Source organism: Symphalangus syndactylus, chromosome 4 (genome assembly GCF_028878055.3).
Source record: "Symphalangus syndactylus isolate Jambi chromosome 4, NHGRI_mSymSyn1-v2.1_pri, whole genome shotgun sequence".
Classification (NCBI taxonomy): Eukaryota; Metazoa; Chordata; class Mammalia; order Primates; family Hylobatidae; genus Symphalangus; species Symphalangus syndactylus.
Window position 1 is genome coordinate 44753255 of NC_072426.2, and position 72089 is coordinate 44825343.

At 43.7% G+C, this 72089-nt stretch overlaps 2 protein-coding genes across 4 annotated transcripts in view; both read right to left on the bottom strand.

Annotated features, from left to right (window-relative positions):
- Window positions 1-1981: 1981 nt before the first annotated feature.
- PPA1 (inorganic pyrophosphatase 1) lies at window positions 1982-32401 on the bottom strand. 2 transcript variants are annotated; one of them, XM_055274572.2, is made up of 11 exons: window positions 32153-32401; window positions 29199-29257; window positions 18229-18282; window positions 17280-17399; window positions 13658-13744; window positions 12628-12754; window positions 8729-8856; window positions 8376-8461; window positions 5428-5497; window positions 4028-4070; window positions 1982-2335 (listed from the first exon to the last, which is right to left on the bottom strand). In XM_055274572.2, the coding sequence occupies exons 1-11, from the start codon at window positions 32214-32216 to the stop codon at window positions 2304-2306; spliced, it is 870 nt and encodes a 289-aa protein (XP_055130547.1). In that variant the 5' UTR covers window positions 32217-32401; the 3' UTR covers window positions 1982-2303. The 2 variants fall into 2 exon arrangements, with proteins under 2 accessions (XP_055130547.1, XP_063493285.1); XM_063637215.1 differs by lacking the exon at window positions 13658-13744 and having other exon boundaries at window positions 32153-32316.
- An 11582-nt stretch (window positions 32402-43983) lies between these two features.
- NPFFR1 (neuropeptide FF receptor 1) overlaps window positions 43984-72089 on the bottom strand; it is a 37556-nt gene continuing 9450 nt past the window's right edge. The window contains exons 1-4 of one of the 2 annotated variants that reach the window (XM_063637912.1): window positions 64202-64239; window positions 63153-63469; window positions 57563-57662; window positions 46294-52472 (exon numbers count right to left, since the gene is read on the bottom strand). In XM_063637912.1, coding sequence (XP_063493982.1) covers window positions 51602-52472; window positions 57563-57662; window positions 63153-63469; window positions 64202-64239 — 1326 coding nt within the window. In that variant the 3' untranslated portion in view covers window positions 46294-51601. Of the gene's footprint in view, window positions 52473-57562; window positions 57663-63152; window positions 63470-64201; window positions 64240-72089 lie in introns of those variants that run through there. The other variant, XM_055274573.1, reaches the window with a different exon arrangement.

The window sequence follows — 72089 nt, forward strand, 5'->3', positions numbered from 1 at the left end:
ACTACACACCCAACAGAATGGCTAAAATAAAATATAGTAGGCCAGGCAGGGCAGCTCACGCTTGTAATTCCAGCAGCAATTTGGAAGGCCGAGGCAGGCAGGTCACTTGAGCCCAGGAGTTGGAGACCAGCCTGGGCAACATGGTGAAATCTCATCTCTACAAAAATTAGCTAGGCATTATGGCACACAACTGTATTCCCAGCTACTTGTGAAACTGAGGCAGGAGGATTGCTTGAGCCTGGGAGGTGGAGGTTGCAGTGAACCAAGATTGTGCCACTGCATTCCAGCCTGGGTGACAGTGAGACCCTGTCTCAAAAAAAAAAGACAAACCAAATGCTGGCAAGGATGTGGAAAAATTGAATCACTCCAACATTGCTGTTGGGAACGTAAAATGGGACCATAACTCTAGAAAATTTGGTACCTTCTAATAAAACATGCATGTATCATGTGACTCAGCAATTACACTGCTAGAGATCTGAGAGAAATGAAAATGTCTTATGTTGACGTGAAAACATGTACAAATATGTTCATTGCAGCTGTATTTGTAATAGCCAAACACTGGATCAGCCCAGACGTCCTTCAACAGGTAAAACAAATACATATCATGGAAAATACTCTGCAATAAAAAGGAATGAATAAAAAGAATGAAACATTGATATATGTGGCAACTTGAAGGAATATCAGGGAATTACACTGAGTGAAAAGCCAATCCCAAAAGGTTACATACTGTATGATTCCATTTATATAATATTCTTGAAATGACAAAATCATAGAAAAAAGGAGGACAGATAAGTGGTTGCCAGGGGTTAAGGATGGTGGTGTGGAGAAGACAGGGGGGAGGTGGGTGTGATTATCAAAGGGCAACACGAGAGATCTTGTGGTGTTGAAACTGTTCAGTATCTTATAGGATACATAAACTTACATAGGTGATTACACTATAGAATTACAAATTATATAGAATACATCATACAAATATTCCTTAATAAAAGTGAAACTAGGAAGTCTGAATATGATTGGTAGATTTGGAGTCTGTATATGATTGGTGGATTATATCAAAGTCAATGTCCTGGTGGTTATACTATAGTTTTACAAAATCTTACTTTCAGGAGAAACAGGGTAAGGTATACAGAATTATTTGAATTATCTCTGAATTATTTTTTTAGAACTACATGTGAATCTACATTCATCTCAATAAAATTTTCATTAAAAAAAATCTGAATGGGCTGGGCACAGTGGCTCATGCCTCTAATCCCAGCACTTTGGGAGGCCGAGGTGAGTGGATCACTTGAGGACAGGAGTTCGAGACCAGCCTGGCCAACGTGGTGAACCTCGTCTCTACTAAAAATACAAAAATTAGGCATGGTGGTGCATGCCTGTACTCACAGCTACTTGGGAGGCTGAGGCAGGAGAATCACTTGAACCCAGGAGGCGGAGGTTGAAGTGGGCCGAGATCACACCACTGCACTCCAGCCTGGGCGACAGTCAGACCCTGTTTCAAAAAAAAAAAAAAAATCTGAATGTATACTACATGCCATTACATGAATAATGTCTGTTTCACAGATGAAGGAACTGAAGTTGAGTGGTTAGTAACTGACTTAAGATTACAGAGCTAGTAAGAAGATGGGCTGGCATTCAAACTGGTTTGTTCAGCTGATAACTTAGAATATAATATAAATGACTTAAGGGTCCAATTAGTTGACTGAAGAAGTAAAAAAATAACTATTAATATATAACTTCAAAGGGTGAGCAACATTGTGCTTTCTGCTAATGTGATATAAATTTAAAAGCTTTTGCTTTAGAATGGTATGCTAGGACTTATATACTACAGCATAGTATCAAGAGTACTATAAATACAAGCGATTTCTTTGTCTAATAATTATAAATTTGAATTATAAGACTATCAACAGAAAACAAACACCAAAAAATACCCATACCTACTTAATGTTGGCTTCAGATTAAAATAAAAATATCCTAAGCCAAGTTTCAGCAAAATAATTTTATTTCCTAACATATGGTAACATATACATCCAATATGTGCTCCCCTTGCACATCTATTCACAAGTGGCTTCCAAATGACAACTGCTTTGATATTTAAGCATGTGCTAAAAGTTATTTTAGTTGAGATATGAAAAATGCTTTAGATAGATAAGATTCTGAGTATATTGGATTAGTCACAGCAGAATTTACTTTAGTTAGATGAGTTCTACAAATTTAAAGCTTTGAAAAGCCACTACACTTTTACATCTAATACATCCAGATGAACATGATGCAGCAATATCAGCTTGTATTCCAGAGAAATCTCATTAGTTTTTCTGGTGATGGAACCACTTATCCACTGTATTCAGAGAAAAGAAAAACAAATTAGAATTCCTGTTAAGAATCAAAAGTACACCTAACATATAACAAAGACTAATATACTTGCTTTAATGAATCCTACTAAGAATTACCTGAAAATTAACAGACATACATACAAAATTTCTCTACAGCAAATGCAGATGTTTTCTTTTGGGCCTCCTTACACTTCATGCTAATTGTATAGTGTGTTTTTCAAACTTTTTTTTTTTTTTTTTTTGAGACAGGGTCTCACTCTCTTGCCCAGATTGCAGTGCAGTGGCAGCAATCATGGCTCATGCAACCTCCATCTTCCAGGTTCAAGCAATTCTCGTGCCTCAGTCTCCCCAGCAGCTGGCATTATAGACGTGTGCCACCACATCTGGCAAATTTTTGTATTTTTTTTTGTAGAGACGTGGTTTCTCCATGTTGGCCAGGCTGGTCTCAAACTCCTGGGCTCAAGTGATCCGCCCGCCTCGGCCTCCCAAAGTGCTGGGATTACAGGTGTGAGCTATCACACCCAGCCTTCAAACTTGTTTTTTTAAGTGGCAGAATCATTTTCTTACCAGAAAAATCTTACAGCGAATTCTGACATCTAAGGAGGAGAGAACTGTTTTCTGGGTGAAGCAGCCTGTGGCCAGGTGGGAAAGTGGAGATCAGCCCACTCAGGGTCCCCTCCAGTGTCCAGCAGGCACCTCCATGGAACTCAGAGAGGCACAGTGGCTCATGGTTTAGAAACCACTGTGATACAGTGTGGCACTAAAGGTGGTATGTAGCAGCTCATCTTCCTTCTCACGTACACTACAGAATTCTAAAAACGTTTCTCTTCTCACCCTTCTTCCCTCTCTTCCTATGTATGTTAAAAATATGTACGTGGCTGGGTGCAGTGGCTCACGCCTGTAATCCTAGCACTTTGGGAGGACAAGGTAGGTGGATCGCCAGCCTGGGTGACATGGCGAAACCCTGCCTGATTAGTGTTCAAGACCAGCCTGTTTCAAGACCTGGTTTGAGACCAGCTTGGGCAACATGGTGAAACCCTATCTCTACAAAATATAAAAAAATTAGACAGGTATGTTGGCACATGTCTGCAGTCCCAGCTATTTGGGAGGCTGAGATGGGAGAACCACTTTAACTTGGGGGGGGGGTTGCGGCTACAGTGAGCTGTGATCGCGGACTTGCACTGCAGCCTGGGTGACAGAGTGACAGCCTGGGTGACTCTGTGTCAAAAAACAAAAAACAAGCCAGGTACAGAAAGACAAATACCACATGATCTCATTTATATATGCAATATAAAAAAGGTGAATTCATAGAGGTAGAGAGTAGAATGGTGGTTGCCAGGAGCTGAAGGATGGGGAAAGGGCAGGCGATGGTCAAAGGGTACCAAGTTTTAGTTAGACAGAAGGAATAAGCTTTAGTGATCTATTGCACAGGATGGTGACTGTAGTGTCTATTTCAAAATTGCTAAGAGTAGATTTCAAATGTTTTTACCACACACCAAATAATGATTAAGTATGTGAGGTAATGATTTCTTAATTAGCTGGATTTAATCATTCCACATTGTAAACATATATCAAAACATCACACTGCACCCCTAAATATATATAATTATCATTTGTCAACTAAAAATAAAAGTAACATAATTTTTCCATAAATCTGTGTAATTTTTAATGAAATTTTACTGGAATAGAAATCTTACCGTCTGTTGGTACTGTGCAGGCAGATTCACAGTGTGGTGGTAACTAAAATATAAAATATTAAAATCTATTAGTCTAATCTCATTTTTTAAAAAGCTAAAAAGGTATACTGACAAAAATTTAAGAGAATCTGAGGACTATCCCAAATTTTAGGATCTAAACATAATTTATAATATATAGGAACAACAGAAGGTTTGCTCTACTGCTGAGATGATAACAAATTCAAGCCTCTTGGACAGTGCAGTGGCTCATGCCCATAATCCCAGCACTTTGGGAGGCCGAAGTGGGTGGATCACAAGGTCAGGAGTTCAAGACCAGCCTGGCCAAGATGGTGAAACCTTGTCTCTACTAAAAATAAAATTAGCTGGGCGTGGTGGCGGGCGCCTGTAATCTCAGCTGCTCGGGAGGCTGAGGCAGAGAACCACTTGAACCTGGGAGGCGGAGGTTGCAGTAAGCCGAGATTGCGGCACTGCACTCTAGTCTGGGCGACAGAGCGAGACCCGTCTCAAAAAAAAAAAAAAAAAAAAAAATTCAAGCCTCTTGACTTTTTATGACATGCAGAATAAGAAGAATGTTTTTTGAAACAATAAAAACTGATTTATGCATATATAACAATTTTATATATACACACGTATTTATAAAATATGGGCAAAGTGTTCTCACTGAAAAATTATAATAGTTAACCACTGGCTTTTCCCTTACAATTTTTCTTATTTATCTCAACTTTGTCGGGATTCATACATAAATAAAGATAAATCTAAATGTACTGGTTTCATCATTAAATTGTCCTTTTTTCCTTGTTCTACCCCATTTACAAGGCCGTAAAAAAGCCTCATTTTCTTTTGTTTTCCTTATTTAATATGATAAATGAAAATAATTAAAGATGATCTCGTTCAATCTTTTGGTTAATCCAAACCAAATAATTAAAAATAGTACAAAAGCAAAATTATTGCTTTGATGGGTGCTTTTACTACCTCACACGAAAGCCTTTCTTAGATCATAAATCATTCCTGCAATGGTACCTAAAACTTGATACCTTCCTCAGTCCTTGCTAGAACCAAGTCAAGTAAATTCCCATTGGTTCTTTTGTGGAAATGGCTTATGATGGGTCATGGGCACACAGGTTACTTGGTACATTCTGGAACCATTTTGATTTTTACAAATCTTACTACCATGCTATCTGTCCAACTTATGATTTATTAGAATCACTCCCTCAGCTTCTCCCTCAGTCAAATGGCCACCTGTATGTGTTCATGGTTTCTAATTTCAAGACTCCACACAGTAACATGCATACAAAAGGCACTCAAGTATTTGTCGAAACAAGTACTTCCTCTCCCCATTTAGCATCATAGTTTTTAGCAACCAGGTTTTTTTTTTTTTTTTTAAGGAAACTTTTACATACAGCATCCACGATGGCTCTGGCAGCATCAGGATCACACTTGAAGGGGCTCTCAGACACAGTTGTATTCATGCTATTAAATAAAACAAAAGTAGCCATAAGACAAAATAACAAAAATTATCTCTTAAGAGTTAAAAAAAAAAAATGAGTCGAAAGTAGTTGACCAGGTGATATTCAAGTTTAGTTTAGAAGAAAGCTTTTTCACCTACATTTAACATTCTAATTATGTATTTTGGCAAGGCATAGCTATTCTTGTGATCAATTTTATTCAAATATCTTAACAAGTTCGGATTTAAGAAACTGAGATTGGGCCGGGTGTGGTGGCTCACGCCTGTAATTCCAGCACTTTGGGAGGCCGAGGCAGGCGGATCATAAGGTCAAGAGATCGAGACCATCCTGGCCAACACGGTGAAACCCCATCTCTACTAAAAATACAAAAATTAGCCGGGTGTGGTGGCGCGTGCCTGTAGTCCCAGCTACTCGGGAGGCTGAGGCAGGAGAATCGCTTGAATCTGGAAGGCGGAGGTTGCAGTCAGCTGAGATCGCACCACTGCACTCCAGCCTGGTGACAGAGCAAGACTTTGCCTCAATAAGGAGGAGAGGAGAGGAGGGGAGGGGAGGGAAGGAGAGGAGGAAAGAAACTGAGATTGAATGCTCTGTAATTCTCACTGAAATAGCTGAGAAATATTAATTAAAATGAGAAACATATCTTTCTTAATTGGAAAAAAAAATGAGACAAAAAAAAAAAAACCAGTTCCTGTAGTGTTGGTGAGACATCTGAAACAGACACTTCTGGCAGGAGTCCTGGTTCAATCTTTCTGAAAAATAATTCTGTAAAATGTATCCAAAACCTTTTAAAAAGCTCATAGGTCTTGATAGAGAAATTCCACCTCTAAGAACCCAATCCAAGACTGAAATGGTAATTTACAAAGGTGTTTACCATATACTATTTCACTATTAATATATTTCACTATTAATGTAATATTAATAGTGAAAAATTGGAAGTAACCAAAATGTCCAATAATAAGAAATGATTAAAAATAGTTTATCCTTCTTTGCAGGGGATTTAAAAATAAAAAATAAAAAGGTTTATCCATTAAACATTATACAGAGATGGAACATTATAATATTAAAATATGATATTTCTAGACTGGGCATGGTGGCTCGCATCTGTAGTCTAAGCACTTTTGGAGGCTGAGGTGTGAGAGGATCACTTGAAGCCAGGTCAAGATCAGCCTGGACAACACAGCAAGACACTTTCTCTACAACAAATTTAAAAATCATCTGGGAGTGATGTGTGCCTATAGTACCCAGCTACTTGGCAGGCTGAGACAGAAGGATCACTTCTTTGAGGTTACAGTGAGCTATTATAGTAACACCGCACTTCAGCCTGGGCGACAGACCCCGTCTCTAAAAAAAAAATCATATTTTTAATGACATGAGGAAACACTTATTATATAGTGTTAAATTTTAAAAATCATAAGAAAAGTCGTGTATATAATACAATCCTAATTTGTTTTTTGGTTTTTTTTAGCCCACTTTAGTCTAAAATATGGATCATGTTTTAAAAATACATTTTCTTTTTGTTTATCCGTAGTTCAAGTTTTCCTATATATGTCATTATAGTATTAATATGTGCCCAGTTAGAAATATTCCATCAAAGTCGGGCATGGTGGCTCACGCCTATAATCCCACCACTTTGGGAGGCCGAGGTGGGCGGATCACGAGTCAGGCGTTCGAGACCAGCCTGGTTAACACGGCAAAACCCCATCTCTACTAAAAATACAAAAATTAGCCAGGCATGGTGGCATGCGCCTGTAATCCCAGCTACTCAGGAGGCTGAGGCAGGAGAATCGCTTGAATCTGGGAGGCGGAGGTTGCAGTGAGCTGAGATCGTGCCATTGCACTCCAGCCTGGGCAACAAGAGCAAGACTCTGTCTCAAAAAACAACAACAAAGAAATACACCATCAAAATGAAAAATGAATCATTTTTGCTTACCTGTTATTTAACATACATTAAGACCATTTTCATAGAAATCACAAGATACCAAAAAATAGAGAAGTTAATTTAAAAGCCAAATCTTTTTCCTTTTCTTTTCTTTTGAGACAGGGTCTTGCTCAGTTGCCCCAGCTGGAGTGCAGTGGGGCAATCACAGCTCACTGCAGCCTTCATCTTCAAGGCTCAAGTGATCTTCCCACCTCAGCCTTGCTACAGGCAAGAACCACCATGCCTGGCTAATTTTTTTTAATTTTTAGTAGAGATGAGGTCTCGCTATGTTGCCCCCACCAGTCTCCAATTCCCGAGTTCAAGTGATCCTCCTGCCTCAGCCTCCTAAAGTGCTGGAATTACAGGAATGAGCCATAGCACCCAGCCAAATGCCAACTCTTAGGATTGTATATTTTTACACAAATATATATAACTGTTCTCCATTTTTCTTCTGTTTGTTGGAAGGACAATGTTTTCATTTTATCAGACATTATCCTGACACAGAATAGAAGATTTCTGGGAGAATTATTTTTGTACATCGGCCGTTTCTCGTACTCTTTTTTTTTTTTTTGAGACCGAGTCTCGCTCTGTTGCCCAGGCTGGAGTACAGTGGTACAATCACGGCTTACTGCAGCTTCAGCCTCCCCAGGCTCAGGTGATCCTCCCAACTCAGCCTCCCAGGTAGCTAGGACTACAGGCATGTACCACCATGCCCAGCTAATTTTGTACTTTTTGTAGAGACAGGGTTTTTCCATGTTGTCCAGGCTGGTCTTCAATTCCTGGGCTCAGGCAATCCATCCACCTTGGCTTTCCAAAGTGCTGGAATGACAGGTGTGAGCCACCACACCCAGCCTTGTATCTCTTTTCTAAGTGAAAGTAACAATACAGTGTCTTATAATTATTAAAACCCTTTCTGCAAGCTGGTCTGCTTTGTGTGTTAAACATGCAAAGTGTTTACACTTACCAACTGATTCCTTTTCCATTCGTTTTCTTAGTCACTAATGCTTTCCAATGGTCATGAGTGCTTTTAATAATATCAATAGCAAAGTCCTATAATTTGAAGAGATTTGCATTACAATGATAAAAAGGTATTCTTTTCCTATAATCAACATTTCCCCAAAGCCTGATACTTTGTCTCTTCTGAATCATTTCCTTACTCTAAAAATGGAAGAGAATATTAAAGTGAATAAATAAACACCAAGACTGTGTTATGTTTCCAGACTTCTGTTTTGTGAATCTTTAGATGGTAACAATATGGTTAAATTATAAGTCGCAATACAAATGAGCCTAAAGCTACAGTTCTGAATGACATATTACCTTATCTTTAAATTCTGCATTAAACGCAAACTCATTTTCTGGTTTTCCATCAGGAACCTTATACCTTCTAAACCAGTCCACAGTAGCTTCTAAGTAGCCAGGTTTCAGCCGTTTGACATCATTGATATCTAAGAAGAGAAGAAGCATAAGATGACAGTGAGAATGATTTTTTTAAAAAGAAGGAAGAGAATACGCAGATTTCAAGATGCACAAATAATTATACATTTAACAAAAATTCCAAGTACTTATTTTGAAAGAGCTGTGGAATGACTTATCATGGAAGTTCAAGATAACGTTGGAGCAAAGCCCCTTGTTGAGAAGAGAAGCCATACACGTATACATTGAAAGAAAATCATCTAGTGTCTCCGAATAGCTCTGACATTAAGTACAGAGAACAATCAGTACAATAGTAGTCTCTGTTAGGTAAGGGCAAACAGCTGGTGGCTACATAATGAAACAACCAGTTTGGCAAATGTAGATAATTCCTATGAGAAGTGTACAAGATACTGAAAAAGACAGAGGTTATCTTTTTTTTTTTGGAGACAAGGTCTCGCTCTGTCACCCAGGCTGGAATGCAGTGGCCCAAACAAGGCTCACTGCAGCCTTGACCTCCAGAGTTCAGGCGATCCTCTCACCTCAGCCTCCTGAGTAGCTGGGACTATAAGCATGCACACACCCAGCTAATTTTTAAATTTTTTGTAGAGATGGGGTCTCGTCATGTTGCCCAGGCTGGTCTCAATCTCCTGGGCTCAAGCAATCCTCCTGCCTTGGATTCCCAAAGCACTGGGATTACAGGTTTGAGGTACTATCCCTGGTCCAGAGGCAGAGGCTATATGTCAGAGGATCACAACACTATTACATACTAAAAGATAAGAAAAATAGATTAGATTGATATCCATTGATGGGTTACATATTAAATGTGACTAGACTTTGCTGGATAGTACAGGCACTGTACATAACAATACTTTAGTTCTGGCTGATAGAAAAGTGCACTGCTTAAAAAATTTTAAGTTTCTGTATAGCCATCAACAATGGCTAGCCTCAATGTCATCAAACTGCACTTCAAATAACAAACTCCTGCTCAATGCAAGCAGAGATACACATCCTAAAAAGTCAGTTAGCAAAAGTATTATGAGGAAGAGAAATACATTCAACAACAACAAAAGCTTATTTATATTTGTATAAGATAACATTGCTTCAATCCAATTTATTTATTTTTTTGAGACAGAGTCTCGCTCTGTCTCCCAGGCTAGAGTGCAGTGGCGCAATCTCGGCTCACTGCAAGCTCCGCCTCCCGGGTTCATGCCATTCTCCTGCCTCAGCCTCCTGAGTAACTGGGACTACAGGTGCCCACCAACATGCCTGGCTAATTTTTTTGTATTTTTAGTAGAGATGGGGTTTCGTGTTAGCCAGGATGGTCTCGATCTCCTGACCTCGTGATCCGCCTGCCTCGGCCTCCCAAAGTGCTGGGATTACAGGCGTGAGCCACTGTGCCCGGCCGCTTCAATCCAATTTATAATCTGCATAAAGAATAGCATGCATTCTATTATCATAATATCACTAGAAGTATGGAAACTTTACAGAATGCACTGGGAAATGTTTAAGCACTAGTAAATTTCAAAGAACTTATAATTTACATGAAATGTGTCACCTGATATAGAAATTGGAAATCCAGAAATCCAACATGCAAATGTTGATGTTTTCCAATACCAGAAACTAATTCTCCAATTATTCAGACACCAACTGGGTGCTCAGTAATTCACTGTGATTCTGATACTATCTACCTGGAGTTAGCATCAGATCTCAAAGGTTAGGGGCTCAGTCTCACAAGACTGAACCACTTCAGATGCCTCCTGTACTTTTGACTGACCAGCTATAGATTAGGGGTTTCTACAGTCCTTTCCCCAGGTTCCCTAATTTGCTAAAATGGTTCACAGAACTCAGGAAAACACTGAAGTTTAACATTTCATTATATGCATACAATTCAGGGACAGCAAATGGAAGAGATGCACAGGCGCAAGCTATAGGATGGACAATAGACACTGCCTTAGGTTGACATTAGGGAAAGCTGCGTCCTACTTGCACCATGGGACTAGCCACCCCGAGAAAGTTTTCAGGGTTCTAATAACCTGAACTGCAGGAAAATAATGCCTTAGTAAATGAGTGCTGACAGAGTGATGGGCTTGGCTTCACTAATCATGGCCACAGCACGCCAAGTTCTCTTGTATAAGAAGTACGTTGGAAATGCACACACAGACCAACAGAACAGAGCTGTACCACCAAGTAGTAAACAGATGGTGTGAATGCACGCTCATCTTTCAAAATTGAAACGAAACATTAAAGGATCAGCATTCTTCCAGTCCTTCTTCAATGGATTAACACAGATGCAAATACACATCACATCATTTTGAGGGAACATGCTCTCAAGGTGACTCTTATCACTGCTGACATTGACCTCCATCACCTGGCTGAGGCAGTGTTTGTCAAGTTTCTGTGCTCTAAAGTCATCCTCTCCTCTCCCTTACCCACACTGTACTCTTTGGATGGAAGTCACCAGGCACAACTCACAATTAAGGACCTCCTTGAGAATGGAGTATCTACGTAAATTATTTGGAATTCTTCTGCTTTGAGATTTGTCTATTCTTCCTCATTTGTCTATTTATTCAATCATTTATTTGTCAGTATAGACTCATGGATATTTATTTTATGTTCCAGGTTATATTACAATACTACTTTATTTTCTTGCTCAAATTGTTCTAGCTTTGGCAACTCCTATGTATGTACCCAAGAATAAAAACATAAGTCCACACAAAAACTTGTACAGGAGTGTTCGTGGCAGCATTACACAGCCAAAACAACCCAAATGTCCATCAACTGATGAATGCATAAACAAAATGTAGTATATCCACACAATGGAATAATATTCAACCATAAAAAGGAGTACTGACAGATGCCACAATATGCAATATGGATAAACCTAGAAAACATTATACTAAGTGAAAGAAACCAGAAACAACAACAACAAAAATCCACATATTGTACCAGTCCATGTATATGAGATACCTAGAATAGGTAGAATAGGCAAAGCTATAAAGACAAAAAGCAGATTAGTGGTTGCCAGGGCCTGGAGAGGAGGAAGGAACAGGGAATGACTTGAACTAGTGGCGATGGCTGCACAACCTTGTGAATGAATGAAATGCCACTGAATTGTAGACTTTAATTAAAATGGTGAATTTTATGTTATGTAAATTTTACCAGCAAAAAAAAAAAAAAAGGGAATGAAGTGCTGATACATGCTACAATATGGATGAACCCTGAAAACACTTACTTCACTAAGTGAAATAAAGCAGATACAGAGGCCACCTATATGATGCCATTTACATGAAATGACAGCATAGGTAAATCCATAGGCACAAAGTAGATCCGCAGTCATCGGGGACTGAGGGAAGGGGGACAGGGAGTGATTGCCCATGGATACAGGATTTCCTTTTGGGCTGATGAAATGTTCTGCAATTAGGGAGTGGTGATGGTTGTACAACTTAGTGAATATACTAAAAACCACTGAATTGTACATTTTACAATGCTGACTCTTTGATATGTGAATATCTCAATTAAACGTTTTAAAATAAATAAACATACCAACTGAGTGCTGGTATGTGGGGAAGGAAAGGACCAAAAAAACAGTAAGAACCTACCAGATTTTTTCTTTCCTGGAATGAAGGAGAAAGTTTACTTAGTTAATTACAAGTGCAGTCATAGCAATAATGCTTGTCCAGTGCTTTGTTCCTCCATCCTTTAACAGTTTGAAGGCAAGGGCTTACAATTCTGTCATTATAGGTTAAGTATGGTGGTGCTTACGAATTAATTAGAAAGGCTACAGACTTTTCAAATTTTCTTACCATTATAATTGGCTGCATCAGGATCATCCACATTAATGGCAATGACTTTCCAGTCGGTTTCCCCTTCGTCAATCATAGCCAATATGCCTAGAACTTTCACACCAATTATTTCACCTCTTGCACATACCTGAGAGTCAACAGCCAAAGTCAGGACAACATTACAGAATGAAACGCTAGAAGACAGTTTTACTTGGCTAACAGGAAACAAGAAAGAGGCCAAGTTCTTGAGAATTTACCTGAAGATTGTTCCTTTAAGCAAATTTTAAAAACCTAAACGAGTAAATGTTTCATCAGTCCTATTAAAGTTGAAAACAGGACTTATAGGTCCTATTTTCTTCTAGGTCATAGGGAAACCAGTACATAGCTCAGGGTAATCAATGTTTTTTGCACTGTCATTGATTATACTGAAGACCATAGTCTCAAATACATATCTTAATATGCTTTATCTTTTATTTTATAAAAGTCATGAGTTAAGCAAGTCATACAATGACTTAAAAACTTTATGACTTAAAAAACAAAATGATAACTTTGTTTTTAGTTGTTTACTATTTCTCTGAGCCTGAGAGAGACATGAAGAAATAACTATAATCAGAATCTTAGAACAACCCTACTTGATGGAGGAGTTACTACCATGAATCTCCAACTCATGAGGTTATTTGGTTCGGGTCAATTTACTGATCATTCTAAATTGCTAGGCAAGATTTGTCATGTATTGAGAGGGAATTTCCCTCCTGGTACCTTTCACCTATTGACTAATTATCCATCTTCTAAAGCAATGCAGAACATGTCCAATTCTTCTAGATATATGTTCAGTCATACATATATAGACACATTTTTTTCCAGACTAGGTTTAAATGTAAAAATTATAATATACAAATGCTTAAAATGCAAAAGAAGCCTTTAATACCAAAGAGACATCATTATTTCACTAATATTCATGCATTTTATTCCCAGTATTTTTTAAAGTATGAAATTTGGTATACTTCATTAATATCTCAACACTAAAGAAAAAAATGTCACATTTCATTACCTTGCTTCCAATTTCACACACATCAATTGGGTCATTGTCACCACAACAGCCAGTATGTTTATCATTGTGCCCTGGGTCTTCCCAAGTCTAAAAAAAATAAGACAGTGTATAGCATTCCTATACATACTGACAAAATGGATCATGTTGAGAATAACAGATAACATCCTATGACTCTTCAGCTATTTTTTTCTCACTGTTTTAGTTCTTTGTTCGCATTTAAGAATCTTAACTACACACAAGAGTTTCAATTAAATGCTGTAGCTCCTACTACACATCTAATGCTAAACTAAATTCAAGCTTTAAAACAGATAATGATCCTATTTAAAACAAGCAAAAGCCAACTACTCAATAACTGAGACAACAGGGAAACACAAATATAGACCCAAACATTTACTTTAAAGATGTGTGGTTTTAGGTCAGGTATTATGGCTCATGCCTGTAATCCCAGCACTTTGGGAGGCTGAGGCGAGTGGATCACCTGAGGTCAGGAGTTCGAGACCAGCCTAGCCAACATGGTGAAACCCCATATCTACTAAAAATACAAAAATTAGCCAGGTGTGGTGGTGCATGCCTGTAATCCCAGCTACTTGGGAGGCTGAGGCAGGAGAATCGCTTGAACCCAGGAAGCAGAGGTTGCAGTGAGCCTAGATCATGCCACTGCACTCCAGCCTGGGCAACAGAGCAAGGCTCCATCTCAAAAAAACAAAACAAAACAAACAAACAAAAAAAGAAAACAAAACAAACAAAAATGTGTGGTTTTTTTCTTTTCTTTTTTTTTTTTTTTTGTAGAGACAGGGTCTCACTATCTTGCCCAGGCTGGTCTCAAACCCCTGGGCTCAAGTGATCCTCCCACCTTGGCCTCCCAAAGTATGGGATTATAGGCATAAGCCACTGTACCTGGTCTTAGATCTTCTTTATAATAAATTCCCAAAACAGAAGTAGATAGGCAATAATAGTAAAATGGTAAGGTTATGTTCTTTTTCTTTTTTCTTTTGAGACAGAGTCTTGCTCTGTTGCCCAGACTGGATGGAGTGCAGTGGCGCAATCTTGGCTCACTGCAACCTCTGCCTCCCATGTTCAAGCAATTCTCCTGTCTCAGCCTCCTGAGTTGCTGGGATTACAGGTGTACGCCACCACGCCTAGCTAATTTTTGTATTTTTAGTAGACATGGGGTTTCACCATGTTGGCCAGACTGGTCTCGAACTCCTGACCTCAGGTGATCCTCCCACCTTGGCCTCCCAAAGTGCTGGGATTACAGGCATGAGCCACCACACCCAGCCAAAAGGTTATGTTCTGTTGTTAAAAATATCATCACTGACCAGGAGCTTGGACTGAAAAGTTTAATCAGGATTTTCTGGAGCTTTACATGACTGGTTTTCTTTCTTTCCTAAATTGTAAGCCAGAGTCCTCGCAGAACATCTCACAAAAGAACTGATAGCCTGTGCTAGCCAGGATGTTAGGTTTAAAATGTAGCTGCTGCATTGGTTCTTTTTTCCTCCAACTAGAACACATTACTGGATTTGTTTGTCTACTCAGCTGGAGTAAAGGCAAAAAGATAAACGAGAAGGGGGATAAAGGAAGACCACATCTAACAAATCCAACATTAAGAAAGCAAAATCCAACCCACAGAAGAGTAAGTATTTCAGCAATGTTCTCCTACAAGGATAATATATCAAGGCTAAATACTATTAATAAATCAATTGAGGCCGGGCGTGGTGGCTCATGCCTATAATCCCAGCACTTTGCGAGGCCGAGGCGGGCAGATCACAAGGTCAGGAGTTTGAGACCAGCCTAGCCAATATAGTGAAAACTTGTCTCTAATAAAAATACAAAAAATTAGCTGGGCGTGGTGGTGGGCACCTGTAATCCCAGCTACTCAGGAGGCTGAGGCAAGAGAATAGCTCAAACCTGAGAGGCAGAGGTTGCAGCGAGCCAAGATTGCGCCACCGCACTCCAGCCTGGGAGACAGTGCAAGACTCCGTCTCAAAAAAAAAAAAAAAAAAAATTCAATTAAAGTATAAGGTGAAACACTGTAATTGAGACAAACAAATGACTTTGTGTTTACCTAACAAGCTAGATGGGTCAGACCTACGTTCTACTATCTTATGGGTTGTTTCATAGTAGGTTCCATTTAACAGACTGCATTGTTAATAAAAACAAACCATTTATCAACAGCAAAAAAATTAAACTGTATATTTAGTGTCTCAGCATTAAATTTGAAGTGCCACAGCACTGGCCTAGCCAAAACAGAATTAAATAGATGTCATTTACTCATTATAGACAAGATCCTAGTGATTCTTCACTCAAATATTAACTAAGAACCTGCTACATACTGACATTGTGCTGGGAATAAATTGGTAAACAACCCTTCTCAAAAGGTTGACTATTAGGCCAGACGCAGTGGCTCATGCCTGTAATCCCAGCACTTTGGGAGGCCGAGGAGGGCGGATCACGAGGGCAGGAGATCGAGACCATCCTGGCTAACATGATGAAAACCCATCTCCGCTAAACTGTAAAAAATTAGCCAGGTGTGGTGGTGGACACCTGTAGTCCCAGCTACTCAGGAGGCTGAGGCAGGAGAATGGCATGAACCTGGGAGGCGGAGCTTTTGCAGTGAGCCGAGATCGTGTCACTGCACTCCAGCCTGGGTAACAGAGCAAGACTCCATCTCAAAAAAATTTTTTTTAATTAAAAAAAAAAAGGCCGGGCGCGGTGGCTCACGCTTGTAATCCCAGCACTTTGGGAGGCCGAGGCGGGCGGATCACAAGGTCAGGAGATCGAGACCACGGTGAAACCCCGTCTCTACTAAAAATACAAAAAAAAAAAATTAGCCGGGCGTGGTGGCGGGCGCCTGTAGTCCCAGCTACTCGGAGAGGCTGAGACAGGAGAATGGCGTGAACCCGGGAGGCGGAGCTTGCAGTGAGCCGAGACTGCGCCACTGCACTCCAGCCTGGGTGACAGAGCGAGACTCCGTCTCCAAAAAAAAAAAAAAAAAAAAAAAAAAGTTGACTAAAGAAAACATGATCTTCTCATTACTTTACCACAAAGAGCTTGACCTGAAGAAGAGGGAATCAAATCTCTAAACATAAAGTCAGCAGCTATGAGAGCTTGTTGTGTGCAGGTGTTAAGTGCTTTATTTTTTGAAATAACCATACCACCTACATACTGTGAATAGCTCAGGGAGGCGATATTAACATCTCAAGGAGAAAGAAAGGGAGGCAAGTTAGGTAAGCTACGAAGTGGCCATCTTGGGATTTGAACTCTGGTCTGTCTGGTGCCAAAAATCAGTGCTTTTGACTACTACCATACACTCTTTCTTGACTGAATAGACTTGCAACTCAGTCTGTAGAGAATTTATATAGCTTATAACCAGTCCAAAAAAGAAGAAATACTTCAGAAAAGAATAAACGTTCAAATCTGAATTTAAACATTGTAAATATTTAGTTTGTCTTGAAAATAAGTTATTTAAGGAAGCATTCGAATGAGTTAATTATCCCTTATGTTTTCAAAATCTACCATAGAAAAAACTCTCCACAGGTATTCAAATCTTTTTTACTAATAGCAGTAAATTAATATTTAGTAAGCTAAAAAGTACATTGTCAGCAGTTGCATGAAGACATACCTGAGGGATGGCACCATAGTTCCAGATATATCCTTTATACGGGAACAAATTCGCAACATAGCGAAGTTTTCCTTTTTTCACGTCTTGTTTAATAGGGTTTAAAGGGTCCTTTGTAGCAATCTGAAATAAAAAAATTTCAAATCGTTGCATATTTGGATGTGAAATACTATTCAAATAAGGATCTGAGGAAATGAATTATGGTATCTATGTTCCCTAATTCCACTTTAATGATATATTTTATCCCTAACACTTTTATAATTGAACTAAGGTGTTTCCATAATCAGCCATTAAGTGAAAGGTTATGTGAGGTATAAAGGAACTATCAAGAAGGGAAAAAGAACATTTAATAATTCTAGAAAGCAAAGACTAAAATTAGCTGGAATAAATTCTAATGTTTGAGTAATAAAAATACCATAATTTTTATGAAAAGGGCAAAATAAATATCCAATTTTAGTTTTCCTTTACAGAATTTAAAATTATTCAAATACTCGGGTATTTATTACACACAAAAATGTGACTACTGTAAGAGTTTGTGATATAAAATATGTTATAAATATCCATAACAAAAAGGCAATGATGGTAGGTATCATCAGAAAGAAACTAACACCATGCAACTGAAATTCCAATGAGAGTATCTGTGGCTGGGGTGACTAAGGAGGGCTCAGTGATGGGCTTACAGAGAGTAAGAGGAGAAAAAGTAATTCTAGGCTTTGGGAACATCGGAAGCAAAGATGTTGGGAAGAAAAGTTTGGGGCATATTTGTAAACAGTTGAGTTTAGCTGGAGCCCAAAGGGAAGACTAGTAGGCAATGGGAGATACAACTAGAAAATAGACTGGGACCAGACAGAGAAAAACCTTGACGTTCAGATGGTTCAACCTTGATCAAGTCAGTGTGACTAGATCAAAACCAATATCCTAAGTCTGACTCAAATGTAAGGTGAAATATTACCTCCATTTTTGCATTAGACCAGCGTGGTACTTCAACTACCATGTGGAACACATCCTGAAAAAAACAAAGAGAAAGTGAGATGGTCACAGGAACCAATTTGTTCTCTGAGGGAGCATGCACTATTTCTTCCAAAGTCAAACTGTTCATTGTATCAGATCTTTGAAGTCAATTGGATTTTCAACAAAATGCATCAAAAAAAGAGAATGATGGATGAAGAAATAATGCAATTATAGGAAAATATTCATTATAGAATCAAGGTGGTCAGTATATGATTGCTTACTGTATAGTTCTTCTTAATTTTTATTTACTTTTAAATTTTTTATAGGCGCAAGGTCTTACTGTGTTTCCCAGGCTGGTCTCAAACTCCTGGCCTCAAGTGATCCTCCTGCCTCCACCTCCCAAAGTGCTAGGATTACAGGTGTGAGCCATCTCGCCCAGCCAACTTACTATATAAATCTTTTAACTTTTCTGTATGCTTTAAGTGTTTCAGAATAAAAACTGACAGTGGAAAGAATGTTCCTAGGAAGGAAACAGTTCTTAAATAAACTTAACAGAACCTGTTATCTCTGAAGAAGACCATCTTCAAAACACTCTCCAAAGGCAAGTGTTATTTCCTTCAGAGACACTGCAATTACTCAAAATGTTTTTGGAGCTTCCATTTCAGAGACAGTTTATAAGACAAACCCCAAGTGAGACTAATTACTTGATCATACTTTAGTTTATAAGATGAACCCCCACATCAGCCTAATTACTTGGTCATACTTTAGTTTTAACATCAAACAAAACTCATCAGCTTCATTATCCACATCATTCTCCCAATTCAGCTGTTTTTAGAAATAAAGCCCCCTTGAAAAGGACTTTGACCTTGAAGATAAGAGAATATGCTTTAAAATTATTTTAATCAATGATAGTTCTATTGTAATTGGCTTACAGCCTTAAACTGACTACTATAAAATGGATGATATATTCAGGGAGTAAATTCCCAGATGTGCAGTTTAAAAACACAATGAAAAAACAAACCATACTTTGCCAACCCATTTTGCACACTGGAGTTAAATATGCCATAGGTTCTTTAATTAAACTTGAGCTTTAATTATTCAGAATACTAATTTTTTTCTAGGAATAGAACTTTAACTGCAGTTTTTCAGTTTTTAGCCTCTACAAAGGGCAAAGATGAAGCTAAATCTGCAATTACTGTTTTCTGTCACCCAGGCTGGAGTGCAGTGGCACAATCTTGGCTCACTGTAAACTCCGCCTCCTGAGTTCAAGTGATTCTACTGTCTCAGCCTCCTGAGTAGCTGGGATTATGCAGGGGCGTGCCACTACACCTGGCTAATTTTTGTATTTTTAGTAGAGATGGAGTTTCGCCATGTTGGCCAGGCTGGTCTCAAACTTCTGACCTCAGGTGATCCATCCGCCTCAGCCTCCCAAAGTGCTGGGATTATAGGTGTGTGCCACCGCACCTGGCCTGCAATTATGCTTATAAAAAGTACTTTTTTGTTGTTTTATTTTTTGAGACAAGGTCTCACTCTGCCACCTAGGCTGGAGTGCAGTGATATGAGCTTGACTCACTGAAGCCTCAACCACCCTGGCTCAAGCAATCTTCCCATCTCAGCCTCCTGAGTAGCTGGAGCTACAGATGCATGCCACCACATCCAGCTAATTGTGTGTGTGTGTGTGTATGTGTATATGTGTGTGTGTGTGTGTGTGTGCGTGTATATATATATATACATATATATATACACATATATATATATACGTATATATATATATATATATATACACGTATATATATATATATATATATATATATTTTTTTTTTTTTTTGTAGAGATGGAGCTTTGCCATGTTACCCCAGACTGGTAAAGTACATTTTAAGAACTTAACTTAAAATGAAAATCACTTGGTTACACCACTCTTTAGAATTACTTCTTTGCTACTTTCCATCAAAAAACAGGAACTGATAAGCCACAAGGGAGTCAGTCAAAGGTTTCAAGTCAATAATTACCTTGCTGCTACCAAGCAGAAAAACTACACTGATTTTGATTCAAAAGTGTAGAACTTCTGTCATTTTAAGTTCCTGCTGAAACCATGGGAGACTAAAGCATCCATGGGTTTCTGCTCCAAGCCTCCTGATACCTCACCTACCCAAGACAACATAAAAACCAAAAGAATGGAGATATTACTTAAATCTAGGACTGAAGATTTAGGACTGCTCTATCCCTGTTTCCCTCTAAAATAACCAGATGGTTTAGAAAATGTAACACTAATTGTTCATCCTGGGTAGAAAACCTCAGAACCAATCTTTGACTAAATTTCACCTTGCCCACTAGGTTTTCAAGAATTTTGTCCACTTCTCAGCTGTAAAAATGAGAGATCTGTAGATCTGTGAAAAGAACAAGTCAGGGCTTTCAGTTTCCAGGAGCAGTACCCTAAAGATTCACAAGATGGAGCTGCTATGACAGGAAAGATCAACTGAAGAGCTCGCCAAGATTAGCTGTTTTGTTAAAACACCACCAGATGAATACGTTGCTTCAAGAAATATATAGCAAATAGAGCTGAAACAACTAATTCAAAGTTTAGAAACTATATTGAACACTTTAATAGCAGTAAATGACAAATATGTATAGACCCTCAAAACAGTATTACCTAATAACATAAATCCACATAATTAATGGGAAAGAAAAAAATAACAAGGAAGAAAACATCCTTCAGAAAATGGTAAGAGAATTCTGCTGCGAACAAAAGCCTGAAGGTCTGGTGCTTTTTCGAAATTAGCTGGGTGAGGCTGGGGTTGGTGGCTCACACCTGTAATCACAGCAATTTGGGAGGCCGAGGTGGGCGGATTATGAGGTCAGGAGATCGAGACCACCCTGGCTAACACGGTGAAAAACCGTCTCTACTAAAAATACAAAAAAAGTAGCTGGGCGTGGTGGCAGGCGCCTGTAGTCCCAGCTACTCAGGAGGCTGAGGCAGGAGAATGGCGTGAACCCGGGAGGCGCAGGTTGCAGTGAACTGAGATCACACCACTGCACTCCAGCCTGGGCCACAGAGCAAGACTCCGTCTCAAAAAAAAAAAGAAATTAGCTGGGCGAAAAACAGCAAGGAGTACCTGCAAAAGTCAGAGTCAATTCATTGATTTTTTTCAACAAATATTTGTTGTGAACCACCAGGATGTGCCAGGCACTTTTCTAGGCTCTGAAGACTAGCAATGAACAAAATAAAAGTTCTTTTAACTCCCAAAGAGTTGGATTTCCAAATCAGGTACTTCCTGCTGGTAGCATTGGTGGTTCAGGGGTAGAATTCTCGCCTGCTAAATCAGGTACTTCCAGTTTGTAGGCCTCGGGCTACAGCTTGGGGTGAGTGACTCATCTGTAAAATCAATGTTTAGCACACTTTTTTTTTTTAATTATACTTTAAGTTTTAGGGTACATATATGTACAAAATGCAGGTTTGTTACATATGTATACATGTGCCATGTTGCATGTTGGTGTGCTGCACCCATTAACTCGTCATTTAACATTAGGTGTATCTCCTAATGCTATCCCTTCCCCCTCCCCCCACCCCACAACAGGCCCCGGTGTGTGATGTTCCCCTTCCTATGTCCATGTGTTCTCATTGTTCAATTCCCACCTATGAGTGAGAACATGCGGTGTTTGGTTTTTTGTCCTTGCGACAGTTTGCTGAGAATGATGGTTTCCAGCTTCATCCATGTCCCTACAAAGGACATGAACTCATCATTTTTTATGCATGGAATACTAGCACACTTTCAAATGCACGTACATGCTGTAGTAATACTTGTCTCAGCCAGGCATGGCGACTCACGCCTATAATCCTAGCACTTTGGGAGGCAGAGGCAGGAGGACTGCTTGAGGCCAAGAGTTCAAGACCAACCTGACCAACATAGCAAGACCCTGTCTCTTAAAAATTTTTTTTTTAAAGAGAGAGAGAGACGGGGTCTCACTCTGTCAACCAGACTGGAGTACAGTGATGCAATCATAGCTCACTACAGCCTCCAACTCCTGGTCTCAAGCAATCCTCCTGCCTCAGCCTGGGCCTACAGGTGTGCACCACCACACCTGGCTAATTGTTTTTTAATTATGTTTTTGGAGATGAAGTCACACTATGTTGGGCAGGCTGGTCTCTAATTCCTAGCCTCAAGCGATCCTCCTGCCTATGCATCCCTAGTAGCTGGGATTACAGGTGCAAGCCATCCTGCCCAGCTCTGTACTTATAAGGAGGGTGTGTCCCACATACTTTAGCAGGAATTACTACTAAAGAACAACCTTCTTCTAGACATCTGGCTACAATTCAGAGTTGCCACTAGGTGAACAACAGTGATATTTAGGATTTTTCAGGGCAACTGATATGAGAAATTCAATGAATTTTATAGCAACTCCGTTGCTATAAAAACTATTACTGTTTTTATGCATTCTAATGATTCCAATATTCATGCACTTAAAAAATACTGATTTTAAGAAATTTAGTACTACCCAGTTACAAATTCATTCCTTCTTCTTTAATCCCAACTGGTTTCAACTGTTACTTAGCTGGATCTTGGATTTACTATCTTGTTACTCCCATTGTTAGGACTTCCCAGAACTCCATCCTCCAATCCTACCATGCTTTGGAGTGTCAGTCATTGCTCTGGCATCAGAGCTCTCAGCTCTCTGTTAACAGTTTCAGAAAAGAAGGAAGTTAAGTCTCCCTAGAGGGATGATTTTGATAAACTCAATAATTACCTTGCTGATAAGCCAGTGGGGGATATGGGAAAAGGCAAACTATAACTTTAGCTCTTGTTCCCAAAGTCAGAAATATAACTGTCTATTTCAGGCCAGGTATGGTGGCTCGTGCCTGTAAACCTAGCACTTTGGGAGGCTGAGACAAGAGGATTGCTTGAGGCCAGGAGTTTAAGACCAGCCTGAGCGACATAGACAGACCCTGTCTCTACAAAAAGAAAAAAAAGTCTATTTCCCTTCCCAGATTTATAATCATTTTATCAAGTAGTCAAGATGTTACAACAAAATGTTAAAGATGTCCAGATTCTAAGGAAATTGGAAACTCAACAAGTCTACATTATATCACTCCATTAATCAAAAAGATTTAAAATAAAGATGTTTCAGGAATAGAAAAAATATCTCCTATATCTTGGTTAGGTTTGTAACTTCACTAATTAAACAGGAATATTAATTACAGTAGTATGGTGAGGGCCAGTCTCATCTCGAAACTGGTTAGGGTCTTGTGGACCAAGTCAGTAGTCTGACAAGTCGTTTACTAATGAATAGGCTATAGCCATTTGGTAGGCTGTTATTACTAATGCAGTTAAGTACATATATAGGGAACATGCTCTTAATTTAATTGCATCTCATCTTTAAATCTTAGCAGTTAAGTTCAATGTGTCTTTATTGAGACTTATTTCTTATTTATTTATTTTCTTTTATTTTCTGAGACACAGTTTTGCTCTTGTTACCGAGGCTGGAGCACAATGGTGCAATCTCGGCTCACCGCAACCTCCATCTCCCGGGTTCAAGTGATTCTCCTGCCTCAGCCTCCCGAGTAGCTGGGATTACAGGCATGCACCACCATGCCCAGCTAATTTTTCTATTTTTGGTAGAGACGGGGTTTCTCCATGTTGGTCAAGCTGGTCTCGAACTCCCGACCTCAGGTGATCTGCCCACCTGGGCCTCCCAAAGTGTTGGGATTACAGGCATGAACCACCACGCCTGGCATTGAGATTTATTTCTAACCCTGGATTTGGTAAATTCGATGAACTATACTACAGAATTACACCAAGTGGCTGACATTAGCATTTTCAAGTTGACTTATTGTGAAGTTATCTCTAGATAACTTCAGAAATCTAGCAAATACCAGGCTTAGAAAGAAATACAAAAATCACCCTCTGGTCCCACCACTCTTATTTATTTATTTATTTATTTACAGACAGAGTCTCACCTGTCACCCAGGCTGAAGTGCAGCGGCACGATCTCAGCTCACTGCAACCTCCATCTCCAGGGATCAAGTGATCCTCCTACCTCTGCCTCCTGGACCACAGGCACCTGCCACCACACCCAGCTAATTTTTTTTTTTTTCTATTTTTGGTAAAGACAGGGTTTCACCATGCTGCTGAGGCTGGTCATGAACTCCTGAGTTCAAGCAATTCATCCACCTAGGCCCCCTAGAGTGCTAGAATTATGGGCATAAGCCACGGCACCCAGCCCACCCCCCATTTTTTAATCTTTATTGTTTTGCAATAAAATTTGGAGAAAAAACAGTAGAGGTAGAGAGAATTTTCTTCTAAATTTATCTAGAGAATAAACATAAAGCAAGAAGCTAATCCAAACCAAGCTTTAACTTTTTTTTTTTTTTGGAACTTCTAGACTAGTTTTGGAGTATAAAATCCCTATCAGAAGAGCTCATGTAGTTAAAAGAAAATGTTCCATCCCCATAAAGATGCTTTCAAAAAGGTATACCAGATTTCATCATTTCCAAGAATACTTTATCTTATTCACTGCTCACCAAATGACAATGGCTCTTAACTCTAAGTTTTGCCTGTAAAGTTGGTTATATGATTCTAGAAGGATATACTCTAAGTTGTTAAAAGTATATGGATACCTGAAGTATTTCATCGACAGTGACAGAAGTCTATTTGAGAAGCTATCAGAAAGAAATACGATGACCGAAGTTCACATTGTTGTGCCCCTTATTCACTTAGAATTGTGACTTAGCAAAGAAAGACATGACTTACACCACCAACCCAAAAAACATTTGTTCAACAAATTGTGTGAAGATTCCAAGGGAGATCATTAACTTATTAAAGAAATTAAAACACATACACACAAAACTTTTAGTAATACTCATTTGTTTTCCAGTTACATAGATTTTCTACTCATTGCAGCTCAAACAAATGCCTGTATTTGCTACTACACACTACCATAAGTACCTATGTAGAGCAATAACTTAATTTGTCATGTCATAATTAAGAATAAGCTGCTGGCCGGGTGTGGGAGCACACGCCTGTAATCCCAGCACTTTGGGAGCTGAGGTGGGTGGATTGTTTGAGCTCAGGAGTTCGAGACCAGCGAAAGCCTGTCTCTACCAATACAAAAAAATTAGCCAGGTATAGTGGTGTGCACCTGTAGTCCCAGCTACTCAGGGGGCTGAGGTGGGAGGATTGCTCGAGCCCAGGAGATGGAGCCTGCAGTGAGCCAAGATCACGGCACTGCATGGGTGACAGAGTGAGACCCCGTCTTAAAAAAAAATAAAAAAGAAAGAAAAAGCTGCTATTTTTGCTATTTTTTTCAGATAAGCTTTATGATGATTAAATTTTGAAAACAGATATTCTAAGCATAATCTGTTTATTTTCCTGTCTTTATAAAATCAAGCAAAAGGGTCTGCATTTCCAGTTGTCAAGCTTTTCTGTTTTGCAATGACTAATAATTTTGACTATGGAAGCTTTCCCAAGAAAAATGCATTTATGGCAAATTGCAGATAATATTCTGTTAAGTTTCTGAAGCATCGATCTGTTTGATTAGAGGCTTGACTTTCTTTCAGAAGGGAAAAAAAGAAACATATATTCCATATTTATATATGCTTCCATGTGCTCCCAACAATCACCTGAAAAAAACAGAACCCTACATTGTCAGAAGTAGAATTTAACATGAAAGTTTAAGATACAGAATAGAAAAATATCTGATTTCTAAAACTAAAAAATCAGGTCATGATATTTGGGCACTTTAAGATTTAGAGAAAGCTTTTATCTACCCAGTGTTTCATCCTGTTTATACCATGTTTTGGAAAGTTTCTGGTATCTCAGAAGTTTTATGTTAGAAGATACTCTGAGCTATAGGTGCTTTTATATTTGATCCTAAAATTGACCCAGAGCAAAGGACATCCCTACAATTTAAAAATATCCAGTGAGCCTTTACCTTCTCTACCCACTGGATTTGGAAATAATCAAAGCAGGGTACCTGAGTCACAAGATTTTCCAGAACTGGCTGGACTGATTACCTAATGGCATATGCCAAACTGAATAGCCACATTAGAAGGTCCTGACATGGGTTGGGCACAGTGGCTCACACCTGCGACCCCAGCACTTTTGGAGGCTGAGGTGGGCAGATCGCTTGAACCCAGGAGGTTGAGACCAGCCTGGGCAACATAGCGAAACCCCGTCTCTACAAAAAAGTAGAAAAATTAGCCGGGCGTGGTGGTGTGTGCCTGTGGTCCCAGCTATTCAGGAGGCTGGAGCAGGAGGATCACTTGTGTCTGGGAGGTTGAAGCTGCAGTAAGCCGAGATCATGCCACTACACTCCAGCCTGAGTGACAAAGTGAGACCCTATCTCAAAAAAAAAAAAAAAAGGTCTGATATGGATATGAGCCCTTGGGCATTTTTCCTTAGTGGAGCTGACTGAGCTGTGTTAAAGGTACATGCTCACTTGATCATGACATTCCCTCATTATCATCCCTCGGACGACTCACCATATTAGGAATAAAGTCCAAGGCCAAGCCCATGAGAATGTGTTCATGTAAACTTAATCACAATAGATTTTTTTATAAAAAAGAAAGAAAATCACACTCTAACGAATCAAGTTAATCAGATTTTTTTTAAAAGGCTATAATCCAAAATGATGTCTACCACACCTTTATTTGTGTTTTAAACAAGTAACTTCCTTTAAAACAAAACAAAAGAATTCCTTCCGGCCTCTCAGGCAGGAAGCCTTCTGCCCAAGGTCCACTGAGGTCTGGACTACTGGTAAAATCCAGAGTCATAAGAGCTTGTGCTTTTGAGCTGGGACAGGGCGGGCCAAGGGCAGAGTCTTCCTTTGAGTAATCTACTTTATAGACACAACCAGTCCTTTATAAGACTTCAGTGTCCGAGAGTAATCCAAGTTAACACACTTAACAGGACACCAAAATGTAGCCTGTTTCCTGTTTTGGAGTAACTTGAAGCAGCAATAAGAGTAGGTACGAAAACAGCTATGATCATTCTGGTCCTTGGTAGGAATACAGTCACTTAGAACACTGGGGAAACAGCTCTATGTCAAGAAAATGTTTTCCTTCCTGTAGCATACCTGTATGCCAGGGTATTATCAATAAACTTGGGGTCATCATTTTATACCTCTTCATTGCTCAAAATGGTCTGAGATGCTACAGTATGATATACATGCTATTATACAACAAGCAGATAATTCAAGCCAACCCAATGGGGCCAATTCAAGAGGGAAGGATTCTGCAGTTTATATCAACTCCCAGGAAATCAGATATAACAAATTTGAGTTTCTGAATAAATACCACTCTGACACTCTCACAGGAAAAACACATGCCAATTAGAAGTCCCTCCTGTATTTGTGGCACATAATTGGCCTGGGGCTGTTTCCTCCATTGCCTCTAATTGGAGTCTTACCCAGGAAGGCTCCTCGGAAGCAATGCAAAAATTGGAATTTCAGGCAGTACAGAACTACAGCAAACTGCCTGGTAGAAGTGCAATGAATTTGTCTATTTCTATCTAATAGTCAGGCCCAGAAAAACAGTAAGACAGCACACACAAGAACAAAATTACTATTATTCCAGACATGCACTGCAAAGTGATGTTCGTGTTGTGTATTGACATCCAGCTAAGGAAGGTCAATAACCTATGTAACTCTTACAACTCAAAAACCTTTGTACTCAATGTGAATCAAACTTCCTTACTGAAGGAAAAAAATTGAAAGGTAGAAAAAGAATAAGATATTTGTCTTTGTGTTAAGTTGCTAAATACAGTACAAACTGCTTCCATTGGAAAGGAGGCTAAGAAGAGATGTGTTTTTTAAAATGACTGTTTAAAGTTGTGTTCTTTGTAAAAAGATTAGACAATATAAAAAGACAAAAATGAAAATAAAACCAAGAGTCACTGGCAGTCCCACGAATCATAAATATTTTGATATATATTTTATTGTTATTTATTTTCCTGAGACAGGGTCTTGCTATGTTGCCCAGTCTGGTCTCAAACTCCTGGGCTCAAGTGATCCTCCCAGCACAGCCTCCCAAGTGGGATTACAATTGCCCCACACTCAGCTATTCTGGTGTATACAGTTGTAGACTTTTTTTTCCCCTAGAAAAGTAAAGATTTTTACAATTTGTGGTAAGCCTACCAATCTGTGTTAAAGTTAGGTTTCTTCTCACTGGTGTATACAGGAACAGCTATTTCCTTTTAGACGTCTGTGTGCCTACCTTTATTAACTCTATCTTAACTGTGCAAATCTTAACTGTACTAGCCCATTACTAAATTTTGTATACTCATTGAATAATCTAGTTTACTTTTACTATTTCATAAAGATCCCACAGCCAAATTTCTGTGCTGGCTACCTGGTTTATTTTAGAACCAGTAATGAAGTGTTACGACTTCAGTTCCAAATACACATACAGAAAGGACAAATGTAATTTTTTCTTTTTTTTTTCCAAGACAGATTAAATACCTTTGCTTTTATTCCTCCTCTCCTTCCCCAAATTATATTTGCTTCTTTAACTAAATAATCTAGTTTTAAGACTAACTTCTTATTTAGTCAATGGAGCTTTTTTTTTGAGACAAGGTCTCACTCTGTCACCCAGCTGGAGTACAGTAGTGCCTTCTCGGCTCACTGCAACCTCTGCCTCCCAGGCACAAGCGATCCTCTCACCTCAGCCTTCCAAGTAGCTGAGATACAGACACATGCCACCATGCCCAGCTAATTTTTGTATTTTTTGTAGAGACAGGGTTTCACCATGTTGCCCAGGCTGTTCTTGAACTTCTGGCCTCAAGCCCTCCACCCGCCTCAGCCTCCCAAAGTGCTGGGATTACAGGCGTGAGCCACCACGCCCAGCCTAATCAACGGACCTTTAACTCACAGCACAACGAGGCATTTTAAGCACTTATTGAGAGACATATAAGAAAATTCATATGTAGAACTAGCTGATCTGAGTAAAGAGACTGTGTCCAAAAGACAAGGATGCCTTACCTTATCTGCATAAATTGGAATATCATGAAATGGAGATATATATTGTCCTTTCTCATTTTCTGCAAAATAAATTAGAAAAAGTTATTACTGTAATTAATTGTATTGCTAAATGCACACAGTACACATTTTTTTTTTTCCGAGATGGGGTCTCTTACTCTGTCACCCAGGATGGTGTGCAATGGTGTGATCTTGGCTCACTGCCACCTCTGTTTCCCTCTTGAAGGCTCAAGTGATCCTCCAGCCTCAGCCTCCTGAGTAGCCGGAACTACAGGCATGAGCCACTACACCTGGCTAATTTTTGTATCTTTTGTAGGGAGGTGGTGTTGCCATGTTCCCCAGGCTGGTCTCCAACTCCTGAGCTCAAAGCAGTCTGCCCACCTTGGCCTCCCAAAGGGCTGGAATTACAGGGGTGAGCCACCGTACCCCGCACCAGACCAGTACACATTTTTAAACCAAGATATTATTCTTACACTAGAAAAACTGGTTGTATACTTCACTTCTCCTGACTGTACTCCCAGGCTAGGCTGAGTTTACATCCTATGCACTCTGTAGGCATCTAATAAGTACTAATTTCTATACTGAGAGCAGAGACTACTGAGGACACAAAAGGCGATTAAATTGTCTTGGATGATTAAATCGTTTTGGACTGATCTTACATCAGTTAAGTTTACAGAACCATTATGAAGTACTTGGGAGGAAGGGAGGGGACCACTTTACTCAATTATAAACAATGTTGCTAAAAGTCGTGTTCCGGGAAGACAGCCAGCCATCTTAGATTATGACTTTCTTTAAGGATAATCAAGTTGCAACAAACATCTTCACAAATAATTTCTATTATATTCTAGATATATATTACTAATATATTCTAGAGACCTAACTATAGCCAAAAAGTAATTTTAAAACTTCTTCACTATTCTTTAGGAAACCTAAGGACTGTCCACATCGCATCCCTTCAAGTTTAAAAATCAAAGTGGAGGCCGGGCACGGTGGCTCACGCCTGTAATCCCAGCACTTTGGAAGATCAAAGCAGGTGGATCACTGGAGGTAAGGAATTCAAGACCAGGCTGGTCAACATGGTGAAACCCCGTCTCTACTAAAAATACAAAAATTAGTCAGGCATGGTGGCAAGTGCCTGTAATCCCAGCTACTCGGGAGGGTGAGGCAGGAGAATCACTTGAACCTGGGAGGCTGAAGTTGCAGTGAGCCGAGATCATGCCACTGCACTCCAGCCTGGGCAACAGAGTGAGACTCTGTTTCAAAAAACAAACAATAAAACATAAAACTCCCCTTAGGGCCAATTGTGACTTTGCAGTCTGTCCAGCTCTTTATCAGTTTTAAAGAAATTGACAAATGTAATATTATAAAGCTTAAAAAAGTTTATTTCTATTAAGGAAGGATAAAGCACTTAAAATTTGATAGCTATATAGTGGGTTCTAATTATTAGTATTTCTTAAGTTCCAGAGAGTTCCACTTGATAAAAACAGTTACTTCAGCTAGTGCCAAATTCTAGGAGTAGCTTTGGTCTCCCATAACGGCCACCAAATATTAATTGCAAATAAATAACCTAAGTAAAAGCAGTGTGTTTGTTCTGCATATATAGCTTGAAGATCCACCCCTCATCTTCAAACCAGACAGTCACCTCTGTAAGCCTTTCCTACAGAGAAATTCTGGAGCCAACACTATTTCCAGAAAAACAGTCCCATGAATTATTAGTCAAAAGTTACTGCACAGCCCTTGCTGCTTAATTGCAAAATTAAATAAAATGGGGAGTAGGAGGTAGTTCTCACCCTTCCTGGATTTTACCTGATAGTTAACCTTCGGCTAGATGTGTAAGCTTTACAGTTCACTTTCCTTTTCCTCCCACACCAGGCTACTTTTTGTTCCTTCAATGCCTATTCCCATTCGTCCCCTCTACTCCCCGCTTCTCCGTCCTTCATGCACCAACTCAGAGTTCGAGGTACCTGCTCATTTTCTTCCAAATAAAACTGTAAAGAGGTTAAAACAGAAGCGCCTGTGGTGACACATTTACGAACGCCTCCGTTATCGCCCATAATCTACTCCTAGTAGCTGGGGGTGGGGGGAGTAAGAGGATAAAGAAAAACCCCAAGTAGCTTTCCTCCACCTACAAGGCCAAAAAAAGGTGGTGCCCTAAGTAAGGAGCGTGGAGGGCGCCAGCATGCAGCCTCCCGGTTTCCCCGTGCAGCCCTAGGTGCAGGACCCGGGGTAGGTACCCCCTAGACGCCGAATCCTGCAAAGGTAAAAACTTGGCACTTTCTCAGTCATGTTTCCAGATTGACGTCATCTGTCTGATTTGAGGGAAACAGCTTTCTGTTTCATAAGGTCTCCCAGCATCGGCGCTGAGGGGAAACAGGCGGCGGAGAGGCAGGAGCGCTACCGGGACCCCGGAGGACGGGTCCAGCGCCTTCACAGACGGCTCCCCATCCGGGCCTCAGTTTCCCCGTCTGTAAAACGAGGGGGTGGACTTGGCTCTGCTCAGCGCCGATAATCTGAGCTACGGCGGCGGAATTAAGGTCTTTAGGAAGTCACTGCCCTCCTCGGAGTCGCCGTTTCTCCAAACTCAGGAATCCTCTTACGGGGATTATGTTACTTCCAAGCACCTTTCTAGGGTGGGTCGGTGATTTCCTTTTCCCATCAGACCCTGTCAGAGCCAGACACCTGCAAAACTAGCTGGGCCCAGGTTCGGGTACCCCGGGGCGTGAGAAAGGGACCATCTCCGTTCGGCGGGGAGGGATGGCCGGAGGCGACCCCCGCCGCCCCGACCGGCGGCGGCAAGTATGCAATGTGAGGCCGGCCAGGCCCCACAACGCGCCCGAGGAGACGGGCCCGCGTCGGAGACTTGGGGCCGAGCGCGAGCCGCACCCTCCCGGGGAGGCAAGGCCCGGGAATGAATGGGCGGACGGGTGCTGAGAGGGCCGCGGGCCGCAGACACTCACTGAGGAAGACTCGGTACTCCAGGGAGAAGGGGGCGGCGCGCTCCTCGGTGCTGAAGCCGCTCATGGTGCCGGAGTCCTGCCGCCGCCGCTGCTACAGAGCCACCAGCCCGCACGCGGCGCCGACTGACAAGGACAGAGCCCCGCGCCTGCGCACTGCGAGCACTGGACCGGCGGGCGGGGCGGGGAGCGCCTTTAACGCGGCTCCGCTAGTGTTCCCACCCCCGCCGGGCCAACCCCGTGCGCCGGCGCACTCCGCCAGGCCCGGGCGTCCGCACTCCCCAGCCCCGCCCCTCGGGCCCAGCCTCCGCGACTGCAGCCGGGGCTCAGAGGCTGGGCCACGTGGCTGCCGCCGGCGCTGGCTCTGTTCCTTCGGCTTTGGGCTCTGACCCGGGAGAGCAAATGCGCAGGCTCAAAGCTTGGACTAGCTAGGAGTTGACCGCCGACCACGCACACAGGGAACTCACCTTTGATTCACACACACTCCTCCCCGCAGACCTATTCCTTATCTCAAAAGGCGTTGATAAGTCACCTGCTTCCCCAGACAGGCTCTGCTTGCGGTCTTAAAGGTGAGCATTTTTCTGCTCCGTCGTAACAAAGTTGAGCCATATTACTGACACCCCTAGTGGCTACCAGTAAGGTACTCGCTCCTCCACTTTCTATAATCTCTCTGACTCCGTTGCTTATCTGGGAAGTGAAGATAATAATATAACTATTTCATGAGTTACTGGGATGATTACCCGAGTTAATACACGTCAAATGCCTGAAGCAGAGCCTGTATCTTTGTAAACACTCTGGAAGTTGTTACTGTCACCCTCCCCAGTGGGGGAGGATTTACGCCCCCGCGTCCCCCCCCCCACCCCGCCCCATCCAACTCCTGCCGCCCTACTTAACCCACCTGGGTCTCCAGGGGCTTCAGATGGAAGCACTGGGAAGGTCCAGGCGTGAGCTAGAGTCCTGTGAAGGAGTGTTCTCAGGGACAGGCTCCTCTGATCTTCCTGTTTATATTTTCCATCATATCAGGCCAGACCCCAAAAACTAAAGTCTGATTGAGGCAGTGGGCAAATATTTGCATCACTTACCTCCCCAGGAATACATGTAAAAGAAAAAAAGTATATCCAAAATCCTAAATATAAATTAGGAAATTATTATTCACATTTCAAGGAATGCCTGGTTGTATTTATTTTTTTAATTTCATGGCCAGGATTTCTTTAAATATCTGTTTTTCTAGAGCATTAAAGATAATGTGCCTTAATGACATTTTGAATTAAACTCTTTTTTTCAAAACAATGTCTATTGTAAAGAATGAATATTAAATGAAAACCTAGTAAGATCTCCAGTTAGTTATGGTGTCCCTCCCTTTGTCTCCATCCAACTCCCAAGCCCCACTGACACCCATTAATTTTCAGAAGGCTGTGATTCACTGATTTTTTTGAACATTTCACCACACTGTTTTACTGCTGTTAGAACAGAAGCGCAGGAAAAAAAAATTAGCGAAGCAATAGTTTAGTCAATAATTAGGGTCAAGGCCAGGCGCGGTGACTTACGCCTTCAATCCCAGCACTTTGGGAGGCCAAGGTGGGTGGATGACCTGAGGTCAGGAGTTCGAAACCAGCCTGGCCAACACAGTGAAACCCTGTACCTAATAAAAAGACAAAAATTAGCTGGGCGTGGTGGCACTTGCCTGTAATCCCAACTACTTGGGAGACTGAGGCAGGAGAACACTTGATCCCAAGAGGCGGAGGTTGCAGTGAGCTGAGATCACGCCAGTGCATTCCAGCCTGGGTGACAGAGCGAGACTCTGTTTCAGAAAAAAAGTAGGATCAAGTTCAAAGAATATTTTAAGGGGATGCTCTTTTGATTGATCTGGTCTATCACTTTTCTGCCTTTGAGCAGATGGAACCAATTTTCTTGGAAAAACCCAGACTCTCATCTGTGACTGACTTAAGAAGACAGCAGTGATGCAATAATAATGTTCTACATACACTTTCCCTTTGCCTCTTGCCAGCTCAGAGCAAGATAATAAAGTCTCACTGACCTCCAGGACTTGCACACTGGCTCTTGTTTCACTGAATGTGTTCAGAGAGCCAGTCAGTACCAGCTCTGGTAAAACACCCAGCCCTGGTGCATTGTAACTTTCCTTTGCAGGCAAGTGTAGTGAGCCCATAGACCCAAAAGGACCTTGGTCTACTATGTCTCCCTAGGGCCTAGCACAGTACACAGCCTAGAGTAGATGTTTAGTGAATCTTTGCTGGATGGATGGGTAGAGGAATTAATGTAAAGGTGGAAAATACCTTCTTAAGTACATTAGTTTTACAAAGAAGGAGTCCATCTCTTCTGAAATATTAGCTTTCTCACTCAATGACCAAATCTAGTGGCACTTTTCAGTCCATATCCTGTCCCCTTTGCTGTGGGTGACCCTGTTGGGTGTCTCTAATTTCCTTCTTTGGCTTGCAACTACATTCTCTTCTTTTTTTTTTTCTTTTTTGAAACAGAGTCTCACTGTCACCCAGGCTGGAGTACAGTGGTGTGATTTCGGCTCACTGCAACCTCCACCTCCCAGGTTCAAGTGATTCTTGTACCTCAGCCTCCTGAGTAGCTGGGATCACAGGCATGCACCACCATGCCTGGCTAATTTTAATATTTTTAGTAGAGATGGGTTTTCGTCATGTTGGCCAGGCTAGCCTCGAACTCCTGGCCTCAAATGATCCGCCCACCTCAGCCTACCAGTGTGTTGGGATTACAGGCATGAGACACGGTGCCAGGCCATGACTACATTCTCTTCTCATGTTCTTCCTACTTCTTTTTTTTTTTTTGAGATGGGGTCTCGCCCTGTCACCCAGGCTGGAGTGCAGTGGTGCGATCTCAGCTCACTGCAACCTCCGCCTCCTGGGTTCAAGCAATTCTCCCGCCTCAGCCTCCAGAGTAGCTGGGATTACAGGCGCACGCCACCACGCCCGGCTAATTTTTTGTGCCTTTAGTAGAGACTGGGTTTCACCATGTTGGCCAGACTGGTCTCGAAGTCCTGACCTCGTGATCCGCCTGCCTCGTTCTCCCAAAGTGCTGGGATTACAGGCGTGAGCCACCATGCCCAGCCCGTTCCTACTTCTTTGCTACTCATTTCTCATTCTCCTTCTCAGCCTTCTTAATTTCATCATCTTAATCATCATTGTCTTTCTTATTTCTCATGTTCTCTCTCTCTCTCTAGAGCGATACTCTCTGTCTAGATTATCTCATGTATATCTTTGGTGTCAACTACCACCTAGAGGTCCTATAACATGAAAACTTTCAAATCTATAACTAAGTCTTATTTAACACTTACTGTGGTCATGCTCTGTGATAGGTGGGTAGGGATGTAGCCCTACTAGGCCTTATAGTCAGAACTTATAGTCTAGAGGAAAGACAGACTTCAACAAATAATTATAATAAATTTGGGTGAGTAGAATGATATAGGAAGTACGGGGCATTACATTATGGGAACAGAAAACCTCGGCCGGGCGCGGTGGCTCACGCCTGTAATCCCAGCACTTTGGGAGGCCGAGGCGGGCGGATCACGAGGTCAGGAGATCGAGACCATCCTGGCTAACACAGTGAAACCCCGTCTCTACTAAAAAATACAAAAAATTAGCCAGGCGAGGTGGTGGGCACCTGTAGTCCCAGCTACTCGGGAGGCTAAGGCAGGAGAATGGTGTGAACCCCAGGGGGCGGAGCCTGCAGTGAGCCGAGATCGCGCCACCGCACTCCAGCCTGGGCGACAGCGAGACTCTGTCTCAAAAAAAAAAAAAAGAAAAAAGAAAACCTCTTCAAGGACGTGACCTGTAACCTGCAATCTGAATGATGAGATGGAATTAATAAGGCAAAGGGGACAAGGCAAAAGCCAGAAAACAGTTAGGTGAGACTAGGCTGGGCGCGGTGGCTCACGCCTCTAATCCCAACACTTTGGGAGGCCAAGGCCAGCGGATCATGAGGTCAGGAGTTCGAGACCAGCCTGACCAACATGGTGAAACCCGTCTCTATTTAAAAATATACAAAAATAAGCTGGACGTAGTGGCACGCACCTGTAATCCCAGCTACTCAGGAGGCTGAGGCAAGAGAATCTCTTGAACCCGGAAGGCAGAGGTTGCAGTGACCTGAGATCGCACCACTGCACTCCACTCTGGCAACAAAGCAAGACTCCATCTCAAAAAAAAAAAAAAAAAAAAAAAGAAGTGAGACTAGAGAAATAGTCAGGGCCAAATGCTAGAAAGCCTTGGAAGCAAATAATCAGGGCCAAATCCATCAAGGGACAGGATATGGACTGAAAAGTGTCACTAGATTTGGTCACTGAGAAAGATAATATTTCAGAAGAGATGGACTCCTTCTTTGTCAAACTAATGTACTTAAGAAGGTATTTTCCACCTTTACATTAATAGTAATGGAGAGAAATAGTCAGGGCCAAATGCTAGAAAGCCTTGGAAGGCATGATATGAGGATTGAACTTTCTCCTAAGAGCAATGGGAAACTTAAGAAGGGTTTTTCATGGGAAAATAACATGATCAGAATTGCATTAAGAAAAGGTACTATCAGCAGCTTAGAACTTGGATTAAGGTTTAGTAAGACTAGACGCAGGGAGACCAATGCAGTCCACTGCACGGCCCCAGATGAAAGATAATGGTGGTTTCCTGAACTTGGGCGGCAAAAGAGAAGGCTGATTACAGAGCTGTGTTCAAGGTAGAATCAATGGAATTATTGATTGAATAGTGTGGAAGAGGAGAGAGGTGGAGATCTGAGGATGAGTCCCAGGTTTCTCGCTACAAGAACTGGTTGAGTTGAATGGTATGTCATTTGCTGAGAGAGAGTGGGTGAGATGGAGGGTATTATACCAAACACTCCTAGCTCCCTGCCCAATGGCCATATTACCTTCTGTTTTCTAACAGAATCCTGATTTTGTTCAAGAGACCGGTTGCGGTGGCTCATGCCTGTAATCCCAGCACTTTAGGAGGCTGAGGAGGACGGATCACCTGAGGTCAGGAGTTCAAGACTAACCTGGCCAACATGGCAAAACCCCGTCTCTACTAAAAATACAAAAATCAGCTGGGCATGTTGGCACGTGTCTGTAATCCCAGCTACTCAGGAGGGTGAGGCAGGAGAATCACTTAAACCCAGGAGGCAGAGGTTGCAGTGAGCCAAGATCACACCATTGCACTTCAGCCTGAGCAACAAGAGCAAAACCTCTGTCTCAAAAAATAAATAAAATAAAATAAAAAGAAGCTGCTCTCCTGTGCACACGTTTGCCTCAGAGCAGCCAGCCCTTCCTTCATCTTCATGAAATGAGGTTTTTTTGTTTGTTTTTTTGAGACGGAGTCTTCCTCTGTCGCCAGGTTGGAGTGCAGTGGCATGATCTCAGCTCACTGCAACCTCTGCCCTCCTGGGTTCAAGCGAGTCTCCTGCCTCAGCCTCCCAAGTAGCTGGGATTACAGGCGCACGCCACCACGCCTGCTAATTTTTGTATTTTTAGTAGAGACAGGGTTTCACCATGTTGGCCAGGATGGTCTCAATCTCTTGACCTCATGACCTGCCCGCCTCAGCCTCCCAAAGTGCTGGGATTACAGGCATGAGCCACTGCGCCTGGCCAAGGAATGAGTTTTAAATGAGCAAAGACAATCATGATTGCCAGTGATTTTTTTCAGTCATGTAAATGTGATACAGTACTGTCCCTCTAGCAGGGAAGGCTGCTAGAGGGTTTCTGGAACATCTTTCCTTTATCTTAAGAAGAGTATAGTTCTGGATGCTTGTTTGAAGTCACAGAGATTTGGGGGCTGTTCATTACAGCAGCATAATCTAGCAAGAGCTGATTAATACAAATGGCCAACAGTGCTGCAGTTTTCTTATGAGATCTCCACCATAAGGAGAGTTTGCCTGGGAACCAAGCTGCCATACAGAAATCAGCAAAACAGAAAGATGCAAATAACTTGTGTTCTTAAGATATTATTGGCCAGGCGCGGTGGCTCACGCCTGTATTCCCAGCACTTTGGGAGGCTGAGGCGGGTGGATCACAAGGTCAGTAGATCAAGACCATCCTGGCTAACACGGTGAAACCCTGTCTCTATTAAAAATACAAAAAAAAAAAAAAAAAAAAAATTAGCCGGACATGGTGGCAGGCGCCTATAGTCCTAGCTACTCGGGAGGCTGAGGCAGGAGAATGGCGTGAACCCAGGAGGCAGAGCTTGCAGTGAGCCGAGATCGCGCCACTGCACTTCAGCCTGGGCGGCAGAGCCAGACTCCGTCTCAAAAAAAAACAAAAAAAAAGATATTTTTGAGCTACTGATTTAACTAACCCTGGAACTACTTTGCCTCTGAACTTCTTGTCTCATTAGATAATAAATTCCATGCAGTTTGAACCTGTTAAATGGAAAGTTTCTATGACTTGAAACCAAAAATATCTTGGCTAAGACAGACTGGTAGCTTGAAAAAGGAATGAAATTCTAACACATGCTACAACATGGATATAACTTGAAGACATGAACTTTCGCCATGTTGGCCAGGCTGGTCTTGAACTCCTGGCCTCAAATGATCCACCCACCTCAGCCTCCCAAAGTGCTAGGACTACAGATGTGAGCCACCGTGCCCAGCCAAGACTACATTCTCCTCTCATGTTCTTCCTACTTCTTTGCTACTCATTTCTCATTCTCCCTCTCAGCCTTCTTCATTTCATCATCTTAATCATCATTGTCTTTCTTATTTCTCATGTTCTCTCTCTCTCTAGAGAGATACTCTCTGTCTAGGTTATCTCATGTTTATCTTTGGTGTCAGCTACCACCTAGAGGTCCTATAATATGAAAACTTTCAAATTTATATTGAAATCTATTATTATGTTCAGTGAAATAAGCCAAACAAGAAAAGGGCCAATAGTGTGTACCTCCACTTACATGAGGTACATAGAATAGTGGAATTCAGAGACAGAAAGAAGAGTGGTGGTTGTCAGGGCCTAGAAGGAAGGAGGAAAAAGTAGTTATTGTTTAATGGATGTGGAGTTTCAGTTTGGGGAGATGAAAAAATTCTGGAGGCTGGGTGCCATGGCTCACGCCTGTAATCCCAGCACTTTGGGAGGCCGAGGTGGATGGATCACTTGAGGTCAGGAGTTCAAGACCAGCCTGGCCAACATGGCAAAACCCCGTCCCTACTAAAAATACAAAAAATTAGCTGGGCCTGGTGGTATGCACCTGTAGTCCCAGCTACTCGGGAGACTGAGGCAGGAGAATCACTTTAACCGGGGAGGCAGAGGTTGCAGTGAGCCGAGATCGTGCCACTGCACTCCAGTCTAGGCAACAGAGCGAGACTGTCTCAAAAAAAAAAAAAAAAAAGAAAAGAAAAAAAGAAAGAAAAGAAAGAAGTTCTGGAGATGGATGGTGGTTATGGTTGTAAATATGAGTGTTCATGCCACTGAACTGTACATTTAAAAATGGTTAAGATGGTAAAAAAAAATTATAAAAGCAGATATATCTTTTTTCCGAACGAAGTTTGAGACATCTGAGATTAAGTTACTCCAAACTTTGTACATAGGATGGTGTATCAGCTGAAGTCAACCAGAGAAACAAAAGCTACTCAGAGTGTTTAAGACAGGAACTTTATGGCAGGGAATTGGTCAATAGGTAATAGAAGAGTTGAGAAACCAAATAGAGATTGGCAATGGCAGGAAGCCACTATCATCTCTAAGCTGGAGAGATGGGAGGAAGAGGCACAGTCACCCAAAGGGAGGAGTGCAGGGTCTCTGGGTGGAGCTGGCAGCTCAGTGGGCCTGTTCATCTGTACAGAGTTGCTGCTGGAGATGCTGCCTAGGGCAGAAAAGGAAGGGAGACACACCCCTTCCCTTCCTCAACCACGCCTCCAGTCTCCTGCCTGTGTCTCCATTGGCTGGGCCCAAATGGAAGCCATCTGTGTTAGTCAACTTTTACCTGTTTATGCTGCTGTAACAAACAATATAAAAAATCTCATTTGCTTATGAGAATGAACACATATTTCTTGTTCAGGTTACATGGTGGTGACAATGGGTCAGCTATGGTTCTGCCCCATCTGCCTTCCTATTTTCAGCTCAGGCTGAAGAAGTATCCCCCATCTTGGTCTTGCTGCAGAGGCAAAAGAGAAATGGCAAACCGTACAATGGCTCACAAGCTTTTGCTCAGAAATGGTATATGTCACTTTTACTCATTCTGTGCACAAAGTCCTATGACTTTAGGCATGGACATATGAATACTCCTCCTCTAGCGGAACTGCAAATGCGTAACCATGTTTAAGACTGTATAATCCTCTTACAGGGAGAGAAGCAATTAACTGGGAACAATAATACCCTCTATTACAGCCCACCTTCTTAGTCATAAATGTTCATCTCTCCCTTTTCGCAGAAAAAACATACTCACTCTCCCTAAAGAGTGACACCCAAAAGTCTCAGACAATCATGGTATCAAGTTTAGTATCTCATGATAATTTCCACATTATGTCCAGATACTGCTCCTCTTCATCCAGAGATGTATGAACTTAAAAACAAGCAAATGTTACCTATAATCCCACATCTATATCTTTTTGTTGTTGTTGTTTTTAAGACAGGATCTCACTCCATCATCTAGACTGGAGTTCAATGGCACAATCTCAGCTTATTGTAGCCTCAACCTCCCAGGCTCAAGTGATCCTCCCACCTCAGCCTCCCAAGTAGCTGGGACCACAGGTGCATGCCACTATACCCAGCTAATCTTTTATAGAGAAAAGGTTTCCCTACCCCACACCTATATCTGACATGCAATGGTCAAAGACAGAATAAGCACTAAGATTAACACTCCCATTCATAAACAGAAAGAACATTAGTGGTTCTTAGAATTCCAAATCTTTCTGTGTCTAAGAAATGTTCTTTCATTTGGTCCCAGTTCAGCTACCTGGAAGTAGCCCCCTGTTATCATTCTTTGGGGCTCTTGGCTTTACCCTCTGCATTATCCTTCTTGGCCATATCTATTATAGAAAATATCCACTCCATGAGGATTGAGTCGCTTTCTCAGCCTCCTTCCTGTCCACAGAAACTTCAGAGCCCAAAGGTTTTTCCCTGACAGTCATAGTCCCTTTTAAGCCAGAATGGTGTGTCTTTGGCTTCACAATGCTCTTGAACGCTTGGATAGTGCTTACCTGTCTGATTCTAGTCAACACTGTGTGTCAATCACCACACCTATAATTCTTTGCTTTCTGGGCATAATTACTAAGGTAACTTGTACAGGCCTCCATGGGAGAACCATGCCTTTGGTCTGTTTTCCCTGAGCCATTTTATCCAACAAAGGACTTACTAGGAGGTGTTGCTCAGCCCCTTGGTCTGTCCCAAGGCTAAGTTTTAAGTTGAGACTTAATCAGCTTCGGAAATCAAAGCATTTCTCCATATCTACCTTTATTGGTTGGAGATGAACAACAGTTGCATCTATCAACCCTGGAACTTCTGGATTCTCTCTTTTTCCTTTCATCCCTGCTTATAAATCACCAAGTTCTTTTCTGAGTTCATCTGTTTATTGTGGAATCCTGTCAAACGCAGCTAAAAGCAACCAAGTCACACTCGTAATAATCTGTTTCCCACCTCTCTAAAATCATAAGCTATTTAGTATATTGTTTGTCTTCCAGGTGATCAAAGGCTACATTTTCTTTGCTGCCTACCACTGGGCCCCAAAACCAACAATACACATTTTAGGACAGCATTCTGTTCTTGGTACCAATTGCTCTATTAGTCAGTTTTTCTAGATAATATTGTGGTAACAAACAACCCCTTCCCCCAGTTCAAAAGTGAATTCACCATCTCTCCCTTGAGTCTTCTATCTCAGTTAATGATGCAGTATCTGCCCAGTCAGCCAACCTGGAAGTTCCTCTGGGCTCTTCCTGGTTGACCTCTGCAGCAGCCACTGGTGGTACCCACCTAATACCTGTTCACTCTCCCTTCCTCCTTTCTAACAGTACTCTGCTCAGAGACATGCCTCCACCTACCACCCCTAATTCAGTGCCATCCCCAGCCCTGGACAAGGATTCTGATCAGTCTAAGTTCATCACAGTTGTTTCATTCCTCATGCCCGTGACTGGTTTGGTCATGGGTATGTGACACAGTTCTGGCCGTAGCGATGTAAGGGGAGTTGTGAAAGAGGCTTCTGGGAAAGGATCTCTTGCATCTATGAGAGATACATAGGAGGAGGCCCGCTCTTCTTCTGTTGGACATTGTCATAGAAATTTGCCAACCACTGCCTTACAAGTTGGAAGAGAGGTAGACTTAGGTAATATTGATAAATCTACAATGAAGATGCATAGTGGGAAAACCTTAACTCTTGATGGTGTCATTAAACTACTGAATTAACAACCCTGGAGCTTCCCTGCCTTGGGTCTTGTAATGTGAGATAATAAATTGACTTTGTTGTGCTGTCGTGTTTAAACCAGTTTGATTCAGGGTATTCTCTTTCTTGCAGCTGAAAAACATTCTAATGGATACAACTTCTCAAAAGCCTTTCACCCTTTCCCCAGACTAATTAAATTGGGGATTGACCCTAGGTCCAGGGTGGGCATTGATTTGTCCAAATCATTATAATCTCATCCTCATTAACTGTTCAGGAAACCCATCCCAGAACATGGGATTCAGAATGTGGCATTCCCCTGGCCTTAGGGATGGGTTCAGGAATAGGTACCTCACCTAATAATTTGAGCCATTGAGAGTTTGCCACTGCTTGCTCTTAGAGAAACTCACTATGATAGAGATTCCTGTCCCTTCCCTGCTTCTCTGAGTTGATGTAAATGAGGAAGCAAGGAGCTTTGATTGCTAGTGGCCACATTCTACACCCTGAGGGAAGCCAGACTGAGGATGAAGGTCACATGGGGTAGATGGAAGAGCAGAGGAATAGAGATGACCTGGGTCCCTGAAGACATTGTTGAGCCCCTGGACCAACCAGTCCTCTGCACTTAGCTGTTATGTGAGCCATTATATTCTTTTTAGTTTAAGCCAGTTTGAGTCAAGTTTCTGTTACTGGCAACTAAAAGCATCATAGGTGATGACCCATCCTGCCACATCCTCCCAGGCCAGGCAACATTGAACTGATCTCTCAAACATCTCTTGAATTTGTTGTTTCTTCTCTATCCCTATTGCCTTGGCCAATCCCGGATTTCTCACCTCAATGCCTGTAAATACCTCCGGCCTTACTGGCCTCCAGCTCCCTTTCCCTTTAGTGGACTCTACATGCTGCCAACATGAGCTCTAGAAGATGAAGGTCTCCATGCGTCCCTTTCCTGCTTCAAACCCTCCTCTCTAAGTGGTGGTCCCAAACTCAGTCTCTAAGACTTATTTCACGCTTCTTATGGGAACCCTTTTCTGACACGCCTCTGGCTGTTCGCTAACTTTTTTGGCCGACAATGGTACCTGATTGTAGGTTTTTCTCTTTTCTGTCTCTGCTCACTGGACTGTGGAGAGGTCCAATGTTCCCAGACTCATTAGACACTAAGTATGTTGAGTTCATGTTAACATACTAGAATTAAGTTTCACCTAAACTGTCACAAATATTTATAAATGTGGAGTTAACAAAACAGGTAATTTAGTGTTGTGTTAAGAACACTGGACTGCCATCCACAAAGCCTAAAATGTTGTTTTGCTGTCAACACTTAGGAGCTATGGGGCCCTCAGTAATATGCCTTCGCCTCCATGCAACTTAATTACCCATCTGCAAAATGGAAATACTGCAGTTATATTAGTGGTCACATAGCCTACTCTCTACCTTTTTGGAAAGGATCGCTATTTTGCTGAAAACTTCATTCACAGTGAGGAAGCAAAAGGGAAAAACTACTAATGCAGTGGAGAGTAAAATGTAAACAACTCTTTCATAATGAGTTTATTTTCCATAATTTATAGCATAGGTAACAGAATCATTTTGCAAACACACGGACTAGAGAAGAATAAAAGAGGCAATTATGATCATTAGAGATGGCTTCAGAGGACCACGAGACAGCACTATGGACAAACAAAATGCACTACACAACATACTCTTCCTGGGGGGCAGTCAAAACACAGAAATGTAGATCACTCAGTCACTGAAACAGATTGACTTGGCTGTTCTAACTTCCACACCGAAAGAAAGACAGGGTGGTGATGGGGGAGAGTGATTACTCCTCAAACAGAGAGTGATTTAACACTACCACTGGCTATGTGACAGATAAACTAATTTGCCCAAATCACTAAGCTTGGGTTTTTCCACCCACATTAATTTGGTTGCTTGCACATGACAACAGCATCATTTGTTGGTGACAGGATTCAAAGACCTGGGCATTGCAGCTAGCAGGAGAACACAAACAACTCAAGGCAGGACGCTACAGCCAGTTCAGCAGCGTTTGCTCCTTCAGTGACCACAGGGCAGGGGAGCCCGTGGCTGCTTTGAGGGCTTGATGTGGTATTGAGTCAAACTAAATTTAAACCTTTTACCTAAACTACTGGTATTCCTTCTATGCCAAATCTTTGGAAGCCATTGAAAGTGATGCAAATGTGTCTCATGGCCAAAACAGCAGCCTGGAGCCTGTGGCTGGCTGGTTTTATTTTTAGGATTATGGGAGACCTCCATCAAGCCTCTTTCTTTTACTCTGAACCTCAGTTTCCCAGATGTAGGAAGGAGAGACCACAGCAGCTTGGGGAATGGCAAAAACCTGGGCTTTGTGGTCAGATAGACTAAGGTTTGAGTCTCACCTTCAGGACCTCCTGGTTATATAACCTCCAGTAAGTTACTTTACTTCTCTGAGCCTTGCTTTTCCAATCTATTGTATGGGAATAATAATAAATACCTGCTTAGTTAATTACTTCATTCATTCAACAGACATTTATTGAGTGCCTCCTATGCACCAGGCAATATCCTACCTGAATCCACAAAGGTAAGTGAAATAGACATAGTTCCTGTCCTCGTGGAGCTTATGGTCCACGGTGAGAAATAAATAACAGACACAAAGTACGTAGTACTATGCCTGGCTTTTTTTTTTTTTTTTTTTTTTTTAGATGGAGTTTCACTCTGTTGCCCAGGATGGAGTACAGTGGCACTGTCTTGGTTTACTGCAACCTCTGCCTCCCAGGTTCAAGCGATTCCCCTGCCTCAGCCTTCCAAGTAGCTGGGAATACAGGTGCCTGCCACCCTGCTTGGCTAATTTTTGTATTTTTAATAGAGATGGGGTTTCACCATGTTGGCCAGACTGGTCTCGAACTCCTGACCTCAAGTGATTGACCCACCTCAGCCTCCCAAAGTGCTGGGATTACAGGCATGAGCCCCCATGCCTGGCCTATGCCTGGCTTTTAATAGACACTGAATACATGTTTTCAGTTAACCAGAAATTTAATTATTGAAATTCAATAGCATTTTGATATCTACTAATTCCTTTTTCAGTTATCCCACTCCTCCCTCAGAAGCTGTGTACATGATGCTCTCTCTGTCTGGGTTTGTTTCTTCCCCAGCTAGTCACATGGCTCCCTCTCTCACTTCATATCTGTACTCAAACATCACCTCCTCGCAGAGGCCATTCCTAACCATCTATTCAAATAGCCCTCCTACTTCTATCACACTATATCCTCTTACCTTGCTTTAGACCCATTCTTAATGGATTTAAAAATCATTGGTAGAGCATGGTGGCTCATGCCTGTAATCCCAGCACTTTGGGAGGCCGAGGCAGGCGGATCACCTGAGGTCAGGAGTTCGAGACCAGCCTGGCCAACATGGTAAAATCCCATCTCTATTAAAAATACAAAAATTAGCTGGGTGTGGTGGCAGGTGCCTGTAATCCCAGCTACTTGGGAGGCTGAGGCAGGAGAATCACTTGAACCCAGGAGGCAAAGGTTGCAGTGAGCCAAAATCACGCCATTGCACTCCAGCCTGGGCAACAAAAGCAAGACTCTATCTCAAAAAAAAAAAAAATTATATTCACAGAAAAAATCCCTTAGATTTAGGGCAAATTTTTGTGCTAAAGTCTCTACAATAAAATATTATTATTATTATTATTATTTGAGATGGAATCTCGCTCTGTCACCCAGGCTGGAGTGCAGTGGCGCCATCTTGGCTCACTGCAACCTCTGCCTCCCAGGTTCAAGTGATTCTCCTGCCTCAGTCTCCCAAGTAACTGGGATTACAGGCGCACACCACCACACCTGGCTAATTTTTGTGTTTTTGGTAGAGACGGGGTTTCATCATGTTGACCAGGCTGGTCTCGAACTCCCGAACTCAGGCGATCTGCCCACCTTGGCCTCCCAAAGTGCTGGGATTACAGGTGGGAGCCACCACACCCAGCCAAAATCATGTTTTTAAAAGAAAGATTTGAAGATACTTTACAATAAAAGATATAAGAATGCAGTAGCACACAAAAAGATGCCCAGCATCACTAGTCATCAGGGAAATTTTCTTTTCTTTTTTCTTTCTTTTTTTTTTTTTTTGAGACAGAGTCTTGCTCTGTCACCCAGGTTAGAGTGCAGTGGCCCAATTTTGGCTCACTGCATCCTCTGCCTCCTAGTTTCAAGTGATTCTCGTGTCTCAGACTCCCAAGTAGCTGGGACTACAGGTGTGCGCCACCACGCCTGGCTAATTTTTGTGTTTTTAGTAGAGATGGGGTTTCCCCATATTGGCCAGGCTGGTCTTGAACTCCTGACCTCAGGTGATCTATGCACCTCTGCCTCCCAAAGTGCTAGGATTACAGGTGTGAGCCACCACACCTGGCCTGGAAATTTTCAAAAGGCTAATACTGCTAAGTGTTGGCCAGGATGTAGAACAACTGGAACATTCATACACTGCTGATGGGAGTGCAAAATGGTACAGCGACTTTGGAAAGCACTTTGGAAGTTTCTTATACAGTTAAATTTTACACAGACCATGCAACCTACCAATCTCGATCCTAGGTATCTACCCAAGAAAAATGGAAAACATACATATACATACATATAAGGACTTGTACATGAATTTTTATGGCAACATTATTCATAATAGCCAAAAACTGGTGACAACCAAATGTCTATCAACTGATGAATGGATAAACAAAATGTGATCTATTCATACAGTGGAATAGTACTCAGCAATCAAAAGGAAAAACTACTGATACATGCTACAGCATGAATGAATCTTACAAACATCATTTTAAGTGAAAGAAACCAGACTTGGCTGCAAACTGTCTGATTCCATCTACATGACATTCTGAAATCAGATCATCGTTTTCTGGAATCAAGAGCATGGGAAAGGAGTGACTATAAATTAGCACAAGGAAACATTTTAGGATGATGAAAATATCTTCAGTGTGGTAGGGACATAACTATATACAATTGTTAAAACTCATCAAGCAGTACACTTAAGATGGGTGAATTTTTTCATATCCAAGTTCTGCCTCAATAAAGCTGTTCCAAGAGTGTTAAATATATTGAGAGATATATGCACAGAAAAGGATGCTATACTTATCTCTTGCGGTAGGATTTTGGGTGCTTTTCATTTTCTTATCTTTGCTTATTGAAATCTTGTAAAATTTCCACAGTGATTATGTAGGGCTTTTGTAGAGAGAGAGAAAAACAACAATAAAATGCCATGATCATAAATAATTGGGTTATTCAACAAGGAATGTATTGTTCATTCAACATTGTTCGTTGTAATGAAGCCCATTTAGACCGCCTCCTTCTCATCTATCTTTCATCAGTGACACTTCTGAGGGGTGAGCTGAGGAAACGGGTGCAAAAAGGTACAGAGCTTAATAGCAATGCTTTGTCCATCCAGCCCTGGGCTTGGCTCTCACCGTGCTTTTTGGATGAATACACAGTAGACTAATGATAGGGGGGCTCTCATCTTCCTTTGCCAACTTTGCCCTCCATTCCAATGCAAATCAGCTCATGCGTCCTCCAGGCCCCATGAGAGACTCCTCAGCACAGGGCCAGGCAGACTGTGGTTTGTGGGGTCCAGGCCGGGCATCCGCCTCCAGCTCACATTGGTTTGTTGGGTGCTGCCTGGTCTTGGTAAAGTCAAGAGGCCATTCATCAGTGGAGAGCCACAATGAGGGTGACCACTCATGCCGCACATGGCAGGACAGGACACAGAGTCCCTCCAGGAGGCCCTCTGGGTGGGGATGCTCAGTGTCAACAGGCCTCTGGCCCTTTTCCCCCATCACACATCCCATTCATCTCCGAACTTTCTGCTTATGAAAGGGCAGTCACCTTAGGAAACCCAGCCAACCTGGAGGTGGAGGATGGCGCATCAGGAATGATCCACACCGCTTGCCCTTGGGTGCCTAGGCTGCACAAGGCCCCATCGGGGTCCAGGTGTCAGAACATAGGAATCCGGTGAGGATAATAAATCTATAATTATAAAATAGCTTCATAAAAACATCTTGTAGAGGAAACATACAATTTTCTAGCCACTCTAGTCAGGAAGTAAAGCCCAGCAGAAGCCCAGAGCAGCTGGGGTGGGCACAGGGAAGTGAGACACATCACAGCTGTCCTGGAAGCCTCTGTTTTATCACCCATAAATGGTAAGTTGGGAGAGACCCTGGTTCCCAACCTGGGGTCTCTGTCCTCAGGATTCACACAGGCACTATTGTCAGGAACTACTTCTAGCATCTAAAAACTCCATACATTATTCACAGTAGCCAAAAGATAGAAACAACCTAAGTGTCTACTGATGGATGAATGAACAAAATGAGGACTATCTAGACAATGGGATATTATTCAGCTTTTAAAATGAAAGAAATTCTGACACATGCCACAACATGGATGAACCTTGAAGCCATTATGCTAAGTGAAAGAAGCCAGTCAAAAAGGATAGTATAGTATGATTCATCTTGTATAGAAGTACCTAGAGTGGCCAAATTCACGGACAGAAAGTAGAATAGTAGCTACCAGGGGCTAGGAGGAGAGGGGATGCGGTGATATTGTTTATAGATACAGAGTTGCAGTTTGGGATAATAAAAAATTCTGAAAACAGATAGTGGTAATGGTTATACAACAATGTGAATATATTTAATTCCAGTCCTGTACACTTAAAAATGGCCAAAATGGTAAATTCTATATTATTTATATTTTACCACATCCACAAAGAAACAAACTCCCCACATACCCACAACGTCTCACTGCTTCATTAAAGCATTAAGTCATGCCTGTTGTCACTCAGATCTGAATGGGCAGGTATAGCCTCTGATTGATTTTTTAGAAGAAACAAAAATAACAGCAAAATATGTTAATTGTGACCTTCAACGAGTTGAAGGAGTTTCTTGGGCAGTTATAACCTTTCAAAGCATGACATCTTTTGGGGGAAGACAAAGGAGCTGTGATGGAAAGGTTGGCTTGAGTGAGTACTTTGGTATCCATACCCGCCCCCAGCCCCAAGTGCTGATTTGGTACTTGGGGAGGCTATGCTAAACGAGAAACACACCCCAGAGGAGACACCAGGTGGTGTCTTCAGACAGTTCCCACCCAGCCATAGGGATAGGCATTTGGGGTTTGAAACGGCCTTTTCTCTGGCTTACTTTTAGAGCCTGGAGTCAGACTTCTTCACAATAAATAGCCCAGAACCAGCCAGGAACTCTCTGGCCCATGTGACACATGACACTGATACAGTACCAGACATGCATGGCACCAGCTAATACCACTGAGGGGCAGGATGGCATACTGTCTCTGAGACCCTCATCCATCACCCCCAGAACCAGGACAAGGTCATGATGACTCTTGGCAACCTGCTCAGCACCAGGGCAAGAACGACTCAGGCTGGACATTAAGAGAGTAAACACAATAGATTTCTTCCCCAGACCAAGAGTTTGGGCACCAGGAGTAGGCATTCTGGTTCACTGTTAGGCAAAAAACCTTTGGGGAAATTACTAGCTCTCCCGTCATGCCCACCTTCCTTGAAAGACAGCATGCTGGATGGGAAGAACAATCAGAAGACAAATTTTAATCTAAATCCTGCCCCTCTGTGGCCCTGGAAACTTGGCCCCTTCGAGCTTCGGTCACTTTGTGAAATGACAATAACATTCAATCTCCTTCAACCTCATTACTATGGATTAAATGAGACGGTGTCTGGGGACATGCTTGGAGAATGTATTGTACAACTGCTTAGGAATTTTCTTCTGCCCCTAAACCTGGAACTTAGAGTGGAGCAAACAGTAAACAGTGATTGTGTGTCAGTTAAGGGAACAGAGCCTCAGAGCCCCAACCCCTGGAAATGTTTCTTTTGTTTACTAAATTTCTAGCAACACCATGTTTTCTATAGAGGTGGGGGGAAATGTCCAGTTAACTGCAAGATGAAGGGGCGTGTGAAAGGACCCTCCAAGGCAATCCCATGTGCTCCCGTCTCCTGGAAAGAAGCCATATTTCTTCAAGTTGATGCAGGGGTGCTGGGGGAAAGCCAGAGTAAACAGGGCTCTCCTGGTACCTCTTTAGGGTACACAAGTCATTTGTGCTGGGGAAGAGTTTAGTGTGTGTCCTTCAGGAGTCTCCAAATGGTACTCTGGCTGCAGCTTCCGTTGACCAGCTTCTCCCTCCCAGGAAGCAGGGAGGAGAGCGACCTTGGGCAAGGCTTTGTACCTGCAGCCCCAGTGAGCAGATGTGTTTCCCAATGTGGAAAATGCATACTGTGCTTCCCGTTGTCTATGAGTACGTAAAAGGACACCTCCTGTGGCCCTGCAGCATTACAATGTCTGTGGCATTGTAAGTTCTTGCCTGGGTCTGGGAGTCCCTCCTCCGTTCTCTAAGCTCAGACCCAGAGGGCAAGACCTAGAGTGCCCTGCAACTGCGGCAGCCTCCCCAAGGCTCGTTCTGAAGCTGCCATCCTCTGAGGACAATGGCTTCTTGGAACTTCTCGGAACAAACAAGACAAACCAACACATTAGAGCCGGCAGCGGGGGCACACCATGTTCTTCTAGAAAAGGATCAAGGGGAGTGGCTTCAGTAACGGAACGTGAGGGACTCCCTCACACGGACACAAAGCATCAAGTGACAAGCCGGCTTTGCTTTTCGCTTCTTCCTAGCTGCCTAATTAGGACTTACTCCGTTCACAGTGTTCTGCCTTACCGGGCCCTCTTGGAGCCAGCTGGAGATGATAAAAACCACACAGGTATTGGAGTCAGATAGCTTCGCATGCCATTTCCACCTGAGAAACTTGAGCGAGTCACGTCTCCTCTCCAGGCCTCAGTTTTTGCATCTGTAGAAGGAAGAGAAGAAAACCTATCTCCAAAGCGTTGTGACAATTCAGTGAGATGACGTTTGTCAAGCCCACCACACAGGGCAAGTTGGTTCCTTCCCGTCCCCCGCATTTGCCTCTACTGAGGGTGAAGGCAGCAGAGAAGACATCACCAGCAGCTGCCCACCACTGCCTGGCTCTGGAGAGGAAGGGACCATGCATCCTCACCTAACCACACCAGGCCGCTGTCGCCCGCATGTATCTCGTGTCCAATCGGGGCCCTCAGGCAGCGTCCCGCCCTCCCTGAACCATCTCAGATATCCCAGGCTGGAATGGTGAGGGGCAGGTGGGAGCAGCCAGGCCCTTCCCTGGGCAAGCCGTGGTGGGCCACCCGCCCATTCCGCAGCGGGAGGCGGCCGGGCCTGGGGGCCCCACCGCTAGGGCCCGACTCAGAGGGCAGCCCGGAGTCGCTGGGCCTCACCGCCACGAAGACCCGCCTGTGCAGAAGCCCGCCGGGCCGCTCGGAGTAGGCCTCCTTGTGGCTCCCCCACGGGCGCGGGCAGAGGCGGGCGCGGAAGGCGGCCTGGAAGCCGCGGCGGAAGTTCTCGTTGAAGTAGCCGTAGATGATGGGGTTGGCGCTGCTGTTGAAGAAGGCCAGCCAGTGCGCGAAGGGGAAGGCGTAGACGGTGACCAGGTGCAGCTGCGACGGGCTGAGCTGCCCGTAGTCGATGAGCAGCAGCAGCGCCCAGAGCGGCAGCCAGGACAGCGTGAAGAACAGCGCCACCATGACCAGCATGTGCACCACGCGCGCCCTGCGCCGCGCTGCGCGCCCGTCCGCCGCCTCCTCGCCCCCGCGGGCCAGGCCCCGGGCCTGGCAGAGCTTGCGCGCGATGCGGGCGTACATGACCACGATGAGCGCCAGCGGCGCCAGGTAGATGTGCGAGAAGAGCACAGTGGTGTAGACCCTGCGCATGCCTTTCTCGGGCCAGGCCTCCCAGCACGAGTAGAGCGGATAGGAGCGGTTGCGGGCGTCCACCAAGAAGTGGTGCTCCTCACGGGTGACGGTCAGCGTGACGGCCGACGGACACATGATGAGCAGCGCCAGGGCCCAGATGACGGCGATGGTGACGAGCGCCTTCCGCAGGGTCAGCTTCTCGCGGAAAGGGTGCACGATGCAGCGGAACCTGCAGCGGGGAGAGAGAGAGGCGGGATCTGAGGCGAGTGGGATGCGGGCACCTGACCTTCATCATCGCATCTAGGGCGGCGTCGAAGAACAGCTCAGACCTGAATTGGCTGAGTAGTCAAAGAACAAAGGCAGCTACAGGATTTATGAGAAGGGAGGAGGAAACTGCAGATCGTGTGGGAACAATGAATCCTGTGTGCACTTTTGCAGTTTTCTCCTTTTTTTTTTTTTTTTTTTTTTTCCTGAGACAGGGTCTCCTTCTGTCGCCCAGGCTGGAGTGCAGTGGCGCGATTACGGCTCCCTGCAGCCTCCACCTCCTTGGCCCAAGTGATCCTCCCACCTCAGCCTCCTGGGTAGCTGGAACCACAGGAATGCGCTGCCACGCCGGCTAATCTCTTTTAATTTTTGTAGAGATGAGGTCTCACTGTGTTGCCCAGGCTAGTCTCAAAGTCTTGGGCTCAAGCTATCCTCCGGCCTCGGCCTCCCGAAGTTCTGGGATTACAGGTGTGAGCCTCCTCACAGGGCCATTTGTGTACATTTGGGGGTAAACTGATAGCTGGCAGCTGGCAGCTATCAGAGCGATCAGAGTACGCAGTCTGTCCTTGAGAAGGACGATTAGGTGTGTCAAATAACACAGTTTCTCCTTATGGATTCTCCAGAAAACCTCAGGAGGTCAGATGTAGAGCCTACATGTCAGGCTGTCCCTGTGTCATCTTGGCCATAGTATCAGTATCTCCACAATGCAAAGACAAGTCTGCACCGTTTATTTCCTCATAAGGACAACTCAGCATCTGTTATTACACCCTTTATTATTTTTTAAAGGTGAGGCCTTTAAGATAGTTACTACACTCTTGATTTACAGACAAGGAAACTGGGACTCAAGTGTTAAGCAATTGGCTCAAGGTCACATAGCAAGTTGCAAGGACCAGCCTTGAACCCATATTTGTCTTGCTTCATATGCCATACAAATCAGTAGCTGTAAACCCTCTATGTGCATGAGACTCTCCTGAAGCATTTCAACAACAAAGACAAAATGTGTGCCTATTTATTCAGGCCAAGGATTCCAACCTAATTAGTCCAGAAGGTGGTTTTAGCATTGTTTGTTATTTGTTTTTGTTTTTGAGATGGAGTCTCGCTCTGTCGCCCAGGCTGGAGTGCAGTGGCGCGATCTCAGCTCACTGCAAGCTCCGCCTCCTGGGTTCACGCCATTCTCCTGCCTCAGCCTCTCCGAGTAGCTGGGACTACAGGCGCCCGCCACCACGCCCGGCTAATTTTTTTTTTTTTGTATTTTTAGTAGAGACGGGGTTTCACCGTGGTCTCGATCTCCTGACCTCGTGATCCGCCTGCCTCGGCCTCCCAAAGTGCTGGGATTACAAGCGTGAGGCACCGCGCCCGGCTGTTGTTTTTGTTTTTAAAGCTCCTGGGGTCAGGTGCTATGGTTCATACTTATAGTCCCAGCACTTTGGGAGGCCAAGGTAGGAGGATCACTTGAACCCAGGAGTTGGAGACCAGCCTGGGAAACATGGTGAAACCCCATCTCTACCAAAAAAATTAACCAGGCGAGGGGATGCTTGCCTATTCTTCCAGCTACACAGGAGGCTGAGGCAGGATAATCACTTGAGTCCAGGAGTGTAGGGAAAAGAAAGAGAGATCAGACTGTTACTGTGTCTATGTATAAAGGGAAGACATAAGAGACTCCATTTTGAAAGAGACCTGTACTTTAAACAATTGCTTTGCTGAGATGTTGTTAATTTGTAGCTTTGCCCCAGCCACTTTGCCCCAGCCACTTTGACCCAACCTGCAGCTCACAAAAACATGTGTTGTATGAAATCAAGGTTTAAGGGATCTAGGGCTGTGCAGGACGTGCCTTGTTAACAAAATGTTTACAAACAGTATACTTGGTAAAAGTCATTGCCATTCTCTAGTCTCAATAAACCAGGGGCACAATGCACTGTGGAAAGCCGCAGGGACCTCTGCCCTTGAAAGCGGGGTATTGTCCAAGGTTTCTCCCCATGTCATAGTCTGAAATATGGCCTCGTGGGATGGGAAAGACCTGACTGTCCCCCAGCCTGACACCCGTAAAGGGTCTGTGCTGAGGTGGATTAGTAAAAGAGGAAAGCCTATTGCAGTTGAGATAGAGGAAGGCCACTATCTCCTGCCTGGCCCTGGGAACTGAATGTCTCGGTATAAAACTCGATTGTACATTTGTTCAATTCTGAGATGAGAGAAAAACCGCCCTATGGTGGGAGGTGAAACATGTTTGCAGCAATGCTGCCTTGTTATTCTTTACTCCACTGAGATGTTCAGGAGGAGAGAAACATAAATCTGGCTTATGTGCACATCCAGTCACAGTACCTTCCCTTGAACTTAATTATGACATAGATTCTATTGCTCACGTTTGTTGCTGACCTTCTCCTTATTATCACCCTGCCCTCCTACTACATTCCTTTCTGCTGAAATAATGAAAATAATAATCAATAAAAACTGAGGGAACTCAGAGACCGGTGCTGGTGCAGGTCCTTGGTATGCAGAGTGCCGGTCACCTGGGCCCACTGTTGTTTCTCTATACTTTGTCTCTGTGTCTTACTTCTCTTTCTCAGTCTCTCATCCCACCCGACTAGAAATACCTACAGGTGTGGAGGGGCAGGCCACCCCTTCATAGGAGGTTGAGGTTGAGACTGCAGTGAGCCATGATCAGACTACTGCACTCCAGCCAAGGCAATAGAGTAAGACCTTGTCTCCAAAAAAAAAAAAAAAAAAATGCTCCTGGAGAAGTCTACTGTGCAACCAGAGTTGAAAACAGCTGCTGTAGGTGGAAGTAAAAACGTCCCCCTGCAGCGTAGTTCAAAGATGATTGCTCAACTGCAAGCTCTTTGAGGGCAGATGCCATGGCTTTTCATCTCAGTATTCCTAGGGTGTGATTAGACAAATGCATGAATGACCAGAGGGGAAGTTACTCAAAATACTTTCTGAGCCTTAGTTTCCTCATCTGTAAAATGAAGCCAATAGTATGACCTACTTTGTGGGGTAGTTATGAAGATTAAGTGAGATGACACTCACCACACTTCTTGAGACATTTCAAATGCTTAATAGTGAGGAAAAAGGAGGGGCTCCTGCTCCCCAGAATGGCTTCTGTCATCTACTGATGCCAGAAAATAGAAACCTGAAGAATGTCCAGTCAATCTTACTTGTTTAATGGAGGGGAAATCTTGCCCATGGGGGGCGGGGGTCTTACGGTCACGTGGCTGTTTAGAGTTAGAACCTGCACTGGAACATAGGTCTAGAGCTGACTCTCAGTCAAGTGTCCTTTCCACTTCACTACACTGTGTCCAGCCCTCCTGCCAGCCCAGTTTTTGGCCTGATAGCCTGACCTTTTACCTCTCCCGCAGCCTGACTCAGGCCTTGTTATCTCAACCTATATGACTTTTACCTATTAGCTTCATACTTCACACACTGAAGAAAGCTCCAGAGAATAGTGGCTTATGTCAGCACTTTGGGAGGCTGAGGAGGGTGGATCACTTGAGGCCAAAAGTTAGAGACCAGCCTGGCCAACATGGTGAAACCCTTCTCTACTAAAAAGACAAAAATTAGCCATGCATGGTGATGCGCACCTGTAATCCCAGCTACTCCGGGGACTGAGGCACGAGAATGGCTTGAACCCGGGAGGCAGAGGTTACAGTCAGCCAAGATCGCCATGGCCCTCCAGCCTGGGTGACAGAGCAAGACTCTGTCTCCCCCCTCAAAAAAAAAAGAAAAGAAATCTCCAGAGAATAAATAATTCTTAAAGCCTGTAGTACTGGCTATGAGTGCAATAGCAGTAAATGGGTGGAGGAGAATCTTGGGGTAATCTGGGCAGGCTTCCTGGATGAGGTGGGACTTGAAGAGTACTGCAAACACCACTGGGAGAAGTTGTACACTCTCGTTTCATTCAACAATGATAACAAAACAAAGGTCAATGAAGGGAAGGGACTTCTGATCACCCAGCTAGTGAGTGGCCTTGTGGAGAGTAGAACCCACTTCATTACTCCAACTGAGTTACTTCATTACTTCATTACTTCACCGAGTTACAAAAAACTGGGCTTGAGGTGGAGAGAGGATGTGAACACTAGATTCCACAAAGGGCAGGGCTAAGATATGCCCATGCTGGGTAGAGAACAAGGAGGAGGGGATGGTGTGTGCAGAAGAAACAAAATACTATTAGCAACTGATATTTGGACTCTATGCCAGGAACTGTGCATAAGCTTTTACAAGCAGGAGCTCACTGAAGCCTCCCAACCATCCTGCAGGGTAGCTACCATTTTACAGAAGAGACTACAAGGGCTCAGAGTAGTTAGGTGACCCACCCAACATGATACACCAAGGCAGGAGTGAGCACACCTCCAGCTGATCTGCCTGCCCACCTTTCCCTGGGGTGAAGCACCCAGAAGGTGCCCTTCCACTGCTAACAATGCTGTGGGGGAGGAGCACTCATGTAGTGCAATATGGAGGCCTCCTGCATTCAGGGCTTTATTGAGTGCAAAGTCTCCTTGTCCCTGGCTCTGCTCTATACCTTTGGCCACATGATAGACTTATACTTACCAGGGAATCTGACGGAATATGAGGCTGAGAGACCAGAAGGGGTGAACATGGGGATTGAGTACAGCCTGGGCTGCCGGGAACCAGCAAGGAGCCACTGGGGACAGCAGAAGGAGCAGGGAGAAACTCTTCCTCCCCAGCCATACAAAGACCTACCCATAAGCTTGCCCCCTTAGCTGTGGCTCACCTGGCTCAGACTTAGAGGTGGCAGGATTCCTGCCACTCAGGAAATGAGGACTGCTCTTGAGCTCCTCACAGGCCCCAGGAATCCCAACAAAAGCCAACTAAGGCTGCCTTCAGGCCTTCCAGAAGGGAGTGGTAGTTTCCCCATCAGGTTCCCCAAGTTTAGGGAGAGGGCAGCTGGGCCCACAGCCCTTCTCCTTGCGGCTCAGGATTTAGCCCCACTTACCACGGTGCAGCCCCAGCCTTCCAGCCAACCCAGCGTTAGAGGCAGTGGCTCCTTTTAATGCCAAGCCCTAGTTGGCCCAGGGATAATCCAGTCAGGAAACCTCTCACCTTTCCACAGCAATGGCCACCAGCGTGAAAACGGAAGCTGACACAGACATGCCCTGCACCAAGCCGCTCATCTTGCACGTGGCATTGTCGAAGGGCCACCCTGAAATGACAGAGGCCCCCACAGAGTGAGAGATGCCCACACGTCAAGAGCCAGAGACCCCAAGCCCTCTAAGCCAGGTCCCCTCTGAGCTTGGATCTTTCCTCCATGTCCTGCTAGGGGTTATCTGGTCTCTGCTTGCACACTTTCAGAAATGAGGAACCAACCAGCCCATAAAACCATGGACAGTTCTCACTACTGTCATCCCCTCATTTATACAGTGCATTTGTTCTAGTACCCCCAAGTATTCCAAAATCCACACATAATCAAGTCCTGCAGTCAGCCTTGCAGAACCTTTGTATAGAAAAAGGCAGCCCTTTGTATATACATGGTGATATGGTTTGGCTGTATCCCCACCCGAATCTCATCTTGAATTGTAGCTCCCATAATCCCCACGAGTCATGGGAAGGACCCATGGGAGGTAACTGAATCATGGGGGTGGTTTCCTCCATGCTATTCTTGTGATGGTGAGTAAGTTCTCATCATGAGATCTGATGGTTTTATATGGGGCTTCTCCCTTCACTCTGTTCTCATTCTTCTCTCTCCTGCTGACTTGTGAAGAAGGACGTGCTTCCCCTTCCACCATGATTGTAAGTTTCCTGAGGCCTTCCCATCCCTGCAGAACTGTGAGTCAAACATCTTTCCTCTATAAATTACCCAGTCTCAAGTATGTCCTTATAGCAGCATGAGAATGGCCTAATATACATGGGTTTTGCTACATTTTTAATCTGCATTTAGTTGAAAAAACCTTCATGTAAATGGACCCATGCAGTTCAAACCCATGTTGTTCAAGGGTCAACAGTATTAGTGAGATTTTCTTTATGTTGACCAATGAGTTCTTTCCATGAGCTTTAGACCGTCCAGCCCTGCCTGGCTCTCTGCTCCCACAGCCCTGTCTCAGGTTCTAGGCCAGTGGTTCTCAACACTGGCTGCTCACGAGAATCATCTGGAGAGCTTTGCAAAGAACAAATGCTCAGACCCATGCCAGGCCAGTTACAATCAGAATCTCTAGTGATAGGACCTAGACATCAGTTGTTTTGTTTTGTTTTGTTTGAGGTAGGGTCTCCCTCTGTCACCCAGGCTGGAGTACAATGGTGTGATCATGGCTCACTGCAGCCTCAACTTCCTGGCTCAAATGATTCTCCTGCCTCAGCCTCCTGAGTAGCTGGGACCACAGGCATGTGGTTTGCAAAAAGCAAAGTATAAAGACTGCCTGTAGTATATTACCCTTCATGTAAGAAAAAAGAGATTAAGAAAATATATGCTTATTTTCTTATTGTACCAAAGAAATACAGAAAAGATAAATCAGAATAATGAGATTAGCTATCTATACAGAGAGAAGATAAGAACTGGGTAGAAATAAGCTTCCATTTTCATGCTGGTGGCCATTGCTGTGGATGAATGGGATAGGTGAGATAATGAGAGTGATGCCTCTCTGAGTATATCTTTGTATGGTTCTGACTTTTTAGAATCATGGCAATGTATCACTTACTCAAAAATAAATAATTAACATCTATCAGGATGTGGTTGGGGAGGGGGGACCCAACGTGAAATACAAACATTAACAAATAAGTCTAATTGTATTACAAATGAATAATATTTTATTTAAATTGAATAATATTTACATTGAAGGGGTGAAGAAGAAACACACTAACTGGAGTAACTTTGCAAAACAGCATTTTGACTGTACACTATAACAGCAAAAAGAACTCTATACAAATTCTCTACTGTCATTACTAAATTTGTATATTCTTGACAAAACTGAATAAACTGGATCTAATTATGGGAAAATATCAGGCAAACCCAAATCACAGAAGTATGTTAGCAATAATGAAACTACCTTATGTGCATACTAAGATTGAACAAATAAGTAAATATGTTATAGATAAATGCAGCTAGATTTCTCACTGTCTGAAAATGAAGTTACCAATAAGGAAGAGGATCAAGTTAAAATGAATCTGTGACAGTGGGTTAGAATCAGAGGTATCACTCTGAACTCATGTTAATACACATACAGATGGACAGATATAGAAATAAAGATATGTGTGTTAAATATTTCTGTTAGTATACATATATTTCCTAGCACTGTCCCTTGAGAGCACCTAGAAGCAATGACACCCCAATACCCATGAGCACACCTAGAACCCAGTTCTTGGCTTCTAAATACTATTCTCAGTCAGGCGTAGTAATCCCAGCACTTTGGGAGGAAGAAGCAGGAGGATCGCTTGAGCCCAGGAATTCAAGACCAGCCTGGGTAATATAGTGAGACTCTGACTCTACAAAAACAAAAATTAAAAATAAAATTAGCCACACATGGTGGCGCATTTCTGTAGTCCCAGCTACTAGGGAGGCTGAGATGGGAAGATCTCTTGAAGCCAGGAGTTTGAGGTCACAGTGAGCTATGATCTCACCACTGCACTCCAGCCTTGGTGACAGAGCAAGACTGTGTCTTTTTAAAAAGCAACAACAACAACAACAACAACAACAAAAAACCCTTGTGGAACTATATACTTAAAAAGGCAGATTTTCATGTATGTTAAATTATATCTTAACAAAAATATTTAAATGTAAAACATGCATACATTCACAGCATATTTTCTTTTCTCACCCAGGCTGGAGTGGAGTTGTGCGATCTCACTCACTGCAAGCTCCACCTCCTGGGTTCACGCCATTCTCCTGCCTCAGCCTCCCGAGTAGCTGGGACTACAGGCACCCACCACCACACCCAGCTAATTTTTTGTATTTTTTAGTAGAGACGGGGTTTCACTGTTTTAGCCAGGATGGTCTCGATCTCCTGACCTTGTGATCCGCCCACCTCAGCCTCCCAAAGTGCTGGGATTACAGGTGTGAGCCACCACGCCTGGCCATTCACAGCACATTTTCTAAGAATGCATACAAAAGACAGAAATATAACAGAATGGCTGCCTATGGATCAGAGAAGAGATGCAGAGTGGAATAGGTATATAGAAGGAAACAAACAAAAGAAGAGCTTTGCAACAGAGTGAAATCACATAGTGCCATGAACTATAAACTCAACGAATGACTCAACCTTCTGTATGTGAGTTAAAAAAAAAAAAACCAACACAAAACAAAACAAAAAGAAAGAAAGGAAGAAAAAGCTGGGCATGGTGCCTCACTCCTGTAACCCCAGCACTTTAGGAGGCTGAGGCAGGCAGATGGCTTGAACCCAGGAGTTTGAGACAAGCCTGGGTAACATGACAAAACCCCATCTCTACAAAAAATAGAAAAATTAGCCGGTCGTGGTGGCACATGCCTGTAGTCCCAGGACCTGGGCCCAGGGAGGTCGAGACTGCAGTAAGCCATGATCGTGCCACTGCATTCCAGCCTGGATGACAGAGTGAGACTGTCTCAAAAAAAAAAGAGGCCAGCACGGTGGTTCATGACTGTAATCCCAGTACTTTGGGAGGCCGAGACAGGCAGGTCACTTGAGGTCAGGAGTTCAAAACCAGACTGGCCAACATGGTGAAACCCTGTCTCTACTAAAAATACAAAAATTAGCTGGGTGTGGTGGCAGGAGCCTGTAATCCTAGCCACTCGGGAGGCTGAGGCAGGAGTATCACTTCAACCTGGAAGGCGGAGGTTGCAGTGAGCCGAGATCACACCACTGCATTCCAGCCTGGGTGACAGAGTGAGACTCCAAAAAAAATAAATAAATAAAAGAAAGAAAGAGAAAAAATAGTGAAGCTGTGTGAAGTTTTATTTAATTGCAGATTCTATTAGAAGCAACACAAATACAAGTCAAAATAAATTGTAGTACATCCATACAATGGAATTCTAAGCAGTTGGTGAAAATAGTGAGAAACTCTTTTATTTATTAATATGGGATAACAACATGTAAGTTTATTTTAATGAATCTTTTTTACAGCATACATGGTATATTTTTAAGTGGGGTGTGGTGGGAAGTAAAAGTATGGGACTGACTGGAACCTTAGCATGTCCTTAATATTGTTTGAAAGAGACACAAGAAACTGGCAACACTGGTTGCCTCCCAGGAGGGAGAGGAGCTGGGAGGCCAGAAGACAGGGGCAGAAGGGAGATTTTTCACTGGAGAACTTTGGTGGCTTTTGACTATTGAACCATCTGAATGTTTTATGTATTCAAACAATATTTTAAATATAAGTGTATGAAAAAGACTGACAGACGCCACCTTAACCAGCTAGTGACCTCATTATATCACTGTTGACCGGTATGCATGTATTTATGTGTATGCATGTGTGCATCTCTGCACATGTGTGCCTGAGTACACATGTGTGTGTGTCTATGTGTTAGAAAGGAGAGGAATGCAGTTTATGTTCAGCATCGGCAAAGGAAGCTGAGACTCAGCAGTGGGTAACGGTTCCACCAGACAGAGCCGGTACTGTGGAGGGGAGCTGACTCTGCACTGGCTCCACATCCTGGGTCCTAGAACCTACAGAAACGTGGGCTGTTGCTCCCTCTGCCCCGAGTCAGTGAAGTCACTCTGAATGGGGCTGTCCAGGCTCTGGATCCTGAGGACCGGTGAGCTGCTGGGAGCTCTGAGCTCAGAATCTGCAGGCTCAGACCTCTAGGGGTCTCCACATCTCTGAAAACCAGTTCCTCACCTGGAGTCTTAGGTTGGTGGAAACTTGATTCTAAAACAAGAAAGGCCAGTCGCATGATAGAGTAGAGAGTACATGGCGCTGTTCTGACATTTGCAGGATGCACAGGCAGGAATTTAGAGGTCAAGTGGTCCACTGAGTGGCTGGCCAGTCCCTGCTTAGACACTCCAAGGGACAGAGAGCTCGTTACTTACAGGCAGGACTCTCTTCTGTGCCCTGCTCAATTTCCAGCTCAGATGAGTGGAGTTTTCATTCCCGATTCAGAGGAAAACTGCCTCCCTTCCACTTCTCCCCACTGGCTCTAATTCTGCCCATGGGAGCTCCGTGAGAGAGTGGGACTGAATGGTATAATACAATAATTAGAAGTATGGGTGTGAGAATGTTGACCTTGACACCTATTAGCTGTGTAACTACAGACCAGTTTCTTAACCACTCTGAGCATGTTTCCTCTTCCATAAAATGGGGAGGACCGTAAACTCTACTTCACTGGATTGTTGTGAGGATGAGTTAAGATAATGCATGAAAAGTAACACCATGCCGGACACAAAGAAAACAGGGAATTCATTAAATCTCTTATTTCTAGTCTAACTCTTCAGCCCCAAGACTGTCTTGAGAGTTCGAGACCATGGCATGGCCAAGAGGCCAGCCCAGCAATGATACCTGGCGAGGGCTAGAGCCGTGAAAGGGGACTCACCCAATAGGAGCAGGCTGTGGCCATAGGGAAAAACAGCTGCTGGAAGAATTGGGCCAGGCAGGAAGGGAATCAGAAGACAAATACCCTGACCTCTCTCTCTGCTCCTGCCCTCCCAGGGCTTCCAAGCTTTGATTTCCGGCCTTATATGAGAAGCTGAAGTGGGGGTAGGGGACACTCCTGCTGCCAGCTGCCCGCACTCACCAGTGATGAGGTTGTCCACAAGGGTGGTGGGCATACAGAAGATGCCCACCAGCAGGTCACTGACGGCCAGGTTGAGGATGAACATGTTGGTGACGGTACGCATGTGCCGGTTCTTGAGCACGATGAAACAGACCAGGGTGTTGCCCACCATGCAGAGCAGGAAGATGAGCGCATAGGCCACAATGAACATGGCCGCCACAGGGGAGGTGTGCTGATAGTAGGAGGAGAAGGTGAGGTTTGCAGCCGGGGTGGCCTCAGTGTTACTCCCATTCTGACTTAGGGGCCAACTGCTGTTGGGAGGCTGGGAGGGCTCCCCTAGGACCAAAGGAATATATGGGTCAGGACCTTAGGCAAAGAAGAGATTACCGATTTCTCACCACTAACGAGACCCTCCGTGTGCCAAACCTTAACCATGCCCTGGTCCCCCAAGCATGTCCCCAGCTCCAGTTGCAACTCGATGCACTGATCCAAGACTTTCAGCCTACAACCACTCAAACCCTGGTCTTGTACTTCATGCCCTATCTTGCCCATAATTCATTCTCCAATGTTGGTTATTCTTTATTAACTCCCCCACCCCATTTAGGTTCCAACTTTCTTGGCCCTGCTGTGTGCCCCAGAGGCTAACCTCTAAGTTCTGCATTGCCCTTGTTCCCTTGTCTTCTGATTTCTAGCTGGGTTCAGCCAATGCCAGGCACTGAAGGAGATGGGAGGGCAGGAGCAGAGAGAGAGGTCAGGGTATTTGTCTTCTGATTCCCTTCCTGCCTGGCCCAATTCTTCCAGCAGCTGTTTTTCCCTATGGCCACAGCCTGCTCCTATTGGGTGAGTCCCCTTTCATGGCTCTAGCCCTCGCCTGACTACAGTAACACTCTTCCCTCTCCTTGTACTCACAGGCCTACAAATGGTAACAGCTTCCTGTGGTTGTGAGTCCCTGGGTGCTTCACTGTTTCTGGCTGGTTCTCTTACCCCTCCCTTCTTCCATTAAACTCTATTCAGTTAAACCCTCTCTGAGTGCACCATTTGTCTTCTGCTGGGACCCAATTATTATATCCTCTAACTCTTTGATGTCATTCCCTTTCATCTCCTCCATGGAACTTTAGTTGAGAAAGGCAAGAAGGCAGTAGAGAAAGGGAGAATGAAAGGGGACTGTGAACCAGGGCTAAGGAGCAGAGGCACATCACATTCAGCAGAACATCCAAAGCAGAGGCTCCTGCTCAACCTTTGCCTCCTCCCATCCCGTGATCAGCTGTTCTGCCTGCATAGCATTTAACAAAGCACTTCCACATCTATTATTTTATTTAGCTCTCTGAGCCATCCCATGATGTAAGTCATTAGGTATTAGCCTCATTTGTTTTCTTTTGTATTTTTTTAAACTCTCATTGAATTACCCTAAGGTGTTAGCTTCATTTGAAATGGAGGTCAGAGAGGTTCCATGACTTGCTCAAGGTCCCACAATGATGCTGCAGCACAGCTGGCCCTGCCCTGTGTGTCTGTGAATTAGGACCAGGCTTTGGTGTGTGTTTCCCCAGGCTTGATTCGAAGGGAAGGCTCAGTGTCCAACCATAGCTCTTCTGGGAAGTCATTAGTTGGGGTGACTCATGATGTTGTGTCATAAACTCTCCTCCTGAGGCCTGTTCCAGGGGATGAAGAGTCCCTGTGGAATCTTTCTGTCACACCCAGAACTCAGCCACTGGCCTGGAGGCTCAATGGAGGCTGGGGCCTGGAGGCTAGAGACCCTCAGAGGAGCAGGGACAGTGAGCTGGCATCATCAGGGCTGCAGGGACCAGCAGGGGGCACTGCGGTGAGTGTCGGGATGGGGCAGAGGGACTGTGGCGGGAGGTGGACAAGCTGCAAACTTCCTGTCCCCGAAGAGAGATGATACCCCCAGGTTTAGGCCTTCCAAGGACTTCCAACTGTACTCAAACATCTTTATTTTAATATGGTAAATGTCAAACATGTAGAAGAGAGAATATTGTAATAAACATATACAAGAGTATAAAGTTTAATGAGCTGTTATTAGAGGGAATCATATAAAGAACCCCCATGTATACATCATCTGCTTTCAACAGTTATCAACTCGAGGACTGGAGTTGTTTCATCCATATCCCCACTTCTCTTTGGATTGTTTTGAAGCAAATACCAGACATTACTTCCTGTCATCCATAAATGTTTCAGTTTGTACCTTTAAAAATAAGAACTCAAAAAAACAACATGAAAAAATGTGATTTCCGTCATTATCAAACCTAACAAAATTAACAATTATGTCATTATATCATTAAATAGCCAGCATCCAGCAAAATTTCCTGATTGTTTCATAATTTTTTAAATAGTTGGTTTGTTTGAGTGTGGATCCAAGCAAGATTTCTGTTTCTATTACCTATTATAATGTTGTGAACCACCCCAAAATTTAATGGTACAGCACTATGGCTTGGCAATCTGCATAGTTCTCCTGGTCTCTCTTGGAACTCTCATGCAGCTGCTATAGTTATCCGCTGGCTCAGCTGGGGCTGGGAGGTCCAAGGTGTCCCTCACATGGCTGGTGACTAGTGCTGGCCATTGGCTGGGATGTCTCAGTTCTCCATGTAGCCTCATCCTCCAGGAAGCTAGTGTGGGCTTCTTCAGAGAACAGTGGTCTTAGGATTCCAAGAGAGCAAGAAAAGAAGCTACAAGTTGCTTAAGTCCGAGACTCTGGAATTTTCACATCACGTCTGTCACATTTTATTGGCCAAAGTAAGTCACAAGGGATGCCCAGGTTCAAGTCAGTGGATAAATAATTTCACCTCTTGATAGGAAGAAAAGCAATATAGCATTGCAGAAGAGGTGTGGACATGCAAGTGTGATCCATTAAGGTCCATTATGATAAAGTCTACCACCATCCCCATATTGCATTTGGTTGACGTGATGCTGAAGTCTCTTTTAGTTCACAGGTCCCCATTCTGTCTCTTTTCCCTTCTGCAGTATGTTTGTCATATGGACTGAGTGGTTGGTCTGTAGCACTTCTGCAGGCTGGATTTTTCTGATTGCTCCCTCATGATGTCATTTTACATGTTCTGCTCTCTGTCCCCTGTATTACGTGTACTTGGTAGTCAGATCTGGAGTCTTGATCAGATTTTGTCCAGTGACCTTTCTCTTTGTGGTGCTAGGCTCAATCAGGGGGCTCAGGTGATGCACCTCTGCCTCCTGGGCTCAAGAAATCCTCCTGCCTCAGCCTCCTGAGTAGCTGGGACTGCAGCTGTGCACCACCAAGCTGGGTAAATTTAAGGTTATTTTGTAGAGATGAGGTCTCACTATGTTGCCCAGGCTGGTGTTGAACTCTTAAGCTCAAGCAATCCTCCTGTCTTGGCCTCCCAAAGTGGTGAGATTACAGATATGAGCCACTGTGCCATCAGCTTTTAACATAATATTTTCAGCAGACACTAAGGATTATTGCCTAGACTCCCCACTGCATTTTTTTTTTTTTTTTGAGGCAGAGTCTCGCTCTGTTGCCCAGAGTGGAGTGCAAGGGCTTCGATCTTGGCTCACTGCAACCTCTGCCTCCCAGGTTCAAGTGATTCTCCTGCCTTAGCCTCCAGAGTAGCTGGGATTACAGATGCATGCCACCACACCCAGCTAATTTTGTATTTTTGGTAGAGACGGTGTTTCACCATGTTGGCCAGGCTAGTCTCAAACTCCTGACCACAGGTAATCCACCTGCCTCGGCCTCCCAACCCTCACTGCATTTTAAATACAATCCAGGCTCCTTACCAAGGCCTCCAAAACACTTCATGGTCTGATCCCTGTTAACATCTCTCTGACCTCACCCAGTGCCACTCTCCCCTTTGCCCATTATGCTCTGGTCACTTTGCCATCTGCTTAGCTCCTCACACACTCCTGTTTCTTCCAACCCCAGGGCCTTTGCTTGTCCCTTCCTTTAGCTCTCAGCATAAATGTTGTCTTCCCATAGCATCTGGTTTATGTTCATCAATCTGTCAATAGTTCGTGTGTTTCTAGGTTGATTGTCTTTTTCCCCATGCTTGACAGCACCTGCAAAGCAAGGATCTTCCCTGTCTTGTTGGTGGCAATGTCCTCAGTGTCTTGTCAGTGCCTGCCCAAAGTAAATGGTTCAATAAAGAGCTAATAGTTATGGAATAAATAAATATCTGTAGGAAGGAAAAAAAGAAAGGAAGGTGGATCCTGATATCAGGTGAGAGGGTCCTGATGCAGGCAGGCAGTGCTGATGTTGGAAGGCCTTCTCCAGGCCCCTCCAGAAAGAACCCCCATAAGAGGCATCACTCATCCCAGAACCTGTTGGGAGACTTGCTTACCCCTGCGGAGACTCAAAATTAGCTCTGAATCATCTCCCATGACTGGGGGGATCTGTGGGTGTGGATGGGCGGAGGAAACTGCTAGAACCTTTCAGGCTAGACTCCAGTCCATTTCCCCCACTATCCTTCACTTGGCCCTCAAGTAAGCTCATCTTCCAAAGTCTGTCTTGAGAAGTATCTGGGAGTGACCCTGCTCATTGCTAGAGCCTCAGCCGAGCCTGGGCATCATTTCTAGACAGGGCCCAGATTCCAGCACTGCACATGAATCCTTTCTGGAGGAGGAAAAACTCCTTCCCATTCCTGGCAATTCCCCTGGTCTGGAGGCAGGCAGGCCTCCCACCCCATCTGGGCTGCATGCTAGCGGCCAGAGACCTCACTGACACCTTGGACTTGTCCTTCTTGGGATCTGCCAGGTGCCCTTGTAATTACAGCCTGTGAAATTTTCATCCTTGAACCCAATGAAGCCATTCCTCAACTAGAGGAGCTTCCCCATCTCAGGGTGTAATAATAGTTGTCCCCGGGGCACCCAAGAGAGATCAGGGTGTGTGGTTCTCAAAGTGGGGTCCCGACCAGTAGTGTCAGCATCACCTGGAACTCATTAGAAACAGAAATTCTTGGGCCACAACCCTGGCCTTGGGAACCAGAAACCCTTGGGACTGAGGCCCAACTATCTCTGTTTTACATTTTAAAGCATCCTTCAGATGATTCCAATGCACACTGTGGTTTGAGAACCACAGAATTAAAAGCCTTGAAGCAAAGACACCTGGAGTGGATACACACAGTCTGGGAAGTCCCAGCCCTTCTTCCTGCCTCCTTACCTCTATGTAAAGTCAGCATTCTCATGTTTAAAATAGAAACACACGACAGGCACCATGGCTCACCCCTGTAATCACAGTACTTTGGGAGGCCAAGGTGGGAGGATCACTTGAGCTCAGGGGTTTGAGACCAGCCTGAGCAACAGAGTGAAACCCTGTTTCTACAAAAAATTTAAAAATTAGCCAGATGTGGTGGTGCATGCCTGTAGTCCCAGCTACTCTGGAGATTGAGGTGGGAGGATCGCTTGAGCCTGAGAAGTCAAGGCTGCAGTGAGCTATGATTACACCACTGCACTCTAGCCTGGCTGACAGATCAAGACTCTTTCTCAAATAAAAAATAAAAAAAATAGAAAATAAAACAGAAAAACAGACATTTTCTGGGTGTGACCTAGGGTAGGTCATGTCATCTCCCTGGAAGCCGGACTCCTCATTGGTAAAATGGAGATAAATGAACACCTACCAAAGAAGGGCTGTGCTGAGGATTCGATGAGACGACGTGTGAGAACTGAGAGCACATCATACACATGGCACTCGGTGTGAGGCAGCAGCAGCCGAGCTGATAGTTCTAAGCCACACAATGGATGTGAGCATAATTTTTTATAATACAAACTGAAAGAAGTGCAAATAAGAAAAAAATCCCTGGCCGGGCACGGTGGCTCACATCTGTAATCCCAGCACTTTGGGAGGCCAAGGCAAGCGGATCACCTAAGGTCAGGAGCTCAAGACCAGCCTAATCAACATGGTGAAACCCCATCTCTACTAAAAATACAAAAATTAGCCAGGCATGGTGGTGGGCGCCTGTAGTCCCAGCTACTCAGGAGGCTGAGGGAGGAGAGTCGCCTGAACCCAGGAGGTGGAGGTTGCAATGAGCTGAGATCGTGCCACTGCATGCCAGCCTGGGCGACAGAATGAGACTCTGCCTCAAAAAAGGAAAGAAAAAGAAAGAAAGAGAGAGAGAGAGGGAGGGAGGGAGGGAGGGAGGGAGGGAGGGAGAGAAAGGAAGGAAGGAAGGAAAGGAGGGAGGGAAGGAAGGAAGAAGGAAGGAGGGAAGGAAGGAAGGAAGGAAAGAGAAAGAAAAAGAAAGAAGAAAGAAAGAAAGAAAGAAAGAAAGAAAGAAAGAAAGAAAGAAGAAAGAAAGAAAGAAAGAAAGAAAGAAAGAAAGAAGAAAGAAAGAAAGAAAGAAAGAAAGAAAGAAAGAAAGAAAGAAGAAAGAAAGAAAGAAAGAAAAATAATAGAAAGAAAACAATCCCTAAATGAATGAGCTTAACCCAGAATCAGTCTGGGTGTTTCCCTGAGTTCACAGGCCTCCCACTGATGGCTTCATCCTTGTTACCATTTGCTTGTTGATCCTGGGAACACATGGGTGCTCCACCTCTTCCTGAGAGGCTGCCAGTGAACCCAGGCCTGGATGGAGAGGCGCTGGACCCACTGAAGAACACAACACAGGGCTGCCGAGTACATGCAGCATCAACAGGACTGATGGCTGTTAACTACACGAAACAAAAAGTTCAAGTTCATTTGTAATCTAAGCAATGCAATTTTGCTTTGATTGTTGGGTTAACCTTTTCATCAAACAGATTTTTGCTTGGATTGTTCAGTTAACCTTTTCGTCAAACAGATCGGCAATGATTGAAGTATTCAGTAAGGGCCAGAGAGCATGGATGTGCCCTGTAGGGAGGGGTGCAGGGTGAGGGGACAACAAATCAGCTCTTCGCAGTCGAGGCACATCTGTCCAGCGCCCTAGTGAGGGACCCGCCCCCGGATCCAGCCATTCCACTTCTCACAGTTTACCCTAAGGAACAGAGTGAGGTCTCAGGATGAGAGGGAAAGTATTGACCATGGGACATGGTAATGGTTACAAAATAGTATGTACACGCATTATAAGTCTGTACTCTGTATAAAAAGTGTACGTTTATGTGAACTGTAGATGAACAGAAAAAAATAACAATATTTGTCCACAAGGGGTGGTGTTTCCTCAAGTGATTTTTATTTTCGGTTTTTCTAGCTTGCATTTAACCTTTCTAATCAGAAGGAAACTCTGATACATGTGATAAAATACTGATGATGTCACTGGTTCTTGGCCCTGACTCATATCAAAATCACCTGGCTTTTAACAATACAGATCCTGCCCCTCCCAATTGGATCAGAATCTCTACAGGGTGGTAGGGAGGTATGGATGATGGGCGGGGGATGGGGTTGTTCAGGCACTGGTATTTTTCAAAAAACTGCCCTGGTGATTTCCATGTGTGGCCGGATTTGAGAACCACTGAACCATACAGTCCCTGCCCTCCCGCCACTCACAGTCAAGTTTAGTGTGGCTTAACATTTTGGGGGTCACCAAATTCTTTAAGACTCTGATGCATTTTGATTCCTTCACAGATGCTTTCCTAGAGCTTCCTTTTGTTATGCCAATCAATGGTTCCTGTCTGGAGGAATTTACGATCTCCAAAAGCATTGGATCCTCTCCCAAAAAGAGCCCTGGATTTTGACACACAATTTCAAAGGAGTGTTGGGCATCAGGGTTTGGGCTCACCCTGCATCCATGACCCCTTCTTTCTCGAGTACTGATTTTTCCTCTGGGGAGTCAGCCTCCTCCTCACATGGAGCTTTTGAGGGACCGTCCATCAGGAGTCTGCACCAACCCCTGGCCAGAGGATGCCAATCAGACCTCTTCTGCTTTGGATTTGCCTCTGAGTCTTCATAATACAGCTTTTCCTTCCCTTGGATGACCTTCCCACACCCTTCCAATGGATTCCCAGTGTTGGTTAGGTCGGCCAGCACTCGTTTCTGTTGCTTGTAACCCTAGTGTCTTGGTGAATACAAGGGGATTCAAGTTAGTCATCCATGGACCTCCTGGGAGTCTGCGGAGGCCAGGTTCAGAATCCCAGGGTCAGAGGAAGTGGTAGAGATGGGCAGGGGTAGCACCATAGACCCCCAAGGTTCCTGTTCCCTAGATTAGATGTTTGCGCCCACCTCCCTCCCCAACACCATCCCACATGCTGTCTCTTAACAGGCCGTGTAATCTTCAACGGAGACTGTGCTAATGCAGAGAGGAAAGGATACTGACCTGGGAATCAGAAAGCGTGGCCTGGAGAGCTGGCCCCATGGTGGTCACTGACTGCATATAAGAGGTTGGGGCTGGGCACCGTGGCTCATGCCTATAATCCCAGCACTTTGGGAGATGGAAGGAGGCGGATCACAAGGTCAGGAGTTCAAGACCAGCCTGGCCAACACGGAGAAACCCCATCTCTACTAAAAATACAAAAAATTAGCCGGGCATGGTGGCACTTGGGAGGCTGAGGCAGGAGAATTGCTTGAACCCGGGAGGTGGAGGTTGCAATGAGCTGAGATCGCACCACAGCACTCCAGCCTGGGCAACAGAGCGAGACTCCATCTCAAAAAAAAAAAAAAAAAGAGAGAGAGAGAGAGGTTAGGGGGCTGGGAAACTTGGTTTGGAGGAGAAGCTTGGGAACTTGTCTTAAAGCTGCTTTTGTACAATTTTTAAAGGGAGGTATAGTTAGTTTGGGGTGGCTGGGAGACTGATGATAGTGGACCCTAAGCCCCCATGCCACCTCTTGGTATTCCTAAGAGAACTGGGGAGAGCTACTTCGTCCCTGTGTTCTCCTTGGCTTTCGAATGTGGATGACCTGGGCTTCCTGCCTCTCCCAACCTCGTGGAGTTGTTAATACATTAGAGAGACAGCAGAGTAAATTACAAAGGGCCTTGCAGAACTTCAGACTGCTTATTGACTGCATTAGCTATCTGCCAGGCAGCTGTGGGGAACCAGGAGGGCACAGTGTGGTTTCAGTTCATTTGGGTTT

Coding starts and splice junctions, on each gene's coding strand:
- PPA1 (XM_055274572.2), bottom strand. CDS start 32,216: ATGAGCGGCTTCAGCACCGAGGAGCGCGCCGCCCCCTTCTCCCTGGAG. Junction 5,498..8,375: donor AATGGAAAAGGAATCAGTTG/GTAAGTGTAAAC, acceptor TTTATTTAATAG/CATGAATACAACTGTGTCTG. Junction 2,336..4,027: donor CTGCACAGTACCAACAGACG/GTAAGATTTCTA, acceptor CTCTGAATACAG/TGGATAAGTGGTTCCATCAC.